Source organism: Pocillopora damicornis, chromosome 1 (genome assembly GCF_964200805.1).
Source record: "Pocillopora damicornis chromosome 1, jaPocDami1.2, whole genome shotgun sequence".
Taxonomy (NCBI): Eukaryota; Metazoa; Cnidaria; class Anthozoa; order Scleractinia; family Pocilloporidae; genus Pocillopora; species Pocillopora damicornis.
In genome coordinates, this window is record NC_142670.1 from 12446843 (window position 1) to 12518222 (window position 71380).

At 37.6% G+C, this 71380-nt stretch overlaps 7 protein-coding genes across 8 annotated transcripts in view; 4 read left to right on the plus strand and 3 right to left on the minus strand.

Moving 5' to 3' along the window:
- LOC149052040 (C-type lectin domain family 4 member C-like) overlaps positions 1 to 2000 on the plus strand; it is a 6923-nt gene extending 4923 nt beyond the window's left edge. The window contains exon 5 of the mRNA XM_089183686.1: positions 1802 to 2000. Coding sequence (XP_089039812.1) covers positions 1802 to 1821 — 20 coding nt within the window. The 3' untranslated portion in view covers positions 1822 to 2000. The remainder of the gene's footprint in view (positions 1 to 1801) is intronic.
- A 17991-nt stretch (positions 2001 to 19991) lies between these two features.
- LOC149052041 (interferon-induced, double-stranded RNA-activated protein kinase-like) lies at positions 19992 to 22024 on the plus strand. The gene has a single exon (XM_089214867.1). The coding sequence runs from the start codon at positions 20257 to 20259 to the stop codon at positions 21601 to 21603; it is 1347 nt and encodes a 448-aa protein (XP_089070993.1). The 5' UTR covers positions 19992 to 20256; the 3' UTR covers positions 21604 to 22024.
- Positions 22025 to 22283: 259 nt separating this feature from the next.
- On the plus strand, positions 22284 to 24111 carry LOC149052042 (uncharacterized). The gene is made up of 2 exons (XM_089180861.1): positions 22284 to 23568; positions 23642 to 24111. The coding sequence occupies exons 1-2, from the start codon at positions 23313 to 23315 to the stop codon at positions 24109 to 24111; spliced, it is 726 nt and encodes a 241-aa protein (XP_089036987.1). The 5' UTR covers positions 22284 to 23312.
- LOC149052043 (sentrin-specific protease 7-like) lies at positions 24096 to 29999 on the minus strand. 2 transcript variants are annotated; one of them, XM_089214284.1, is made up of 13 exons: positions 29511 to 29999; positions 29231 to 29284; positions 28367 to 28654; positions 28156 to 28236; positions 27410 to 27509; positions 27093 to 27212; positions 26671 to 26787; positions 26331 to 26420; positions 26129 to 26206; positions 25811 to 25912; positions 25640 to 25727; positions 25140 to 25214; positions 24096 to 25051 (listed from the first exon to the last, which is right to left on the minus strand). In XM_089214284.1, exons 1-13 carry the CDS (start codon positions 29635 to 29637, stop codon positions 24935 to 24937), a joined length of 1437 nt encoding a protein of 478 aa, XP_089070410.1. In that variant the 5' UTR covers positions 29638 to 29999; the 3' UTR covers positions 24096 to 24934. The 2 variants fall into 2 exon arrangements, with proteins under 2 accessions (XP_089070410.1, XP_089070347.1); XM_089214221.1 differs by having other exon boundaries at positions 29231 to 29314; positions 29511 to 29997.
- Positions 30000 to 30009: 10 nt separating this feature from the next.
- On the minus strand, positions 30010 to 34256 carry LOC149052044 (uncharacterized). Its single transcript, XM_089212854.1, has 9 exons — positions 34241 to 34256; positions 33153 to 34108; positions 32255 to 32507; positions 32016 to 32124; positions 31550 to 31653; positions 31221 to 31336; positions 30986 to 31059; positions 30295 to 30569; positions 30010 to 30196 (listed from the first exon to the last, which is right to left on the minus strand). Exons 2-9 carry the CDS (start codon positions 34044 to 34046, stop codon positions 30036 to 30038), a joined length of 1986 nt encoding a protein of 661 aa, XP_089068980.1. The 5' UTR covers positions 34047 to 34108; positions 34241 to 34256; the 3' UTR covers positions 30010 to 30035.
- A 2228-nt stretch (positions 34257 to 36484) lies between these two features.
- LOC149052045 (uncharacterized) lies at positions 36485 to 39706 on the plus strand. The gene is made up of 5 exons (XM_089180156.1): positions 36485 to 36956; positions 38351 to 38428; positions 39347 to 39399; positions 39496 to 39555; positions 39638 to 39706. The coding sequence occupies exons 1-5, from the start codon at positions 36857 to 36859 to the stop codon at positions 39704 to 39706; spliced, it is 360 nt and encodes a 119-aa protein (XP_089036282.1). The 5' UTR covers positions 36485 to 36856.
- Positions 39707 to 70778: 31072 nt separating this feature from the next.
- Positions 70779 to 71380, minus strand: part of LOC149052046 (uncharacterized) — a 2130-nt gene continuing 1528 nt past the window's right edge. The window contains exon 1 of the mRNA XM_089214535.1: positions 70779 to 71380. This exon is cut by the window's right edge and continues 1528 nt beyond it. The gene's annotated coding sequence lies outside the window, so the exon portion shown is untranslated.

The window sequence follows — 71380 nt, forward strand, 5'->3', positions numbered from 1 at the left end:
ATTAATTAAATTAAAAACTGGAATTACTGTTTTCCGACTAAAACAAACACACGTAGACACGATGAGTGAAACGATGCTGTTTTTTCAGCCAGGGAAGAAATAGCTTCGAAAAAACTTCCTCCTCGATCACAAATGTGAACTGATATTTGCAGCACTCTATATTTTTCAAACTACAATCCGTGATTATAGCTGCCGTTAATTGACGACTTTTCTCCTGTTTGATCGTAAACTATACTTTGAAGCATAAACAACAGCACCCGAAGGTTTACACGCCATAATTTGTTTGATGCAAATCGGCACACTCTGGTGAAACGTTGTGGCCACTATTTTCATCCAAAAAAAAAAAAAAGAGCGTCCTAAACGTCCTCTGCTGACGCAAATACGAGTTGATATTTTTCGCAATCTATGTCCTCCAAACGGCAAGTCGTGAGCGTAGCACCATCAATCCATTTGATCATAAACAATAAGTTAACGAAGCAGACAAACGACAACTATGCTCGAAGGTTTCTTTCATGCAAACCAATACCTGAAGTATCAGGCTTTTCCCAAAGCAAGTTGACAATACGGCTAATAGATCCTTTCCAGAACCAGTGTAGAAAGTACTTCTTTTTGTTCTGATTTTAATGCGCGAGACATTTTAAATTCCGAAAGACACTTTAGTGCTTCCTCGAAAGCGGAATCAAAAGCCTACAGCTTTATCAATTACAGAGTTTGCCTTCTTTCGCATATTCTGGCAAGAGCAAAATGTCCAAATGACGCATTTGGCTTGTGATTCACAGCTGGAGCTTAACTACACTAAACGTGATCTCGATCCCCCTACCCCTACCCCTCTGATTATTGACCGTAGCCATCCATATCTTAGGCGTGAAGATCTAAAAAAGTTCCCACGTGTTTTCCAAGGTTCACTTACAAGCATTGACAGTAACCGCTATGATTTCTCTTGTTTGACTCGACTCTTTTTTTGAATTTGCCTGCCCCACCCAAGCATTGCGGTGTTTTTGATTCTTTCTACGATTAGAAATTAGGCTTTTTTTCAATTGTAAAATCGGCGTCGTGCTTTCCCCAAATTTTCCTGAATGTGTTCCGGTGAGAAAAAAAAAGGAAAAAAACCGTTGTGACACGAAAACTAAATAACACCAAACACGATGTTGCTATGTTCCACTAATTTCTTGATTTGAAAGGCGAGACGAAACAAATGGACGAACTGACTCCTCAGGAGTCTCGGGTTTTTGCTTCTGTATTTCAAATTTAGAACTTCAGTAGAACTATTTCGACATATTTTCAGAATGTCTTATTTTATTCCAACTAGTTCTGCCTTTTAACGGCATTTTTGCTCGATAATTTAAATGTAAAGTATTTTACAAGAAGCCATTTAAATACAGCCCTCGAACTGTGAAGCGGCTTGACCGCGCGTTGTTTCCTTAGAAAGAAAACAAAGATATGTTTATCTTTAAGTTCTGTTCGCCTATGAATCTCGTTATGTATGTAATAAATAAGTTATTTGACTGTTAGTTCGCTCGTACAATTTTTTTTCACTCGTTGTGTGAAAATCATACGCGCTCACCAATCGTGAAATAACCTATAAGTATGTAACCTTTAGGGATAAGCCACCATTCAAGCCATATGAGGTGAGAATGGTGAGGCTTAAAAAATAATCTAGTCTCCTAAAAGAGTTCTTTAGCCAATGAATACCCTGAACACCATTTGGGGCGTCCCGCTGGACTTTTTCCGCATCTTTGATATGAATTGTATATATGAGACTCGCTAATCAATGACGTGGAATTATTTTATGTAATTGTAGGAGGCGGTAGCTGTGTTTGAAGATTTCACCATAAAAATCAAGAACTTCACAAAAGACAAGGCCAGCATAGAAGAAGTTAAAACACTGAAAAAATCCATCTTTGAGGTGGCAGAGGCCGTCGAAAAATTTGCTCTTAATTATAGCAAGGGACACCAGAGTGGAATGAAGACTTCAAAAAGGATCGTTTCCCCAAAAATGGGTGAGATTTTAGCACTCAATCCAGTTTAGTTTCAACGCCTATTCCTTTGTCGCTTACTGACTCCCCGACTGACCGAATGAGTGGTCTAATTCCCTATAGCTAGATAATGTAAGAACTCAGTTATAAGCCCAACTTTTTAGAAACGTTATTGTTGGATGTCATCGATTCATCTGTTCCTTTACTTTGTTCGACACTTTGATTTATCGCGGTGGGGAAGGAAATTCAAGGTGTTCTTGAACAATCAACAAGAGAGAATCGGAATCCTTCAAATTGAGAAACCCTTCTTCTCACTCTGTTTATTGAAACTTTTCTTAAATAATAGATTGGTGAGTAACACTTGACCAACTGAAATTGACAAATCTAATAAATACTTTCCGTTTATTTTATATAGTACACTGGGCTCAAAATTGGCCTATCGTCTGCGATACATGTAAATGCAAGATTTTTAACCGTACATTTAAAAACTACTCAACGAACTCTATAGTTCTCCAAAGAGACGGTTCGAGGAACGAATTGAGTTTTGAAAATTTTATTCCGTCCACTGCTACTCACTTTTTCATCAGTTTTACATTGAAAAACGTTTTATAAATGGTTGAAATCGTCGAATAGTCGTTGAAGGGAAAAAAAGATACAAACAATACACGTCCATCCAACAAGATTATGAAATATTTGTGTACATCGCAAAACGCATATTTGTGTAGATGTGCTATTGCAAATTTCACCGTAAGTGCTTTCGTTTGTTCTTTTTTTTCCGACAGTTTTGGTCATTCAAAAAGCCTATCGCCAGAATGCAAGTGGCTTCCACTTTGAGAAACAACAATGGCCAGCGAGAATCGATATCGCTTCTTCAAATGTTGTGGAAAATGGTTCGTATGAACCATTGTGGTAACTTTACAACTTTTAGTATTACCTTGGTTTCTCCAATCGAAATTCAATTCAATCAATGCAACTCTCCACGCAAACAAGAACATGCATGTTGGATAATTCACCAATTCAAACTACATTTCATGCCCCATCACGAACGTTTGACCAAATCATGTCTTCAGTATGTTGCTGTTATTGTCTTTTTTGCTTTTGTCTAATTCGTTATTTTCTTTTTTTTACTATTATTTCATCAGAGATCTTTTTCAACCTCTCTCTTAAATTCGACTGAGTGTTTCTACGTCCATTGGAGCTGGACAGACCATCTTCCTCGCCGGAAGGCCTCGCCAGTGGCCTCTCCTTCTGTCTATAGAATGAGTTTACTCTTTGCACCGTTAAGAAGTATACGAAAACTCTTTCTTTTCACAGGCTGCCTGTGTTACAGTAGCAGCTCTGATGCAGTATTTCTTGATGGCCGCTTTCTGTTGGATGCTGATCGAGAGAATTTATCTCTACCTCTTCGTCGTGAAAGTTTACAACATTAACACCAAGATGTACATGTATCATGTCATCTCATGGGGTTAGTTTTTTTTTTATTTTAAAACATGCACTTGTAACTATCACCATGCTTTCGGATCGCCAAATCTAGTGTTGTCATGCAGTAAGGTGTTTCGATTTCCTTCCTTTCTATATGGGTAGGTCTTCCACTGATCATGGTGGCCATTTCACTCGGCATCGCTGCTGGAAAAGAAGGGTTACAAAGCTATACGAGTAATTAACAATAAGAAAAAAATTTAATGGTTTCTTCTTGCTCTTCTCCTTTTAATTCCTTTCTATTAATTATTTTTTTGTTTGTTTTTGCATATAGTTTGAAATCGGTATCATTTCATTTGCTGAGGATTTGTGTGTTTTTCTTGTGTTTCATTTCTTCGAGTTTAGTTGCTGGCTTTCCTCGACTAACAACCTGATCTGGATATTCGTCACCTTTGTGGCTTTCATTGAAGTTGTGAGTTTATGATTAGTGTTGGTGATTGTGATTGGTATACCTGGACTACTTGCTGCTAAACATTTTTTTCTCTGCTCTTCAAAAAACGAATTAAATATTAATGATATGACCCCACGCAATATTTACCATTTTCCTTTTGCTATTTACTCACAACAAACTTTGGACGTAGTTGCTGTTTATGAGAATGCTGGTCAATTTTAATTTAATGATGGCCGCTTTCAATAGCGAGTAAAATCTTTTGAGACAATGTCTTCACAGGCAAAAGATAGCTTCATAAACTCTCCATATTTTACTACATCGTATGAGAAAAAAGATTCTTGCCCTTCCTTGTTGATGTTCTCTCACTGTTTCACATTGATATACCAAGAAATTTTTTTCGTGCAAAAATAACTCTTAAAAAACATTGAACAAGATGAAAGAAGCAGGAGGAGTAGGAGATATCAAATTTATGTCATTTAACATAAGGATCCACTTTGAATGGTTCATTCAGTTCAGACACTTTAGTTCGCGATTTCTTTAGCTCATTGTCTGGTAATCGAAGCTCATAATCTAGGTCCCCCGATTGAGAGTTCTATTCCCAGTAAATGACTCTTTATCCCAAGCTTGTTACCAAACTAGTAACGTCTCTGTAAAGGATCCTCTCCTGCTTTGTCTATTCGATAACCATCTCTAAATAATCAATTTATTTTTATTGTATTCTTCAGCTCAATATCTTGATACTCGTACGAGTCATAAATGAGATGACCAATTTGTTGCAGCCAACAAGGGAAGAAGACCATTCTCAGCAAATACGGTACGGTTCACATCATAAAAATATAACAAAATAGTGGAAGAGGTTGCTATGTCTTCCAGTGAGGCTCTATTCGCCCAACTTCTCCATTCCCTAATCAGTAAAGCCTTACGATATCTAAAACTGAAAAATCCTTGTCAAAGGAAAATAAAGGAATGTTCTCTTTTTAACTCCTAGAATTGGCATCAAAGCATGCGTCGTGGTGATGATTCCCCTGCTGGGTGTCACGTGGCTATTCGGTCTTCTCTCGCCTGTACATAAAGGTTTCGTTTACATCTTCACCATACTTAACTCTGCTCAGGTCAGTGTTCGATGGTAACATTCAAAATCATTCAATCTCTATCATTATTTTATTTTCTAACCAAGTAAGACATCGTTACAATTGTCACATGAAATTTTTTTTTGAATTTTGAAAACAAAAAGCTATTAACTAGGCAAGATAAGACAGACCTCTTTTGAATTATGAGATATGCAATTTTCCTTCTTTCTTGGAAATCTTAATAGATATTTGACTAGTTTGTTTGCATATTGTAAAAAGTAATGATCCTGATATCATGTTTCTGCTACAGGGTTTCCTGATTTTTGCTCTGCAGTGCATGCGAAACACTCAGGTAAGAAAAAACATCAAACCAATTATTAACTCCATATCATCAGTCTTTAGTGTTTCGATAAATATCCGAGTACTAGTGTTAAGAACCATATTTCATGTTGTTCGTATATCTGCAGATCAGAGAGCGATTCAAAAGAAAGACGAATGTTGTTTTTCCATCTTCTATAAAGAACAACTCCACAAGGAAGAGCTCACAGGTCAATCCAAGTGGGGTCGGCGATGTATGGGCAGTTGAATTGCAGTCTTGTGCTGCATTTGAATCCAATTCGCACTTAACTTAATTAACTGGATCCAGCCAACCGGAAATGACAGTCAATTACTTAGTACAATCACTTATTTAACAGCAATAAGTCGGTTACGATCGATCTGACTTGCGATCTGCAGCTGAAAAGAGGTCTTTCTTATCATTATTGTTTAAGCACTCAACTAGCTGTGATTGTAAACTATTTTCTTTAGGATTATAAGTTTATTTTCTAGGTGATGGTATATTTGCAGGCAAGATTCATCGAAATAAACCTATAAATCTATAAATTTAAATTTCTAAAGGCTCAGTACCTTGATGACTGTCCTTCGACTAAGACCACAGTCTGCAACAGACGAGGCCGGAATTTTTGCCAGGAAATCACGACTCTTCTTTCTTTAAAAACCACTCTCGCACGCAGCTTTAATTAAATGTATTTATCTTTTGATTCTTTCGCGCTAACTTTCTGTGCCTACTGCATGATTATTTCATATTCGACGTTTCACTTATTAAGTTTACAAACTTCTCACCCAACACTGTCATTGCTTTTTACTATGGATAATAATAACTGAAGCCCAGTCATGCAGAAATGAAAAACCAAGGAATTTTCTGGAGCATTTTATTAGGTAACGTAGTTATGATGTAACTAGTAAAGTAGTACTTGTTGTTGTCGGGAGTGACTGACTTTTCAGAAAGCTATACCGAGAGAGAGCTACTGTGGGAGATTGTTAGTTTGGAGGCACTTTGGAGAAAACTGTAAGATTGTGTCAGTGTTGAGCTAAGAATTAGTTTGTGGTGCGCTTCTATCAGTTTATTTAAGGATAATTATTCTACTTCCTTTAAGAGTCGCTCCTTGGTAAGAATATTACAAGTTGTTTAATAAATGAGTTGGGTTTGTTGATAAATGATGTTCTTTCTCTAGGTTAAATAATAATAATAGTCTCCGCACATGACGCTGACATTCAAAGTTGTTGCTTAATGAATAAGTAGATGAATACGTAAATTTTTTTAATAAATAAACAACTAATTTAGAAAGAACAGAAAAACCCTTATGATTGGATCTTTTGTGGATCAGTTACATTTACCCATTTGTTATTCGCTATTCCTAAGATAAGGAGTATCGGTTTGAATCGAAAATACATCGATTAATAGGGAATTCAACTGGGCCAATGTTAGCCGGAAATGGCATAAACCAAGAGATTATAAACTATTCGGTACACATCATTTCACAGCGATTAAAGAACTTTTACACAGAGTATACAATTTAAAGTGAGAGGCGGAGACGAAGCGCTGAATAGGAATTTCAACAAGCCAGAGAAGGAGTCGATTTTTTACAACAGTCTAGGTTGTCATACCCATTTATAAATATACATGGATGACGAAGCGTACGATTTAGGCAGAAGAAGTTAAAAAAATAATAATAATTATCCTGGAATATGCAAGTATACAAGTATATTTCTATCTACACCGCTCAAATGCAATAGGTCAAAGCGCTTCAAGCTTCGATCGACTAAATACATGGCAACTAGGACTAGGGAATATTCCAGGATAAATTAATAATCAATTATTCCTTGAGCGCAGAGAGATTAGTAGTAGAGTATAATGTCTCGCCCACAGAGCACATCACCCTGACCCTTCTAAAATGTTTGAATTAAAACATTTGAACACAAAAGTGATGGTCTGCATGACGCTTTTGCAGGGGAGAGTTGTTTTGGAGGCTGAACATTAAACTATGGCCGTTAGCCTCCGTTGGTTTTCTGATCAAGTAACGATTAACTTTATGTAAACTCACATAGAACTCATGATCTGAGATAACCGAGAAGAAATCCTTTGACTCGGAGTTTGCCGTGGTATAAAAATAATAATACACCTTAATTAACACAAGAGCGAGTTAGTCCATCACTGTTGAAGGCATACGAAGTAATTAGACCGACCAAATGAAACGCGCAGCATGCCATAGGCGAGATGAATAAAAAGGAATCATTTCCATTTATGCATACGAACAGATGGTATACTAGCTTTAGCTACCCGTTGATAAAACAGAAGTTTGTTTAAGACAACTTTCATATAGCAGAGCTCATAAAGAAACTACCATTCTTAACATCAATAACTTTTGAGCTGCTTCTTTACAAAACTTCAACTACAAAAAGTGTTTTATGATGCAGTAGATTTTTTCGATTGTATTAATAAAAACAATGCTCTACATCTGGTGGAAGCTGCTTTTTGTCCATTGGTCCGTCTATGACAGAAAGAACAAAAATGGAGACAAACGCCATCACCATGTGATCAGAGATCATGATTTGCATTAAACTCTAAATCGTACGAAGGGGTTTTACGAGGATGCCGCAAATCCGCAACTCTAAAGCGTGGTGAATCAACTATAAGCGTAATGATAACTCTTAACGGCAAACTTTTGATTATCTTGGTTACGATGAAGTGGATGATAAATGGCAATGAATCCGTCAAAACTTCCAAAAACCTTTTAACATGCTTTGTGCTGGGTAAGTACGACGCTAGTTATTCCTGTTTTTTTCTTAGGTAGCTATGACACCGTCGAAATTAACTTTCCATTTTTTAAATATTAATTTCGATTTTTACTCCTACGAAACTCTAATAACGAAACATACCGAACTCTATACAACTCCTAACCTACACAACTCCTAACCTATTGGTCCATCATTAAAGCAAAACTTGGGGATCTTTGTATCATCGACATTATCATTATTATAGGTTTCTTAATATTTTTCACTTTCCATACAATTCCAAATAATTAGAAAAAAATTAATAATCCGGAATGGCACATTCGTATAAGTGCAAAGACAGCTATTGACAGCAACCTATATTAGTACCGTGTGCTCGATGAATTGCGAGATGAGTACAACTGAGTCCAACAAAGTGTGAATTTTTTTTTAAAAAGTTGTGCGCTATGTTAGAACTACCTCTGAAACAGGTGTTTATTAATTTCCGGAGTGTTTTTTAATTTCCGGGGTGCGAATTTTACGATTATTTGGCTTAAAAGTCCTTTAAGTAAGACTATTAATCGCAAATGGCATTTCTTGTGATTAAGAGAGTGTCTGTAAGAGCGGTCCGGTCGATTTTGCTTGAGACACGGATTTCGCTCGTTTCTCGTGTGTTGTAAGACATTCATGTACCTATACTAAAACCACAATCAGTTTGATCGGATCTCTTTATTTTTCAGAGTTTTACGGAAATTAAATTTCACTCGAGCGAAGGCTTGTCGTGACACTTTTCAAGACTTTAATTTCATGCAACTTTGGAGGACAATTTACAAAAAACTACGGAACTCAGCAAAAAACAAATACCACAGCCATGTATATTAACTCTATCTTATCTATCGAGGCGACTTTCGTAAACATCACGTTTCAATCGAGGAAACAGGAAGACTTGAATGACACCTTATCGGTTCGCCTAAATCAAACACGCCAAAACCGATCAAATTCAAGGTAAATTTTTGAAAAATTGAGGCGTTGTTAACTGATCCAACTAACATAGCTAGGAAGTAGGTGCCATAGAAAAGATAACTACAGAAAAAAACTTTGCGGCCCGACCTTTACGAGAACTTTATAACTCCGTGAACTTGCCTAATTTTCGGCAATCTCCAAGTTTGGCCGCCATTTTGAGGGACTTGTCAACATGAAGCGTAACCGAAATAAATCAAGCAGGTAAATCTAAAACCGTCAGAAATACATACAAAAGCAATTCAAATGAACTTTACTTTCAATTCAAGCGACAAAATTTGAAATTGTTCCTTAAACTTACCATCCCCATGCGACCATTTCTTTGAACAATTCAAACACTACAACTAGTGTTCGAATTCCCCTCGTCGATTCCACCGCAAGAAATAACCTGTGCCACCCAAGCTTCGACTCGAATATGAAGTACGAATCAAGTAACATAACTGCTTCATCTTCGCGGCAATATCACGCTGGTATTTTGATATTCCGATCGACAAGAACGGTGATCAAGAATAGATCGGTTTGTTTACCTCATAAACGTGACCGCTGGCCAGCTGCTGAGTGAAAACAGCACGGTTCAGTGGCGAGGGGCGGGGTGAGGGGTGGGTGCGGGCAGATAATCAGAAGATTTTTGGGAACACTCGAACATATGCATTAAAGTATCATGATAAACATTAGGATTCTCAGTCTTAATGTGAAGGCATGCTTCGTGTTGCAGACAACTTTTGTTTTACTTAGTATTCTTTTTTATTTCAAATACATTTCGTTTCAAATAGGACTAGCATAAGTTCATAGATTTAAAAACAAATCTTTACCAAGTAAATTAATGTGTTTAGATAATCGAGATAACCATTTAACCTCTTGTATCGCACCGGAAATAACGTGTCTTGTCTTTGCCCAACTCTGAGAGCGTGGAGCGGCGAAGACGCGAGATACGAGTCTCGCGTGGAGCGGCTTCACCATGTTCACAGGATAAGTGTGACCTCACTATCTTTAAGAAAAATAAGAGACTGCTCGAAGTCTGTATTCCGTTCAACCATTTCATAAGAGTGACGCGAGTATTTCAATTGAGTGAGAAAGTCACAAACCCATTCTTTACCTCACGAGCGTAACCACTGACCACTCACGAATTACAGTAGGCTTCTCCTTTGACACGGAAATTGAAATCGTATCGAATGTACAAAGTTATAGTGAGTTCCTTTAGATCTCCCGAACTTGTATCGCGTTGGAAACAATTACAAGTATAGGAAGAAGTCGTTCATTAGCGAGACGTTCATTATGTCTCAGGACTGCTTTTTGAATAGCAAAGATGGAAAAAACTTTGGTTCATCGTGTGGCTTAATTGGTTTGGTACGACTGTCTGGATGCAATGACGAAGTAAAACATCATTTGATTAGCTGCCACCTGTTTAAAGAGGTTTTTAAGTGAAAATGAGCTAATCTTGGCAAGGATTTGCCTATTTCACCTCGCTCAAGAGGATAAACAAAAAAATGTGGATTTGCTATAGGCATCGCTACACTCTGGGGAAGTTTTGGAGAAGTGCAAAGGTAACATGTCAGTATCATGATCATGATGGTGTCAGGAAGCGTATCCAAGACAGAGATGTAATTACCTTGCATATGTCTCAGGACATTCAAAAGCTGTTTGGAGTTATTATTCCAGTTGAATCAGGTAGTCTTCAGTAACATTTTCTGTTATCTGTTTTTGTCACGTGACATATCTGCTCGAAAAGAGAAGAAATTCTTTATTACATCAAGGGTACTTAAGTAAACATCACGTTGAAAAAAAAATAGATCCATGTGTAAGTGCTTTTAATCACAGATGGAAATATGTACAATGTTGCTCGGTTGATAATCAATAACGTTTTTGTAGAAGATCAAATCACCTGACAACGCAACATACTTACTCATGCGTACGGTTCACAATTATTTGCGGTCAGTTTTCCTCAGTTTGTATGATTCTCATTAACCAATATGATTAAATTTGCAGACTAAAAAAAAACCCTTATTTGATTAAGAATAATAAAAGTAAACAGTGCATGTCGGTTTTTAATTCCTGGTGGATGCTACTGGGCTTTACTTTAACTGAGAAATTTGCAATCGCTTACCTCAGCTTTCTGTGTCCCATGCCGTAAGAAGCACAAGAAAAAAGTTGATGATAGTGAGTCTTGGCTGAGACAAGAAGGATCAGAGAAGAATCTACGGTCCCCAGAAACGCCACTTTTAAACACGAGACAACTAAGGTAAATTGAATGAATTGTTATTTGTTTTATTTAAAACTATCGTTTAGATTATATGATACGCGAAAAACTCACCCCACCGATTTTTTCCTACATTCTGTTAATCAAAAGTTTCAATAATTATAAAGGCTTTCTTGTTGATCGTCTTAATACTAACAGTTTCCAGGATCCAAGGGTAGCAAAAGAGAGAACAATTTTCTGTGTAGCTAGGTAAGGCGACATGCCGGCTTTATACTTCTTCCGGCGTGATAACGATAATGATGACAACAATGGGCAAAAAGCACCGTCCGCTAATGATGACGATTATCAAAGTTATCAACAAATCTCAGTTATAGTCCTGGAAAAAATCTCAGGGGGTCCTTTGAACCATCCACTTAATCTCGCCAGAAGTCAAAGTTGCCTGCACTCATTCTAAGGTTTGTGCGATTTTACGACGAATTTTCAATTCTGGTGTGTTGCACGCGCAACTTTTTATAGAAAAAACCTGCACGCGACATAACTTAAAAGAACGTGTCAGCGGAATGAATCAAATCTCTATCACTTTGTATACATTCTTGGGAACAAAAAAAATTACTTAGAGCAAACATTCTAAGCATAGTGTTCATTTCATGCAATGGGACATAGATAAAAGTTTCTGGTGGAAAAGACATTTTATTTTATACCACTGATGACAAACAAAAAGGTTACATGGGTACCCGGTTAAAAATATATTGGTAACTCTATTAATTAATACCAGTTCTAATTTAAAGGAGAAAGTTATGAGAATAAAATCAAAGTTGTCTGTACTACGAAGCATGCCTTCACTCTTTAGACTGATAGTCCAAGGGCTTTTTGAGCATGTATTCGAATATCTTATGACGATAAGCCCGCCAACCACCCCACCCCGCGCAATGCTGTTTTCACTTAGCGGCTGGTCAGCGGTCACGTTTATGAGGTAAACAAACCGATCGATTCCTGATCACCGTTCTTGTCGATCGGAAAATCAAAATACCAGCGTGATATTGCCGCGAAGATGAAGCAGTTATGTTACTTGATTCGTACTTCATATTCGAGTCGAAGCTTGGGTGGCACAGGTTATTTCTTGCGGTGGAATCGACGAGGGGAATTCGAACACTAGTTGTAGTGTTTGAATTGTTGAAAGAAATGGTCGCATGAGGATTGTAAGTTTAACGAACAATTTCAAATTTTGCCGCTTGAATTGAAAGTAAAGTTCATTTGAATTGCTTTCGTATGTATTTCTGACGGTTTTAGATTTACCTGCTTGATTTATTTCGGTTACGCTTCATGTTGACAAGTCCCTAAAAATGTTAACCTTGAATTTGATCGGTTTTGGCGTGTTTGATTTAGGCGAACCGATAAGGTGTCATTCAAGTCTTCCTGTTTCCTTGATTGAAACGTGATGTTTACGAAAGTCGCCTCGATAGATAAGATAGAGTTAATATACATGGCTGTGGTATTTGTTTTTTGCTGAGTTCCGTAGTTTTTTGTAAATTGTCCTCCAAAGTTGCATGAAATTAAAGTCTTGAAAAGTGTCACGACAAGCCTTCGCTCGAGTGAAATTTAATTTCCGTAAAACTCTGAAAAATAAAGAGATCCGATCAAACTGATTGTGGTTTTAGTAAAGGTACATGAATGTCTTACAACACACGAGAAACGAGCGAAATGCGTGTCTCAAGCAAAATCGACCGGACCACTCTTACAGAGACACTCTCTGAATAGTCTGAAAGCGTCTTCTACCACGATTAATAATCGTGGTAAGTACGAATATTAATCGCGTACAAACTCATTAATAGTCGTGTTTGACTGCCTTTTAAACTTAATAGTCGTACATCGCACGGTTAATAATCGCATCTGACAGCAAATGTCCTTATTTATCGCGAGGAAACGTACTCTTCTCCAAAGATAGTTCAAGCTCAACTTTTCTCTGAACGGCCGCCATTACCACCAAAAATTCAGAATTCAGTATTTCTTCGCACATGGCACTTTAGGCAATATGTGTCACATATTTGAAGTTTCTCGGGTTCAAGTTCTCCGTGAACTTCATTTCTGTTCAAAAAGTGTGTTTACCAACTACGTTTTCTTTGTTTTTCACTCTTCCACGAAGTACAGCGCGGGCTGACTGTGTTGTAAGAAACGCGATTAGCATTACTTCTCAATGATAATGTACACAAATACGTTAATTTTCGACAGGTTCGAATAAATTGAAGTTTAACCGAGAAAAAAATACAAACAAACAGCCAAGCAAGTCAAAGTACGTCAAATTCTTCCCAATAACAGCTTCTCGTGAAGCTGGACCTAAGTTCACGAGCAAGCGACAGATGAAAACGGCGGCGGTGAATGGTGCCAAAGGTGGAATATGATAAAATTCTTTCATGGTTGGATAACTTGCATCCCCTTGCACTAGTAGTCTTGGATATGCAGAATTGGAAATTGTCAGGCTTAACCCTTTTAAAGAAAAAAAGAAGCAATGTGTCACAGATATCCTTTCCCCGTTTTGCTTTGGAGATACTTAATCCAAACAAAAAAACGCGTTGCAGTTAGTTGAGCGAAACAGACAGAGAAATATTTGAGTCGCGGTTAAATTTCTTCACGCTGCCGGACTCTTTCTAAAACTAGTGTGTTTCCGAAGTGGGTTTTTCGAGGGCAATAGGAGTGCAAGAGTTTGCAATGTCACGCCGACTCGGTAAGATGTTTATTTGGTGATGGCGTTATTTATTTAACAGCAAAATGTAATCGTTTTTACCCGAAGCCGATAGCAGGCCACAACAAAAACGGCTTCTCTTCATTTCTTTCAAAAAATAGCTGCTACACTCTTTCATTCAAAAAATTTCAAACCTGATAAAAACATCTGACGACAGTGCGTGACTGTCGACTCATTTCATCGATGCTTTGTTTTGATACGAATTATTTAGATCTACGCACATAATGGGTTTTCATGATTTCCGAAACTTCCTTCGTTCGATTAGTATATTCCTGAGAGGTAAACGAAAGAAATGTACAAGAACAAATATGGGTTCTCATTGAAAGTGTTTCTGATCAGCGGTCAAAATTCAATATCCAGGATTCGAAGCCTACGTCACGCACCACTCCGATAAAAAAAATCTGTTGGGAATATAAATAAGAAGTTTTCTCTCTCTTTTAGCCTTAACATTTTTCACAGAGATTTTGAGAGTATTCTTTTATTAATTTGCCATGGCCTAAAAAAGAAAACTCTTCGACTTCCTCTTTCCTACCGCGAAAATCCGATTTTCGCGGGAAAAAGCTTTTCAGCTGGCAATTGTTTGCGAAGACAAGCTTTATTTTAATGGTCGATTTCTTATTATCATCTGTAACTTTGCATACCGCTTGAAGTGATGTGATTATTATTCTACAGTGTATTTTAGAAACCATCATCCATCGTGGCTTTTTCATTAAATAATTTTTTGCAGCTCTCTCAGTTTCAGAGGAGTTTGAGTCCGGCTGCAATTACTGGAAAACAGACTAGGTGGAATTATCCCTACTAGTTATATCATATAGTTTCGTACCTTTGTTTTACAGTGGTCTCTCATGGAGCGGTTATGAGCACTACAGGTAGATTTCACCAGCAATCTCGCGCAACGCTTCTTCTTCCGATTTTTGTCAAACAAACCCACTTTCAGATAATAGCCTCAGTAATAACCAGTAATCTGCCAACTGATGAATCGCCAATATCCCATTTCTATGTTTAAATTGTCCTTCGTGCACACTTTTACGCCCCTACAATCCTACGTTCTCTGCAATCGTTAGTGTGGATGGGAGACCTTGCAGATCGAACACATCGCCAGAACAAAGAGCGTCCATGGTGACCTATAGCAATGGTTGCTGTCAAAGCTTGACCAATCACAGAAAAGTAAGCAAAACTTTTCAAAGACCACCAAAAATAGTTCTAAAGACATGTAGGGGAAAGTTGGAATTAAATTGTTTAACAGTTCAACCCTTTAAAGACAAAGCTGATTATATTACAGTAACCCAATTAAAATATTCGGCATCGTCTATGGTCAGAATACTGATCGACACTTTCTTCCATACACCAATCCACTACATGTCACGTGGAGTGACTTACGGGTAATAAGCGTGAACGAAGAGTATCGTCCAGCGCCCCTCATACTTTAGACACGATTAAGGTAGGAAGCAAAATGCACTCTGTGATTGGTTAAGGTTTAACAGCAAGTTTTTCAATTGATCACCATAGAAGCTCTTTCTTTTGGCAATGTGTTCGATCTCTAAGGTGTCTTTACCACATTCATGATTATGGAGACAGTAGGGACGTAAAATTGTGGTCGAAGATAATTGAAATGGTGATGGGGATACGTGAGTTGACGGATTGCTGATTTTTATCGAGGCGATCGACGGAAAACGGAAGGGGCGTTGCAGATTTAATACGCGAGATAGCTGGTGAAATCTACACGTGGTTGTTCATAAGTACTGCTCCAGAGACTAGTGAAACACAAAGGTACGAAGTTATGCAATAATATTAAAGATAAATCTGACCCTTACAGACAATTGTCAGCTGAAAAGCTTTTTAACTTTTTCCCGCGAAAACATGATTTTCGCACGGTTAGGAAAGAGCCAACTTGAAGAGTCAATTTGGTTATTGCGATGAACTGAAAGAATACTCTCAAAATCTCTGTGACTGTTTCTAGTATGTGTAGTCTCAAACTCATCAATTAAAGAAGTTTAGAAAACATGATAACCCATGCGACATTATGTGCTCTGATCCAAATAATTCGTATCTAAACAATCGTAGCGATGAATTGAGTCGACGGTCACGCACTATTGTCAGATATTTTTATTAATTTTTAATTTTATTGAATGAAAGAGTACAGCTATTTTTTTAAAGAAATGAAGGAAAGCCGTTCTTGTTGTTGCCTGCAATCAGTTGCGGGTAAAAAACGACTATATTTTGCCGTTAAATAAATATCGCCATCACAAAACAAACATCTCACCGAATCGGCGTGACATTGCAAACTCTAAAATACGTTTTCACAAAAAAAATCGCGAATGGTTTTTCCATTCCGTTAGATTATTATCCCTATTGCCCCTGAAGAATCCATTTCGGAAACGCACTAGTTTTGGAAAGAGTCTGGCAGCGTGGAGAAATTTGGCCGCGACTCAAATATTTCTCTCTCCTTCGCCAACATAAATGCAATGCATTTTTTTCTAGGATTACGTATCTTCAAAACAAAACGGGGAAAGGATATTAATTAAACATTGCCTTTTTCTTCCTTTCAAAGGATTAAGCCTGGCAATTTCCAATTCTGCATTTCCAACACTACTAGTGCAAGGGGATGCAAGTTATCTAAGCATGAAAAAAATTTTACCATATTCCACCTTTGGCACTCTTCACCGCTGCCGTTTTCATCTGTCGCTTGCTCGTAAACTTACGTCCAGCTTCAAAAAAAGCTGTAATTGGGAAGAATTTGACGTACCTCGACTTACTTGGCTGTTTGTTTGTATTTTTTCTCGGTTAAACTTCAATTTAATCGAACCTGTCGAAAATTAACGTATTTGTGTACATTATCATCGAGAAGAAACGCTAATTACGTCTCTCACAACACCGTAAGCCCGCGCTGTACTTCGTGGAAGAGTGAAAAACAAAGAAAACTTTGTTGGTAAACGCATTTTTTGAACAGAAATGAAGTTCACTGAGAACTTGAACCCGAGAAAACTTCAAATATGTGACATTTATTGCCTAAAAAGCCATGTGCGAAGAAATACTGAATTCTGATCGTAATGGCGGCCGTTCAAAAAAAGGTTGAGCTTGAACTTTCTTTGGAGAAGAGTACGTTTCCTCGCGATAAATAAGGACATTTGCTGTCAGATGCGATTATTAACCGTGCGATAAACGACTATTAAGTCTAAAAGCCAGTCAAACACGACTATTAATGAGTTTGTACGCGATTAATATTCGTACTTACCACGATTATTATTCGTGATAGAAGACGCTTTCAGACTATTAATCGCTAGAAATGCCATTTGCGATTTATAGTCTTACTTTAAGGACTTTTGAGCTAAATAATCGTAAAATTTGCACTCCGGAAATAAAAAACACTCCGGAAATTAATAAACCCCTGTTGCGAAACATTTATATCGATTTCGGGACATCCTACGAAAGTCAGCCAAACTAATCCGTGAAAAAAATTGTCAGGTGGTGGTTATTTGGCACTCTTAATTAAAACAAAACAAACCAGACTCTAAAGATGTCCGCATTAAACTCTTAGTTTATAACTGAAGAAGGATCTCTTATAAATTGGATTCCTGAAGCAATTTAAACTATATGAGCAAAGTAATCATAAAGCAAATAGCACAAGCGAGACATTTACGCGGTGGTCATGTTGTTTGCGTCATGGTGGTCCACAAAACAGCTTTGGCAGCCATATTAAGGATGCAGGAATAGCTTAATTGCTGTCGTTTTATGTCATTATGACAAGATATCAAAAGGGATAGACGTCTCCTCTTTTTATGCTTCAGATGGTTGTTGTACATTCGACGTGCTTAGATAAACGATCGAACTTAATCAACAGGGTCCACTTAAATTGGAACTAGATTAGACTGATTTCAAGTTTGATATTCGACCGGGGGGTTGGAAAAAAATGGTTGAATTGGTGTAATTTTTTTCCTTCATCGTCGTACGTTAAAACATCATAACTCTTCTTTAATTTTTGAAAATTGATTTTCAGAATAAGCTGAGGGGTTAATATGAAGTGCAGTCACAGAAACATAATTGAAATAACCCTTAAAAATATAACAATTTTTTATGTATTAAAATTCAGCAATGAACTCCTTTTTTTCTTTTTTGATTTATGCTCAAATGAAAAAATTGGGCTTTTAATAAAGTCCTCTATTCAGCCATGTTCAATGGATTACCCTGAAATTCTACGAGCATTACGGGTTAAAGTGTGTAAAAGTGTTATTTGAGCGGTCAGATTTGAAACCCGATTTCTTCGCTTAAAGAAACAGCCGTCGTCCGTTTTGAATTGCTGCAAACTAAAACGAAACACTATTTTTATTCTGGATAGCGTATTTTACATCCTTTTCATTGTTTTATAATTTGGTTGCACTCCGAATAACCCGTTTAAAGAATTTTCCGAAGTACATTCGCGAAGGTCTACCGTATCCTTAAAAATATTTTCCACATCTAACAATTTTTGTTCAGCTGGTTGGTAAATTGCGGAGATGCGGCATTTATCAAAATTTCTCTGTCTGCTCCCTACTAAGGTAATAAATTCGTGGGTAGATATCAAAGGGCGTGTAGCAAATAAAATGCATTAGCAACATCTAACTCGAAATCTAATAAACTTTTTCATTGTTTCAAATGTTATTCTTGAGATAACAATCAATTTATTTGCTTAATCTCTTCCACAGTCATCCTTCGTTTGTTCATGGATTTGCCAGGAACAGGTTAGGCAGTGTAATTTCAATTTTAACATTTATGCACCTTAACATGAACGGTAAAAAAAGACAATATCTGACTGATTATGCCAATAATGAGCCATAGACTTGCTGTTAGAATTACATCGGATTGTGATTTAAAACGTAAGTTGGAGAGCAAAACAAAAATTCTATGAATAACGGTGCTATTATCCTGATCTCCCCAATTTCCACTTTCAAAACGTTACGTAGCCTAACTGTAATTTTTGCTTCAGTGAGGTAGAGGATTTTGATGCCCATCATTTGTTATTGAAATTAATTGTATAAAAAACACTTTTTCGTGTCCATCATCAGCATTATTCCATACTGTAAATATATGAAAATCATATATGTGCACTGCGGCTGATGAACAGTTATGAACACTACTTAAGTAGTAATGAAAATGTGGCCTGAAAAAATAAATTGAGTTCCCAGTCGGCTTGTTAGCTCAGTTGGTAGAGCGCTGCACCGGTATCTCAGAGGTCATGCATTCAATTCCCGTATATAACCGTTCATAGAGGATCGGGGATCGCTTCTATATTCGTATCAGCATTATTGTTATCATCAGTATACGTTTTTTTATTTATTTATTTATTCCTTTATTTTTTTCTCATAGAGTGCCAAGCAACCTGTTTCAAAAACTCCTCTTACTTTTTTTCGAAAAGCGGAAGAATTTGGGATCGAAACAAGGATGCTTGCTCCTACCAGAAAGGTTATTTAGTCTCCATAGAAACTGAGGAAGAATGGCAGTTTATCAATCGTGAGATTCAAAAGCGTGGTACTTCGAATGCTAGTGCGTGGCACATTGGTTTAGAGAAGAAAGGCGGGGTTTGGACTTGGCTGAGTGGAGAACAACTGAATATTTCGAAATGGCGAGATTCTGAGCCAAGGAAAAAAGGCAAAAGGGCGGAGATAACTAAGAATGGAGGGCTCTTTAATAGTATCTCTTCGCCTAGAAGAAATGCCTATATTTGCGAGACGCCCGGAGGTAAGATCACATTCTAACCATAATGTTAAGAATTTGTTCATGCTTAGCGTGCGTATAACTAGTTATGGGTGCACGCGGGAAGTTTGGAGAGCACGAAAAATGCGTAAGAGTAGCTCGAGGCGCAGCCGATAGCAACTGTAGCTTTTTGAGTGCTCTCCAGACTTCTCAAGTGCATCCATAATTCGATATACGCACAGCTAAAAGCATGAGCAAACTCTTTTATAGCAGAGCGACAACAAGGATCTGCGCGAAGAAGCCTTTTATTGTAATAGAGTGCAAAATTCTCACAACGCACAAAAAGTAAAGAAACGCCCCTATTGGCTGGTTAAAAACACGACACATTTTACATGAGGGGACGCAAATCGTCTGTACTGTAAGTATCCCGGAGAGTCCCATACATTTTCTTAGACTTTTAGTCTAAGAAAATGTATGGGACTTTTTGAACGCTCCAGGCAGCTTTCCTGTAAGGTGTCATAATCCTGTTGCTGCTGACATCGATGTGACAGATAATTGCTTTTGCACTGTTTTCTTTGCCGGCTTATACCTATCATCAAGTTTCAATAGGACGGCTATCATTTTTCACAAGAATAATGAAGTTTTGTAAATTGTGAGATCGGATGCAAGAGCACGTGTTTAACTATTTCCCTCTTCTTGCTTGGGAATGCATTAGTAAAATGCCGGCGGACCTTGAAGCCTCCAATAAGCTGGAAATACCAAATAAACGGGAAGTGAAATCGCGAAAAAATACTCCCGAGGAGAAACGAAAACAAAATAGAGAATGGAGAAAGCGAAAGCGAAAGCGACAGCAGAAGAATGCGAGTAATCTGGCTCTGCTCGCTAATACTGAAGTTCTGCTGAGAATCAATGATGGACCAAATGTGGCTGAGACGAGCTTGGTAGATAAGAAATCGTTTTCTCCAAATCTGGATACAGAACAGGTAGGCAACGAAAGCGGACTTATCGTGCTTGAGGCTAATTCTAAAGAAGAAATGGTAAGTAATGCGAAGAGACCACGATTAACAACCCTCTTGGATGTACATTGTTCAAGATCTGCAACAATGCTTCGGATGGCGCTTGGAGACGACGCAAGACGCAAGCCGACTCAACATTCAAGGTCATTTTTGGCACAGACAACGTTTCAACGCATTGTTAGTCAGAAAAATATCCATTTTAAGAGTATGTCAGATAAAGAATTCAAATGCAACTTTAAAGAATTGATTCCGGAACATTTGGAGTATCTAACCCAACATTCCGTTGGTAGTGGAAGTTTTGGCCAATGCTTCAAAGCAAGTTACCGCGGGATCGCCGTTATTGTGAAGCAAATGACACACAATGACAACGCCGGAGAACAGGACAGGGCAAAGAAAAACCTTCTTCATGAAGCAGGGGTTATAACTGCATTGGGGGATCATGCCAACCTCCCAATGTTGTTTGGAGTAGTTACAAAGAGCTTGCCCCTATGCCTTGTTCTACAGTTCCATGGCATCAACCAAGAAAGCACTACTCTTCATCAGGCAGCAAGCAAAAACCTGCTTAATTCAACAGATTGTATTTCACTGTTTATAGAGATAGCTTCCACCTTGAGCTATGTTCATTCAAAAGGCTACCTTCATAATGACGTAAAAGCTAACAATGTAGTATTGGAAAGAAAGTCCGACTCTGCGAAATACGACCCGATTCTTATTGATTTCGGTAAAAGCACCAAGCTGGGGTTGCCATCCTCAAAACGAAGTTCGTCCTGCTCTTCAAGAAAGATCTATTTAGCCCCAGAAGTCCAAAAAGAAAGACGTTACAGCATTTCTAGTGACATTTACTCTTTAGGAAGAATGCTGAAGGCTGTGTCGTGTTTAATAGGTTTTTATGAGAAGGTGCGGGTGCTTGTGAAAAAAGCCACTGACCAAAACCCGGGTGATAGGCCTACTGTTGAAGAATTTTTGCAACAAATCTCTACAATTATACCATAGGTATTTCGCTAGTTCTTTTTCCCATGCCATGTGTTCGGAACAACATATTCATGATAAGTGATGCGGAAACGCTCGAATTTTTTCGACAGAAAGCCACCACAGAAACTGTAACAAAATAAACTGAAATCCTTGGTTTCTTTCTTTCTAAATTTAAATTAATGTTCTATTTAGCATTTAAGAGGCAGTAGAATGGCAAGTGAATGTTTATTTTTATAAACAAAGCAGTTGAGTAAGTCGAGTTGTTTGCTGAACTGTTTTCACTGTGGTGTTTCCACGATACATTGAAATTCGCGTTTCGTTGGTTAACAAAATCATAATTTTAAATATACTTTACAGTAAGAATTATATTTTTGACCGACAACCAATAGCATTCTTTTTTTTATGAAACGATAATAAAGGTTCTTCTCTTATGGCTTCAAAACGGCCTGTCTCTTTTGAAGTGAGTTGTTCGTTTGTCTCGATCCCCTAACCGATGAACCTTCTCAGTTTTCGATCCTGCAAACTTTATCAGAGCATGATGATTCAGCGAAAGGAACATTTCCAACCTGGGTTTCATCAAAAGACGAAGAAGGACATTCTACTTGCAGTTGTGGTTTCCTTACGGTAACCTCCTCTTGACTTTCGTTTTGATCAGCTCTCGTTGTTTCCTCACGGTCACTGATTTCAGTTTTCCGCTTAACTGCAACAGTCTTCTGGAATTTTCTGTTGAACTTCTTCCTTTGTTTTCGTACCTTTGTTCTTCTGCGCTTTTCTTCAATTGAATGTTTTCTGAACCTCGGCATCATGCAAAATTACTTGCTTGCTCCAGCCCTGAGAGATCGTTCTTCGCTTAAGAAGGTTTAATCCGTAATCACTGACACGCGTAATTATCGCACGTTTGTATGCAAAGACTTCCTTTTGTCTTTTGAAGTAGAATTAGCATAGCCTAAACCACTGATGCGTTCAACTTTTGAAAAGCCTCTTCTCGAATCCCTTTTTGTATTTGTTCACAAAGTGTAACATATAAAGTCTGTAGTACTTTGCATTCTTTCGAAACTCAGTTGATTATCTTGAAAATTGAAGTTGCTGGCTCACATACATTCGGATGAAGTGATACTTCTCCCACATCTAACGCTGTATTATTTCCTTTGTTTTACTGAGGACGTTACTAATTTTCTTTGTTTCAATTATAACATTAAAGTGAGACTTATTCTTCAGTTTCAGTCATTGGCCAAGTGCGCAATTTCGACTAAAACTCAAGACAGTAAGTAACTGCCGTTTGCAATTTGAAGTTCTCGACATCACGCAAAATTACTTGGTCGCTCCAAAGAAAAATCCTTCAGTTCGCTTAAGGCTCTAATCCGTGACTGACACGCGTAATTATCACACATTTGTATCCAAAGAGTTTCTTTTGTCTTTTCAAAAAGAATTGCATAGCCTCAACTGATGCATTGAAGTTTTGAAAAAAAAAGCCTCTTCTCGAATCTCTCTCTTTTTAATCTCTCTCTTTTTTTACAAAGTGCAATATTTTAAGTCTGTAGCAGTTTGCATTCTTTTGTAACTCACAAACATTAATCAAGCGATACTTCCGGCCCATATCTAACAGTTTCAGGACGTTCTTAATTTTCTTTGTTTCAATTATAACATGAAAGTGAGACTTTGAGACATTTTCTTCAGTTTCCGTTATTGGCCAAGTGCACAATTTCGACTCAAACTCACGAGAGTTAGTCATGCCGTTTGCAGTTTTCTGTCGCTTTTGTGGGAAAAAATTCAAAACAGGTGTTTCTCTAAGAAAACACTACGAACTGAAGCATCATGAAGACAGCCTTTTTGAGACAACAAACATATTTGTGGATGAATTTGGCAATCGCTGCGATGAGCCAAAAGCAACTGTGCTTGGAAACGACGCAGAACTTCAAGAATATCTGAAATGGCTATCCGCTTTGGTGGAGAGAATAAACATGTCATTGGTACCTGATCATCCAGGTGAATACTATGGTTTAAATATTTCTCTGTTTTGGAAGCTGTTGTTAACACGGTTCGGTTCATTTCTTGATAGGAAAGTGGTGTCATATCGACTGTTTTCAAGTACCCGAGCGGTATTTTCGTCACATTTTGCATCGGTTGGAAAGTCCGAGGCTTGATAGTGTTCGCGATGTTTCACACCGCCGCCAGCCTATTTTTAAAAGAACGGCAAGACGATTGTCGTACAAAATATTTGAGGAGCAAACGTTCAAAAGGATTCTAGAAGAGCAGGACTCTTTGCTGTTTAAGTCCCATGCATTGTTCAGTAACCAGGACGAAGTTCCTGATATTTCAAATATGGAAGCTGAGGCGGCTCTTGAATTTGCCAAAGCAAGGGCAAAAAAACCAGTACCACGACCAACGAGTCGATCGTCAATGGAAATTAGCACGGGGGAGGGCCGTTCCACTCGAGAAGTTGAGTTAATTTGGTGGCCAAGCTTATACTCGAGATCGCTTTATGGGAAACTGACTCTGCGTTTCTATGTCAAAAAAACTTCAATTTAGAAGTTCAACAATTTCATTTTTTGTTCCTGTTAACGCTTAAACTTTTACACTTTAAAGAACTATAAATACATCATTTACAATTAGGTCCACAAGAAACTACTTATAATTAATTATGTTGAGTATTTCCGGATGAATAAGATAGGACTTAATAAAAGTGGTTTCACTTTTGTGATCTTTCGTGTAAATCGACCCCAACTATTCAGTAAAAAGAAACACAAAGAATGATTTCATTTTTTTTTCTTTTTCTTTATTTCTTTTTGGAATCTCAACTCAAATGGCATTAAAACAATGACGGAGGGACATACATACAATCAAGCATTTAGCTTATGTAGCTGGCCGGATGTAATACGCACGTGGAATTCATACGATCGGCGAACCCTAAACATTTTTCTCGCGGCTTCAATGGAAAAACTTTAGCGCACGTTTATTCCGATACCTGCGCAGACTATCATGCCCCAACAGCATCTGCTTTTAAAACAAAACCCACGATATGTCGATAATCAGGTTACGTAGAATGAGAATTATAATTTGAAAGTCAAGCATCGTTGTTAAGCGCAACTTTTGGGTGTAATATTGAGACAAAAACCATAGCAGCAGAAAACGTTTTGTCAGACTTGGGCCAGGGATATGTTACGAAGGGGTTATCACCCTTACCGTTACCAACTCATTGTTCACATGGGAACCTTACGACAAATAAAGCCTTTTGTTCAATGCGTTCACCACCGTTTTTTTATGAATGGAAAATAATAGATTTCAACTAATCATTCTTTACATGCGTCATGGCAACTGAACATAAGATGACGATAACAGTAGTTGTAAAGTCTCAAATTCTAGCTCCCATAGCCAAAAGGATGTCTGTGACTCTCTCTCTCAAATGAAATGCTGAAGCTTGGTTATACCACTGGAGAATTTTGTCTGAAAGAAGCTCGCCTACTGGAAACTAAAAGAGAGAAAACAAACAGAGAATCATTGTCTTGCTCAGCTGAGATGGAAATTATGTTTTAAAATGTTTATAACCTTATCCTAACCTTTCGCCTTGAGAATCCTTCGAAGAACAGCATAACAAATACTCCGCAATCATACCCGTTTTCTTGCTGAGGTACCTAAGGGTTCAAGAATGCCGTTATTTATCCATTTGTCTTTTTAAATATTACTATCATAACTACAGTGGTCTCTAAATGTTTCTCACCTCTGGAGTTACAGTCTGACAATGGTTATTGGGTTGCTTTAACTGATTTGAGTAGACATGAATTATTCTTTATAGAATTACCAATAAGTTTATATTTAATGCACCAGATATCTATAGTTGGATTTTATTCTGCTAATTCACAGTAAATGACAAAAAGACAAGCTGTATAACCAAACATTCACCACCATCGTAATACTATCCAATTTTTTCAGTACTTCAGTCAGCCTCAGTACAAGATAGTGTTTCCTATCTACATTTAGATACTTTAGCATTAATTTTGCCCTGAAAAATGCAACTTGAAATGACAACCCTTAAGAAGAAGACTAGAGATTTTAATACCTTGGGATAGAGGACAGGCATAGTCTTGGAAGTAAAGTGTGGACTTGGACATTCATTCATTTTAGCCGTCCACTCACATTCTATAAAACTAAAAACAAACAAATGATACAGTTGCTGTACTGCAGGAGGTGTCTGGTGTTTAAAAAAAAATGAAAATAGTATAGTGCATACCTTCTGATAATGTTTGCTTCTTGTTCTCGTGAGGAGGGAGAACAAGTGAAGTTCTTTCTATCTGAGCCATAAACAATGGAGTCAATCATCAGAATTGGAACTCTAAAAAGAAGATTCCACTGCAATATTAATTTTCTCTTCAGTTGGTGTCTTTTCCCAACAAGAATTAGTCAAAATCCTCAACTTCACCATTCAACAAAGTTATTGCTACAACACGAAGCCCTCAATGCATTTTAGATCAAACATCATTAGATGACTTGAGCATACTTTTTTCTATTTTTAGAAAGGCTTAAAGACAATGTTTCTGCTAAAGCTTACACAGCACAGCCATCATCCTTTCTTCTTCTGCTTGTGAGTGTTGGTAGATTATATATCACAGATAGGAACCAATGCCCACTAAAAATAAAACAAACAGTGACACTGTTTATATTATGACAATGGTGTTTGCAGAGAAAAATAGCATAGAGAGAGATAGATATAAAATAAGCAACAATAATAATTATCATGAACTTTTAAATACCTTCTACATACTGGAATGAAAATAAACTTCTTTTTGAAAATGTCCACTCTCCTTGTAAACTTAGATGCTTCGACATATCTTTCATCAGGACTGACAGATGCATAGAGAGGCAAATAATTATTAAAGACCATCAGCACGTACGAGAAACATGTATAATAATTATAAAAAATAATATTGTCTTTATTAATGTACTTCAAAGAAAACCAACCATATTGGGTACATGTATATCATTAGGATGGTTCAGCTTACCAACAATTACTACAAGAGCTATTTTTTGCAGGACAAGAGATGACACTGCTTTAAGTGTTTAAATCTAAGTGCAAAGAAAACAATTAATTACCTAGGCAAGACAAAGATTTCTCCAATCTGAACTCTTGTTGACAGCTTAGTGTAAAAAAAGGAGCTAAACACATGAATGCTGTCATGCAAATCCTGGTCCAATGATTGGGATATGTACCTATTAAAAGCAGAAAGATGATTAAATTTGGAAAGCAATTTTTCACTGCCATTAATCAATTGATTAGCACAACAATCTCAAATGGTGGATTTTAAAGAGGATGAAGTATGAGCTCTTTGCATCAGCAACCCCTTTAACATAGGGCAAAATTTTAGCCAAAAAATTGAAGGAAAAGAATAATAATAAATTATTTGTGATGTTTTACATTTACCTGAGGACACATTAAAAAGAAAAAAAAACAGCTACATTTGCAGGTTCTCACTAAATCAAGTACAGTGATATTCTTACATTGATATATTACTTACATAAGAAAAAATTCAACAATGGAATCATTGACTTCCATCCCATTCTTCAATGTGGCAAGGTCCATCTGTAAGACCTGGATTTTTGCTACTGCTGGTGGTGGTGGAAACACAGCTATTACCCTGGAATCATGAAAACAAATGAAAATTAAATAATATTTATAAATAGCATAATCTCAAACAAAAGCAAGAAAACTTTAAAACTGAAAATAAGGAAGTTAATACCCCATGATAAAAGTACATTAGACCATGAAAACAACAGCGTATTGACCATTGTTGGTGTAACTTGATTTCGAAACAGACCATTTTTAAAAAGATACCTGGCTTGATCAGTCGAAGTATTTCCTTTGCCAGCAACATTGGATGGTCTTTGATGGAGATGTTCATCTACAAGTAAGGCATGATTTTTGTGGCTTGCACCTACAGTATTACACATAAAAGTGTATATGTAAATTGCTTTCAAGACAGAGCAAGAGCGCATTGGAGTTTCAAAGTGCCAACTAAGCTAAGTGGAGAGAAGGTGATGTAGTTGAGTGTGAGGTTTTGCATGAGCTTGGAAAAATAGTTAAATAACGAAAAAAACCTGAGATAGTTTTCTCTTAGTAAGTGAGAAATAGGAGTAGCACCAAACTCATTCTATCTATGACAAAGTGACAGCCATGTTTATGATCACACTGGTGTACTGTAGAAGTAGTAAAATTTTGTTGGTTTTGGATCATTTTAGTAAACACACGTGCAGATGTGTTTATCAAACACATTCTACAGACTCATACATCAGTGACCTTTAAACCAGAAGAGCCAAAACAATGCTATCAATACACTCTCTTGATTTTTCTTTGAAATATACCACTAAGACATTTTTCAAAATTTGCTTGAATCTTGATCCCTTTAGAGCTACAGTGGCATTATGAGAGTCATGGGTCTAATGCCTTTGCGTTACTACACGTCCATTAGTGCAAAAAGAATTTCCCCATAGCTCATAAAAGTATATTACAGTTTTAAACCAGTGACTAAAGATCAGCAGTGCAAACATACTGTATCTGTGTTCAGAGTATTTTGGTTTTACCTTTTGCAATCTCTGGTTGATTTTGAATTGCCTTTGAAAATTTGCTGGGCATTTTCTGCTGCTGGAACACTTTCAGGTCACCTGTGATGGACATAAAAAGCTACATTTCAACCTTAAGCAAAATAGGCCAATGAACAGATAGGAATAGAATAGAGCTGGGTATTATTGGCTCAATCAATAAACCTACCCCACCATATGATGTCTGACTTACCTTGCATTTTGCTGGTAAAGCCAAAGGAATTGGAAATCATATTTTCATATTCACAATTCCATTCATGTCTGTTGTAAACAAACTGTGGCTTGAAACCATCATGCACATAGCATGTTCTTTTCTCATCAAATACATACTCGAAGAAATCCTCCCCAAACATCATGAACATGAGTTTGTCCAAAAGTTTGATCCAGAGGATATCACTTGATTCCCAAGAAATGGACTTTGCTTTCCAACCACAGCCAGAAAAGTAGAATTGAAAAGTGTTCTGATTTTCCAATGTCTTTCCTGTAATGAGAGAAAACTCTCTATTACAAAAGTTTGGTGAAGTGCAAACCAATGAATTGTTTAAATTAATAACTGTTCAATGAAAAAGTAAAAAAAAAAAAAAAAAGGAGGACAGAGGAGCCAGTTAAACTTTTGCGAAGTGCATGAGAGAATTCTGAATGTATTGTGAATCCCTAGCAGACCAAGAATGAAGCTAATTTATGAAAATAACTGCTATACTCCAAGCCACACATCACACATCACACATCAATAAAGATAGCAAGTAATTAATAAAGATAACACTACCTTTCAATCAAGTTGATGGTACTTTTTTGGATGATACTTTCTATTCTTGTTGCTTTTTTTTTTTTTTTAAATTTAACAGTTCCATCCAAACAGAGTATAGATTAATCTTATTTTGGCAACTTCTACAGTTTCTAAGTTATGAAGTTTTTGAGGTTATGATAGGGCATTGGGCAAGAACCAAAGCATTTTTTGGAGAATTCACGAGTTTATTCAAAGCCAATTAGCTTCTATTTCAAGAAAAGCAGGAGTAGTGTCAGTGAGGGCAAGAATGCACAATAAATTAATGCTTACCATGAATTGACTTTAAGGCTTCTCGGAGAGATAGACGAAAAAACAACATCCGTTCTGCATAAAAGTGCACCAGCATTTGTTCAACTGTAATTCAATGGAAATCAATATCTAACTTAGAAATAAATGGCCACTTTAATTGGTTTCCTACACAATCAGGGTCCATATTCTCATTAAATACATTACCTTCCTTGCACTGTCTTTTTTTCACAGTCAAACAGAAACACACACCCTTTCAACAACTGCCAATTCATTATCAGTATTGGTTACTATTTACACTTACTTGATGAGGCTTCCCCATGCTGATCATGGCTTGTGGCTTTAAGCCAAAGCTGACGCTGGTCCTTATGGGATGCTTCAAATCCCTGCTGACTAAACTCAGTCATTGACAAAAAGCGTCTCATAAGCATGGGGGCATGGTCAATAAGCAAGTGCCCATAATCCCCAGTTCCAAGGCTGCTTCCAAAAATATCTTTCAAAAGGAAACCCCATTCCTTACACTACAATTAAGAAGGGAAAAAGAACAAAGCAAACTCAAAAACCTGTGCACTAGATACTCACAAGTTATCATGGACAAGGATTCTATTTGGCATTTACCACTGATTCACATTGTGGGGATGGTGATTGACAAACCTATTTTATCAGGACTGATTAAATAAGTATGTACAGTTCATAATGAAGCTTGCAACAATATACACAAAAAGAAAGCCATGTGTTTTGCATTTTATATAACATTCAAGTGTATTTTATATTCAATCACAAACACAGTTGTAAATAGTGAAGGTACTTGCCAATGCCACATCTGCTATCAAAGACTTACATCAATACGGGACTGACAAAATGTAACACGGTTAAGAATGAAATTCTTGGCAGTGTTTACATCCATGTAGGAGAGCTTTAACTTGTCCAGTGGAAGGGAGAGTCCCACAATCTCCTCAAGGTTTTGAAGAATTTCAAATTCTGTTGGACCTGAAATGTGTTTATCACAATGAGAAAAATAATAGATACCCACAAAGCAAATCAATTTTAAAATACACACAAAGCCAGTAATTCAACCACTCACGCACCTGACATAGAGCTCACGTGAATATTCTGTTTTGAAATGGCAGACTCCTGACCACTCTTCTTCTTAACAGAAATTCTATCACCATGAAAAGACTCTGGGCCAAAGCACTTCAGGGCTTGATTGGCTTCTGGAAGTGAACCAATCTTGTAGGCAATCAGACCAATGGACGCAAGCAACTGCTCTGTATTGCGCATCTCCATATGGAGAGCACACAACTGAATGCTTGTAAGCTCTTCATCAAGGAGAAAAAGGAGATCATCCCGAATTCCAGTTGATCTGCAAATACATGAATAACAATGATGCATTTACAATGTATTTATAAATAAAAAATCATAGCCTCATGAAGACCATGGCAATAAATAAATGGGAATAACTCAATGAAACTTAAAACTCAAGAAACAATGTTAAATAAAAATGACAATGATGACTTTATTTAAGTCTCAAGGGTATTTAGCCAAGCACAAGTGCTCTTGACTAATAATTAAACAAAAAGAGACAACCCAAAATCAATGAAGTCAAATGTTGGTTTTCCATTAAAGGGGAAAACTAGAGTGCCTGGATAAAAAACCAGATTGGTGGAAGGTGGCTGCTCTCACCAATGCATCAACTCTGATACCCAAAAGGCCACAAGCACTTCCTAAGTAAGCCTGTTCATTAAGTAATGATCATGAAAGGCTAAACTAAAAATATACCTGCCTATGTTACACTTGCTTCGTAGGCATTCCAGGCAGGTTTCATCTGGGGCTACATCATGACATTTGCAACCCTAATGGGGATTGGAATTATCTCAAATTAAATTAATATTATCTTACAAAATTTTGTGGTTGCATTGTTAGTGAAGACTGCAGCTTGTGTATTGCAACTGATGAACTTCAACGACTAAAAAAATGCTTATACATCCACATGTACACCAACACAAATACTAACCCTGATTGCATTGCATATAAAGCAAAATTCCACATTTACCCCTCGACCATCAAGTTGAAAATCAAGATCCCCTTTCTTTACCAAAAGAAGGATCAGTGTTTTGTAGTCCAATGAAACTAAGATATGACAAAAAACAACAATAATAAAGAATTATGATGACATACATGTAGAAAAATAACTTATTGTTTAAAATATTGGTCAGCTTCACTGATAATGGAAAAAAAACCCTCAAGTTTCAAAAAAAGAAAGTCAGCATCCCCCCTCCCTTAAAAGATCAGGGTTGTTCTTGCAAACAACCTTTATGCGATAAACTGGCAGAAACATCTTACCATCAAATTCTACATTGAACTTGATGCCATCAACAAAAATTCCTTGGTTCTTGATAATTCTCTTTTGCTCATTCACATCCTTTAGAAGTACCTTCAGGCTTTCCCTATCAAAATAACATTAGGCATAAAGACAATCAATGAAACTTATTATTTACTGAGCTTGTGTTGGAGTAAGGTTCTTATATTGCAAAAGGGTTTGTAGTTTTTTTTTTTCTTTCTGTCTAATTATGTGTGGGTATTTTTTGGTTGTGTGTGTGGGTGTTACATTTGTCAGATCTTGGAGCCACTGGAAAGCCAACATTACAACAATGAAAACTGTCATATATAGTCTACAAAACTACAGGCTTTCAGTACGGAGAGCTTAAATGGAAAAGTGTCTATACTGTGGGTGGTAAACAGTTCATAACCATGCCAAGCAAAGGAGAAAAAGTATTTTGGTAACATAGAATAGAAATTGATGATGAACCTGTTTTCTTTACAATTGGCAATGGCCAGTGGGTAAACAGACTTTGCACTCTGTATGCTGTATACAGGATTAAGACGGGCAACCAGACCTACCAACACCTGATTTCTACCTGATCATAAAAAAATAATAATAGAAACAGTTATTATTTCATTCACATTCATGGGACCAAAATTATACACAGCTACACATTTACTCTGAGATAAGGTATTGTTCTATAATTTATAACTGCATACTTAAACCTGACAGTCTGTATTTACCACAAAAGGGTCTTCCATCTATCTTGATCAGAAGTTTGAGAGTTGGTGAGCACATCTTATGCAGCCTTTGCTCACGAACAATCAGCTCCAAAACAGGATACAAATCCACCTGATAACCTTGTAAAGGAGTTGGCACCTTTTTCACATCCATGTATTCTTTACAAACTCCAAAGATCACTTTTTTGGCAGCCTTTATTTGATTAAGATTTAACAATATTGGTGTGTCAGAGGATTTCTAAAATGGATACCAAAGAAAGAAAGCAAAACAAAAATTAAAAACAACAAAATTAACATGGAAAACACATTGATAACTGAGGGTTAAAAAATCAGCCATTATCATTGTAATAATAAATAATAATAAGACTTTCACTTCTTGAATCACTTTCAAGCATTTAATTTGTTACTATAGCACTGCTTCCAAGTTGGGATAAATCTGAGTGCGGGCATGTCCTTTACAAAAGAAGGAGCCCTTCTGAGAGATCAACACTATGCAATGCTGCCTCTCCACCCTTGAAATTAATGATTGACGCCATCCTAAAGTTGTGCTAAGCTGGCAACAATTTATCAGTCTCAAAAACTCTTCAGGGAAGTTTACGGTGTCAATGGTCTTTCTACATCTTAGAGGCAGAGAAGCCAAAATTCTAAAACTTTTAAAGCCTTTTTACCACCGATCCTACTGTATCTTAAAAACGGAAATTTTCATGAGCGACTAAACTTCAAGCAAATAATGACAATTTGTCAAAAAAACGGCTTTTTGAAAAGAGCGAATGTGACTGTTAGGAACTTCCCTTTAGGCTGGTTATTGATTTGTGATAGCGGTCGCCATAAAGTAGGCAAAACATTTAGCCTTGTAACATTGATTGCTAAGAATAAACCTTACCCCTGTCCTTCCAAGTTTGGTGATATTGATTACGGCTTGCCAAGTATTACCAGATATCCTTGCCTTGGTCTTGAAATATAGTAACACCCAATCTGGAACTCGGAGGCTTTCCACGTATAAAGAAAACGTTTCATCGCCAACAAGCTCTTCCACTGTCCTTTTAACTCCTTTCTTCAGGGCCACATCCTCCACAATCTCATTTACGATAGCTTTCGCCTCAGGATCATCAAAGGCACACATGCTGGAAAGCACCGTTGACAAATCCTCCCGGCTCCTTTCACAGATGCCTTGTACATCTTGGAGAACGCGGCTCCCCCTTTTTTTAATAAGGAAAGTCTTTTCTGGGGTCTCCAAATCATTTCTTTCACAAATCTCCTTAAGATTTGGGGAACTAAGACTGCCACTGCTTGGAGGAGTCAAATGAACCGGGACAGGCGTTTCTTTCGTCTTAGGAGTGTTGAATTGAGGAGGCATTGAAAGGCGCCGAGCTGCACGTGGTCGCTCGCAATTCACGTCGTCGTCGTCTCCTTTAAGGGAACTAAAATCCAAGCCATTCAGAAATTCTTTCACCTTATAAATCGCGGCGGATCCTCGTTCTTCAGAACTTGTTTTCTTCCTCAGAATAGCCGATACAAGCCCAAAAGACGAGCAAACAACTTCGAATGCACTTGAACTTTTCTTGTTGACGAAAGGGCGCCCATCAAGAAGCCAAAGTTTGCCGCTTTCAACTCTGCAGAAATCTTCAGGAAAAGTTTTCACGATCGGCGATCGCTTTAAATATTGTAAGGGAGTTATTCCACAAATTTCAGTTGTGAGCACGTACCAGTAACTCTGATCGCTTAATCCCTCACTGACCACGCGAGAGAAGGTCGAAAAACCTTTCCTCGGCGCCATTTTGAGGGGAATATCTGGAAAATCTTCATGCACATCGGAAACTACATGCACTGAAAAGCAATCTGGGAAAAAATACCAAACATTGTCCAGATCCAACCGGAAGAGGCGCTAACGATACTAACCATGCAAACGCTGACATAAATATCTCATATTTAATGGGATTAAATCACCTACGGAGCTTGATATGTACTTACAGTGCAGACGATTTGCGTCCCCTCATGACTTTGGTTTGAGCGAGAACTTTTGATCCAGTTAACCGATAACCGTGAATGAAAAGCTCAAAGTTTACGGAGAAATGGACAAAATCAAAGCCAAATGAACTCATGAATGAATTCCCAGTGGATCAGGACCTAAAAGATTAATGCCGATTGAAAAATTGGGCAGTTCCTCGCTGGTTTCTTTCGTATTCCTAAGAGAGGGAAACTGCACTGCAGCTTAACAGGACAGAAATTCTGAAGCCAGGGGAAAAAAAAAAAAGCTCACGTCATCTTATTTACGCACGGGCGTGCGCAAATAAAGATTTTGTTCATAGCAACTCAGTAGGACTTGTATAGGGCATGCACGCGGGCTATGTTATGATATATTATGTGCTGAAAAATTACAGTCTTGCAGTTGTGTCATGAAAATTGCTCTTGCTTCTTAAAAGTAAAATTATTGTTCACAGAATATGCTCAGCTCACCTAACTTGTACGTGTGAGCAGTGAATGAATTTTAAAGCGCGTATTAGTAGTTGAACATACTAATTTCCGGGAGACATGTTTCAAAAGGAAATTGAATTACTCTAGTATTGTCCTTTTTTGCATCAACTACAGCTGGAAAACAGCGACCGAAATCGTACGTTTCCCAACTTTTGTCCAGCGCGCTGCGGTTAGGATAATCTAGCCGACAGAATTTTCCTTTGCCACAAGTTACAAGACGTGTTCACTGAGATCAGTGAGTGTATGTATGCTATTTGAACATAACGAATCCAAGTATTTTATTTTTCTGTGTGTGTGCGTGTTTGTGTTTCTTGTAGTTAGTGATAAATGTTATTTACTGACAGGGAGGTCCGTATTGGGTAAGATTGTGCCCGAGGTCTTGACCACCGGTACTTTAGGCAGAGTGCAGTTTTTCCCAATATGGACCGACCTCAGCTGGTGAATAACAGTTTTTTCGTATACTTTACGAGATGTTTTCCAAAAGAACCCTAATGAGTCAGGGCTGTAATTACGGCAAGGTCCTCCATGAACTGAAAAATTTTTGAGCGAGTAGGTGGAACAGACTGAGGTATTGCAATTTAAAGAATGGCTTCACCGAAATATTTTTATTTGTGTGATGAAAAAAGGTGATTTAAAGCAGAGTTTCAAACATTTTTTGTACAAATATCTGTCAAAATCTGACACCTGTCTATTAGAAAGTGCGCAAGAAAAAAACACAAGCACACTTTAAAAATATCAACAACAACAGCCACAACAACCACAACGGTGCCGGTTTGGTAGACAAATTTAAGTGAAAAGTAATTGCAAATAAATTCAAGTCTGGGTTTTGAAGTTGTGGGATTTTGCTCGTTTGTTTGGTGCAATCACGTGTGTAGGGATGTAGCTTGCGCCTCCCGCAAGCGATACCGTGCCTGTGGGCAGAAAGAGGAAATTCCGGACCGCGTTATAGATCAATAGGATTTCAGGATTTGTAACTGCGCCCTCTGAGAAAAACAAATAATAAATACAGTTCTTTCGAGAAAGGTTGTCGGAAAAAGCGTGTCGGAAGTGCAAGCGATAACCCCGAAAGGTACTGCGGGTAGCTTTTAGGTCATGGTTAGACTTGACCTCAGAGTTCAGGGAAAGCTAAGAAAATGTCACTTTAGGTTTCACATGTTTGATGAACTTATTTTATTTACAAGACTGATTTTAAATTCTAAACTGCACGAAAAACGAAAAACAGATCGAGCTAACCCTGATTAATTTATCCTTATTTTTTTATATGCATATTGATAACCGTTACCCAAATATTAATTTCCAGATTGCCTCGTGCACTTTAAATTGCTGCTTTTTGCACCTTTCCCGTAATAACTGTATACCGTGAACTGCGTATCTCCAGTTGCACATTTATAAGAACTTATATTCACATTTAATTTTACGTTTTTAAGTCTGTTCTGGTTGAAGGGGGGAGGGGGAATTTAAGTGTCAGCTCAACGAGGAACTGATTAATATTTAAAAACTCAACTACCAAAATTACATGAATTCACAGATAATCTTAGTCAATGTGAAATTAACTAAGTCAGAAAAGCAGGTCAGAGATGGTGGACGCCGTAGTGAAGAACGAATGTATTGTATCAATTGACACTGATCAAACATAATATCAAAAAATAGGAATCAAATAGAGAATAAGTTACGTTTCCATCTCATTTATGTTTCTCCTTTATTGAGATTGTGATTATAATCATTTTATGTTATCATTATTACTATAATTATGAGTTTATTTGTCATCATTATGATAATTAGTATTTTTGTTGTCATCTTTACCATTTTGTAGAATGCCCAAATATAACTTTTAATAACTCTTGGTACATAATTTCTGTGGATGGATGGTCCTGGCAGTGGAGCAGATACAACTGCCAAAGGCAAGGAGGGGACCTAGTTTCCTTTGAAACCGAAGAGGAATGGAATTTCATTAATGACGAGATTCAAAGGCGAAATTCTACGAACTATAAAAATAAATGGAGTATTGGTTTAAGAAAAATAGCCGGGAATTGGACCTGGGTGAATGGAGGACCTCTGACTATTCGTAAATGGGGAATAGGGGAGCCAAGTAGTGAACACGTCGCGGCTTTCATGTACAAGCTGAACAATAATGGCGAGCGGGGCGTGTTTGGTAGTGTTAATGATACACATTGGGGAAACCAACACGCTTATATTTGTGAGATTTCCAAGGGTGAGTTGATTTTTTGTCGTTGTTGTTGTTGTTTTTAATGTTATTTCGAGTACCCTAAAAAGGTACCAGAAGCGCTTAAGCGTAATAAAAACATTCTTTGCTAAAGTTTGTGATACTTACAACAGAATTTACATAAACCCTCTGACAATCAGGATCAAGTTTACAATAAAATTTGCATAAATGAAACAAACCCAGTGAAGTTTTTATTAAATACTTGTCTAACTTTGAACCATGTAAGCAGAGGGAAGTGACAGATGGTTCTGTTACTATCACTATTACGAGTAAAAACAGTTGTGAAACTTTCAGTCATCAGTTATTTTCATGCTGTTCATTTATCCTGTCGATTGAATAAAATGACGGTGAATACAAATAGCAAAGAATTATCAGTCCAGTTGCTTTGTTAGATAATAACGCGTAATGATGTGAAGTGCGTTATCTTTTGGGAAGAGCTAGTGACTCATGTCGGTTAAGATATATGCCAATTATCACTTTATAAAATCAATACCAAAGACTTGCAGACTTAGTTGTTCTTCCAATAGGGAAATAATTTTTTTGTTTATTGTATTCTATTTAAACATCCGATCGTTTGAACTTTAAAGTTGTAGGAGCTAATTTCAATACAATGCAAAATGTGCAGTGAACATAATAAAATGACCATGCTCCATCTAATTCAAATATGGCGGACATTTCGATCGACTTAGCAACGACTGCTCTATAGCGAGGGCCACCTCAGTTCTCATATGTCACCAGAGGGCGTAGATATATTTTCTTGAGTTGGAATTTAATTGATGTAAGGGTAGTTCAATTATTGGGAATGGTTGTGCGTTGTCTTCATAGTGCGTGACGGAAGTAAGTTGTGTAACGTGTGCGTTGTGAGAAAAGGAGCGGCTAAAACGCCTTTGAAATTAAGAGTGATACAACAAGTTAAATGTAAACCTTTCACATCCCGATATAGAAGTCTGCACTTATTCAATAAATCCAAAATTTCTGGTTAATGTCATTTTTTGCGCACGGCCTCCAGATTCCATAACATCCTTTACAAAAAAACAATTCCCAAACGCTGTGATTGGTGTAAGATATCAAATTGCTACGATGTAATTGGTGCGAGATACATATCCTAATGCGGCAATCTGGTTGGTGTGATATACATACCAAAAAAGCGGCAATCTCATTGCTACAAAATACATACCCTTCTGAGGTGATCGTGCGAGCAACATACCATTCTGCACGCAAACATTATTTTATTATGATAAAAAATTCATTTAAAATGATTATTTCCGGTGCAGGCACAAAGCAGTGCTTAACTTGAATAATAGTGCTCCTCAAAACAGAACAATTTGATTACCTTTTGGAAAAATTAATTCTTCTGTATTGTATTTGTCATATTTTTTCAGCAAATCCGGCTCCTGGAAAAAACCCTTCGCAGGACTCTGACCAAGTCCACGCTGGACCACCTTGCACGCAACAGTTTGGTAAGAGGAGTTGGTCACTTTAATGCATTTGTGATAGTAAAAAACCGTTGTTACACGAAAAATAGAAGGCTAGAGTCAATTTTTTACTCACTTTTCACTGCGGTTGTCATAGCTCCCACGCGATTCAAGTTTCGCTTAGCGTTATGCGTTTCTTTTTGCTTGTGCGAAAACATGAAGCGCCCTTTTAAAACTGTAAACTTTAATTCACGCGAAGAAATTTTTATTAGTTATTACATCGGAAGATCAGATAGATGCTGGCTTTCATGAGGATATCTCGGAAGACATACATTTCAAGGCCTGGACAAGGAGCCTCCCGATCATTTTCTCTCGTACGTAATGCCTTAATTAACAAATCCGTCAAATTATTCAAATAAAAGCGCTGAATTAAACCTTTTTCCAGCATGACGGTTAAGGTTAAACCAAAAATCCCAAAAGGAGCCATAAATTCATCAGAGACAATTCAAGATAAAATAAGAAATGAATACGTCATATTCAGTGGTTTAACAATAAATACGCGCGGATATTTTGCGATTTGCGTGTCATTCTCCAAACTCCGTATGGGCAAGTTGAAATGACAAAAACTGGGCAAAATGTGAACTAGTATTAAATGTTAAACCAATAATTCAGGGATATATTATTGTACTACTATTCAATTTACCAGTATTTTCGAAAACATCTTACAGGCCTATCTGATCATCGATTAAACAAGCCGGTGTGCGAAAGACCGCGAAATTAATGCAAAGGAAACAATAAGAGTGTTCTGCAGAACCAATAAAAAATCGAGTGCATTTAAGAGTTTTCATCGTTCATGGCGGCCATTTTGTTACTCCACCTTCCGTCCGCATTTTTGCCCTTACATTGTAATACTGAGGCAATTTTTTTGTATGATTCGGTCTTGATTAGTATTTTTCTTTAAAGATTCATCCCTTGCAACCTCCCTATCGCCGTTGCCATCGCCCGTTCAGCAGCTGGTATGTTTTCCAAATAGTCATTTACCGTTTTTATGCATGTCGCTTTTCGGGATCTTCCCCATTTACAAATGTGAGAGACATTATTTTTTGTTGCAGGCAAAGAAGTATGTTTCAAAATTTTGCGGATTAAATATTACCAGAAAGTCTTCCATACAAGTATGTAATTATCATAACATGAAGGCTTTTTAATTTTGATATATGTTTTTAAACGATAAAAAGTAAATATCTGACCTTTAAGGATAAACCACCATTAATTAAACCATATAAGGTGAAAATGGCAAGGCTTAAAAATAATCCAGGCTCCTAAAAGAGTTCTTTAGCCAATGAATACCCTGGACACCATTTGGAGCCTCCTGCTGGACTTTTTCCGCATTCTTAATATGAATTGTATATATAAGACTGGCTACTTAATGACCTGGAAATATTTTATGCAAATGTAGGAAGCTGTAACTGTGTTTGAAGATTTTGCCATAAAAATCAAGAACATCACAAAAGACGGTAGGGAAGACGTTAAAACACTACAAAAATCCATCTTTAAAGTGGCACAGGCCGTGGTGAAATTTGCTCTTAATTATGGAAAGCGACACCTGAGTGGAATGAGATCTTCAGAAAGGATCGTTCTCTCAAAAATGGGTGAGAATCGGAATCCTTCAAATTGTGAAACCGTTCTTCTCACTCTGTTTATTGAAACTTTTCTTAAATAATAGATTGGTGAGTAACACTTTGCTAACTGAAATTGTCAAATTCTACCAATACTTTCCACTTACTTCATACTATACACTGAACTCAAAATTGGCCTGTCGTTTGCGATGCATATAAATGCAAGATTTTTAACCCTACTCGTAAAAGTTCCCCAATGAACTCTATAGTTCTCCAACGAAACGGTTCGAGGAACGAGTTGAGCTTTCACAATTTAGTCCCTCCAGTACTACTCGGTTATTTATCAGTTTTACATTGAAAAAACCTTGTAAAATGGTTGAAATCGTCGAATAGTTGTTGAAGGGCAAATAAGATACAAACAATACCCGTTCATTCAATAAGGTTATGGAATATTTGTGTATACCGCAAAACGCATGTTCGCGTAGATATGCTATGGTAAATTTCATTATAAGTACTTTCCTTTCTCATTTTTTCCGACAGTTTTGGTCATTCAAAAAGCCTATCACCAGAATGCAAGTGGCTTCCACTTTGAAAAAGAACAATGGCAAGCGAGAATCGATATTGCTTCTTCAAATTTTGAGGAAAATGGTTTGTATTAACTATTGTGGTAACTTTACAACTTTCATTATTACCTTGATTTCTCCAATCGAAATTTCTGTATTGAAAAAAAAAATTTATGGCTTTTCTTGTTATTACTTGATGACTTTTTTTGTTGATTCTTCGGGGGGCTTTAAGGATCCTTGGTAGTTGCCTTTTTGTACAAGGATCTGCATAACCTACTTCTGACAGATCAAGCCATCAGGAGTGAAACGGACAACCAAAGGTGACGTTATTTTCATATTATTCCATGTCGTTTACCCCCAAAAACACATAACACGGAAACACATAAGATCTAAGTTCAACTAACCTGAACCTAGAAACTTTCCAAAAGCCCTAACTAAGGTTCGAGTACTCCCTGCTTGTCTCTGACGATTCCACCTTCATAGGAAATTCGCTTTAATCTACCAAAAGTATGTAATGTTGCTTCCTTGGTTCTGATCATTTTCAAATACAATTTCTTCATAGGTATATCAACTCCAGGGTTATGGCCGTAACTGTGGACCCCAAGCCAAAGAAATTGCGAGAAAATGTCATCCTAAAGTTCAAAAACCTAAAGGTAACATGAAAATTAGCTGCTATGCGTTGTTTTGATCTATTCTGACAGGATAGAATCCATTTTCAGGTCTTGACAGTAGAGAAGCGCTGTATGTTTTGGAGTGGCCTCAGCGAAAGGTAAAAATACCACCATATATTATTGTATAGTATCTATTCATTCCTAAATCAAACTAAGTTGGGAGGAGAATGAATGAACTTTCTCAGATGTTTTTGTGCAGATAAACACTTTCCTGGAAGCCAACATGTTGTCATTTTTAGAGAGAGGAAGTCTGATTGAAATGTTCTCGCAACTAGGACTACAATGGAAGAAAAATTATAAAACATCACGTCTTCCACAAACATTGAATAATTATGTGCCCTTTTGTTAACTTTACTTTTTTCCCATGTCTGACAGCTTTTCAGAGGAAGGATGCCATGTAGTTACATCAAAAAGCAACTCAGAAGAAACAGTTTGCAGCTGCAATCATTTGACGCATTTTGCCGTTTTAATAGACTACGACAGTAGCACAAAGGTAATAAAGTTATTTTTTTCCTTATTCAATTATTTTATGGACTCAATGAACTAACTCAATTTTGTCCTTTACTTTTTTTTTTTACACAGCTCACTGAGGAGGACGAAACAATTCTGGAAATTATCACCTACGTGGGACTGAGCCTTTCCATCGTCGGGATACTTTTCACATTCATACTTTATTCTTGCTTCACGTAAGTAATGTACCGGAATAATAATGAGGTAGATTCTTAACTCCCCTCAACAAGGTTGATGATAAAAGAGATCCCAATGCAAATCACCATGCAAACAAGATCATGCATGTCGGATAATTCACAAATTCAAGCTACAATTCATGCCCCATCAAGAACGCTCGGACAACTCGTGGTTTCACAGTCTATGAATTGTTTAGGTTTAGACATTTTTCCGTAATATTTTCCTTTTTGTCCTTTCTGAATACAAGTATATTTAATAATAATATTACTGAATATTTACTGGCTTTTTCTTTTCTTTTGCTGTCAAGACTTAGATAATATTTTTGCCATATTGTTCTGTCTTTAATTCAATTTTGCTGTGTTTTGCTGTTCTTGCTGTCTTCAATGTGTTGTTATTGTTGTTGTTGCTTCTGTCTCATTGATTCTTTTTTTTTTTTACTATTATTTCATCAGAGATGTTCGTCAACCTCTCTCTCAAATTCGACTGAGTGTTTCTATGTCCCTTGGAGTTGGACAGATCATCTTCCTAGCCGGGATAAACGCCACAGAAAACAAAGTCAGTGGCTTCTCTTTCTATTCATAGAATGAATTTACTCTTTGCACCGTAGATATCTTGTCGAAAGGAGCACGTTAAGAGTTATACGAAAACTCTTTCTTTTCACAGGCTGCTTGTGTTGCAATATCAGCTCTGATGCAATATTTATTCATGGCCGCTTTCTGTTGGATGCTGGTCGAGGGAATTTATCTCTACTTCTTCGTTGTGAAAGTTTACAACATTAACACCAAGATGTACATGTATCACGTCATCTCATGGGGTAAGTTCATAATTTTACAACATCCTCTGGTAACTGTAACCATGCTTTCAGATCGCCAAATCTGGTGTTGTTATCCAGCGAAGTGTTTCGATTCCCTTCCTTTCTTTATGGATAGGTCTTCCAATGATCATGGTGGCCATTTCACTTGGCATCGCTGCTGGAAAAGAAGGGTTACAAAGCTATACGAGTGATAAATAGTAAGGAAAATACTCAGCGGTTTCTTTTTGCTTTTCTCCTTTTAATTCGTTTCATTGCATTTTTCTTTTATATGTTTGTATACAGTTTAGAATCGGCATTATTTCATTAGCTGAGAATTTGTGTTTCTTTATTGTCTTTTACTTCTTTGAGTTTAGTTGCTGGCTTTCCTCGACTAACAACCTGATCTGGATATTTGTCGCCTTTGTGGCTTTCATTGAAATTGTGAGTTTATGATTAGTGTTGTTGATTGTGACTGATATACCTGCTTTAATTACCGCCAAAGATTTTTTCTCTTCTCTTAAAAATAGGAATTAAGTATTTGCCATGCGTCCCCGCACAATATTTACCACTTTCTTTTCCCTATTTACCCACAATAAACTTTGTACGTAGTGCTGTTTTCGGGCATGCTGGTCAATTTTAACCTAGTGATGGCCTTCAATAACGAGGAAAACCTGTTGAGACAATGCCTTCACGGGCATAAGATAGCCTCATATATTCTCCAACTTTTACTACATAGTATGGAAAGGAAAAACCTATCCCACTTCCTTGTTAATGTTTGTCACTGTTTCACATTGATATATCAAGATATGAATCTAGCGCAAAAATAACTCATAAAGCAATATTGCAAAAGGGGAAATGAGTAGAAAGAGACAGAGATATTGAATTTATATAATTTAACGCGAGGCTTCACCCAGCGTAATTCATTCAGTGTGGACACTTTTGTTCGCGATTTCTTTAGCTCCTTGGTAGAGGATCAAAGCTCATAATCTAGGTCCCCCGGTTGGAAGTTCTATTCCCTGTAGAAGACGCTATACCCGACTCTTGTTACCGAACTGGTAACGTCTTTTGCGAGAAGGATCCTCTCTTACTTTGGTGATTCAACTACCATATCTAAGAACCTAATTTATCTCTATCGTACTTTTTAGCTTAACATCTTGATACTCGTACGAGTCATAAAGGAGATGACCAATTTGGTGCAGCCAACAGCGGAAGACAACCATTTTCAGCAAATACGGTAAGATTCCCAACATAAAACTAAAACAAACTAGTAGAAGAGATTGCTTTTGAGGCATATTCGCCTAACTTTCCCATTCCTTAATGAGTAAGGCATCACAATATCTAACGATTAAAATTAACTGTCAAAGGAAACTAAAGGAATTTTTTTTTCAACTTATAGAATTGGCATCAAAGCATGCGTGGTGATAATTCCCCTGCTGGGTGTCACGTGGCTATTTGGTCTACTTTCGCCTGTACATAAAGCTTTCGCCTACATCTTCACCATACTTAACTCTACTCAGGTCAGTGTTCGATGGTAACTCTCTAAAGTCATTCAATCTCTGTTATTATTTTACTTTCTAACCAAGTGACACACCATTACAATGGTTAGTTATATTTATTAGAATTCTGAGAAAAAAAAAAGTTGTCAACTATGCAGGAGAAGACAGATGCTTCTCCATTTATGAGATATGCAATTTTCTCTCCTTCTTGGAAATCCTGATAAATATTTGAACAATTTATTTGTATATTGTGAAAGGTAATGGTCTTGAAATCATGTTTATGCTGCAGGGTTTCCTGATTTTCGCTTTACACGGTTTGCGAAACACTCAGGTAAGAAAAAACATTAGACCGATTCTACACCAACTGCATCTCATCAAGTGTTGGTGTTTCAATAAATATCCGAGTGCTAAGAACCATATTCCTTGTTGCTCGTCTATCTGCAGATCAGAGAGCGATTTGAAAGAAAGATGAACATCGTTTTTCCATCTTCCATAAAGAACAACTCCATAAGGAAGAGGTCACACGTCAATACAAATGAGGTTGGGAATGTATGGGCAGTTGAATTGCAGTCTTCAGCTGAATTTAAATGGAAGTCGCACTTAACTTAAATAACTGGATCCCGCCAGCCGTAAATAACAGTCAATTACTTAGAATAGTCACTTAGTTAGCAGCTCTTAGTCGGTTGCGATCGGTCTGAGTCATGATCTGCAGGCAAAGAAAACTTATTCTCTTCATTATTGTTTAAGCACTCAACTAGTTGTGATTGTAACCTATCTTCTTCATGAATATAGGTTTATTTTCTAGGCGATCGTATATTTGAAGGCAATATTCATCGAAATAAACCAGTCTATAGATTTAAATTTCTAATGGCTTAGTATCTTTATGACTGTCCTTCGAATAAGACCACAGAAATCGAGAATGCCTATTGATGCCCACATTCATACTAAGGAACTTCTGGAGAATTTCACTAGGTTACGTAGTTATGATTTAACACCACCAATATAGTTGTGTTATAAGCTTGCGGAATTTTGTGGAATAATTTGTACATAAGTACTCAGCGCAGCAATAGTACTTGTTGTTGTCGGGAGGGAGTGACTTTTCCGAAAGCTGTACCGAGAGAGAGCTACTGTGGAAGATCGTTAATTTCGAGGAACTTTGGAGACAACCATGAGATTGTGTCAGTGGTGAGCTAAAAAATAATTTGTGGTGGGCTTCAATCAGTTTATTTAAGGATAATTATTACTTATTTCAATTTATATTACCAGTATAGTTGTGTTGTAAGCATCCGGAATTTTCGAGAATACTTTTTGCATTAGAACACAGTCGTGCAACAGTAGTATTTGTTGACGGGAGGGACGGACTTTTCAGAAAGCTATACCGAGAGAGAGCAACCGTGGAAGATTGTTAATCTTGAGTTACTTTGAAGACAACTTCGAGATTGTATCAGTGGTGAGCAAAGAAGTAGTTTGTGGTGGGCTTCAATCAGTTTTTTTAAGGATAATTATTCTACTTCTTTAAGAATCGCTCCTTGGCAAGAAGATTACAACTTGTTTAATAAATTAATCAGGTCTGTTGATAATATAAATGATGCTGTTTTTGTCTACTAAATTGTACCGTAACAAATAATACTAATAGTCTAGCTATCGCTGACATTCAAAGTTGTTGCTTAATGAATAAATAGATCAATACGTAAATGTTTGAATAAGTAAACAACTTATTTAGAAAGAACAGAAAATAACCCCTTATGACTGGATCTTTTTTTGGACCAGTTACACTTACCCATTTTTTTTCGCATCCCTAAAATAAGGAGTATCGTTTTAAATCGAAAATACATCGATTAATTTGGAATTAAATTGGGGCAACGTTAGCGGAAATGGCATAAACCAAGAGATTATAAACTATTCGGCACATCATTAAAACAACGATTAAAGAACTTTTACTCAGAGCATGCAATTTAAAGGGAAAAGCTTAGCGATAAAAATGCAGAATATTTCGATGGGCCTTGTTTTCAAATATCACTACAGTGAAAGTTAGCATTGCAGAGGAATTTCAACAAGCGAGAGATCTAGAAGGAGTCGATTATGAAGATGTGCCTAACAGTTTATAATAGTCTAGTTTACGTCATACCCATTTATAAATAAACATGGATGACGAAGCGTGCGATTAAGACGGAAGAAGTTAAAATAAGAATTATTCTGAAATATACAAGCACTTTTCTCTCTACACTGCTCAAATGCGATAGGTCAAAACGCTTCAAGCTTCGATTGACCAAATATATCCCAGCTAAGACGAGCGAATATTCCAGAATAAATAATCAATTATTCCATGAGCGTGGAGAGATACTGGGAGAGTAGAATGTCTCGCCCACAGAGCACATTACTACGACCCAAGAACGTCTCGCACTAAGAGCTTTTGACTCGCCGCTCGTTCTAAATTGTTGGAATTCAAACATTTGGACACAAAAGTGATAGTCTGCATGACGCTTTTCTAGGGGAGAGTTGTTTTTTAGGCTGAACACTAAACTTTGGCCGTTAGCCACCGTTGTTTTAAAGGCATACGAAGTAATTAGTATGTCATAGGCGAGATGAATAAATATATGTTATTTGCCGGCTGGGAGGTCCGTATGGTAAAAACTGTGACCGAGGTCTTGAAAATACTGCCCGAGGCCGTAGGCCGAGGGCAGCATTTTCAAGACCTCGGTCACAGTTTTTCACCATACGGACCGACCCTTAGCCGGTAAATAACATATTTATTGTTTTTAAACTTGACGAAATTCTTTCCGAAAGAACCCGAATGATTTATGGCCGTAAATACGGCAAGATCTTCCATAAACTGAACAATTTTTGAGTGAGTAAATGGTAGTTAAAATAGAGGTGATGCAAATTTAAGAGAGATGCCTCAGTGAAACATTTTCATTTCCGTAACGATAAAGGTGATTTAAAAGGCTTCCAAACAAACTTTGAAACATTATTTTTACAAGTATCTGTCACAATCTGACACCTGTCAATTAGAGAGCGCGCAAGAAAAAAAAAGCGTAGGAACATTTGAAAACCAACAGAACTAGTTTGGCAAGGACTGTCACGACAATGTTTTCTTCCAAATCAGTTCATGATCTGACGGAAAGTATTATTCACTCTCATCGACCATTCATTCATGTACGAAGATTTACCTCTGTTCATTAAGTAAACGGCGAGGAAAGTAATTGTGAGTAAATTCAATTTTTTTATTTTGAAGTTGTGAGAGTTTGCTCGTTTGTTTGCTGTAATGGCGTGTTTAACTCTGATCTTTCCTTCACAAAAACTAAATTCGATCGGCACACTCCAACGAGACACAAGGGAATGTAATGCGGCCTTTTCTTAAAAAATTCCTTCAATTTCTGTTGTGCAATTTAAGGTACAAATGTCCAAATTGAACGGAATTGGAAAGACTCAACAGGAGCTTATATTTGTTGTAGAACTTAAATTAAAACTTCGCTCGCTCTTTCACTATGAACAAATTGCAGGAGAAAATTCAGACATTAAATGAATGAAAGTTCCATCGTTCAGTTTAACTGTAACCAAATACCTCACGTTTCAACTTTCTGGGTACTTTTTGTGAACGATTAAAATTAATTGCAGACGGTTTTTAGGCCGCTTGTCAACCAACGTAATGACACTATTGTTTATACAAATTCATTCTTGTGTTTGCTTAAAAATACTGCCCAGCCGGAAAACGAGGTATATTTATGAAAAAATAACAACGACAGTTGGGATGTACTCGGCGATTCACGAAAGCGTTACCGTGGCCCGTGGGCAGAGATAGGAAAATACTGACCGGGTAAAGAACCAATCAGATTGCAAGATTCGTTACCGTGCCCTCTAAAAAAACAATAAATAACAATAATTTCCATTTATGCATAACGAACAGATGGCATACTAGCTTTAGCTGCTCGTTGATAAAACAGGATTTTGTTTAGGACAACTTTCATTTAATAGAGCTCATAAATAAATTACCGTTCTTACCATCAAATATTTTTTAGTTGCTTCTTCTACAACACTTAAACTACAAAAAGTATTTTAATACCGTGAAGTTTTCCAATTTTATTAGAAAAACAATGCTCTACATCAGGTGCAAGCTGCTTTTTTTCCATTGGTCCGTCTATGACAGAAAAAAAATGGAGACTAACGCCATGAACATGTGTTCAGAGATCATTATTTGCATTAAAATCTAACTCGCACGAAAGGCTTTTTACGAGGATGCCGCAAATCCGCAACTCTGAAGCGGTGTGAATCAAATATAAGTGAATCTGGCAAAATGTTCAAAAACCCGGTAATATGTTGTACGCTGGGTGGGTACGACCCTAGTTATTCCTGTTTGTTCTGCAGTAGCTATGAAACCGTCGAAATTGACTCTCCATTTGTAAAATATTTATTCCGATGTTTAAACTTACGGAACTCTAATAACGAAACATGCCGGACTCTTAACATGTCCTCTCTAGTTGCTGTCTAATTATTAAAGCTAATTATCATCATTATCGTTATTATTAGTTTCTCAATATTTTCTCTTTCCATACAATGCAAAATAAATGAAAAATAATCACCCGTAATGACACATTTGTATAAGTTGCACGCTAAGTTAGTGCCACTTTAATTATATCTTGACTTTCCATTTGTGACAGATTTACATCCATTTTGGAACGTCCTGTGTTCACCAATTTACTAAACCAAACAGAGAAGAAATGTCAGGTGGCGGATATTTGGCCCTGTTAATTAAACCAAAACAAAACATATTTAAAGAAGTCCGCATTAAACTTTCAGTTCTTAATCAGAAGTAAATCTCTTATAAACTGGATTACTGAAGCCTTTTAGATTCCATATAGTGCAACGTAGGTTTCCTTAGAGCGTTCGGATGAGGCGTTATTCAGATATCGCAGTACCCAAATTTTTAGAGCTTTCAAATTGTTTTTCTGTTATTAACACTCAGAGTAGCTGACTGCTAACTGCATGCCAAAGTGGACGTCATGGTTAATTAAAACATATTTTTCTTCTAAATTATCGTTCTTTATGCCCGAAAGCAAACTTCACACTCAACACATTCCTCTTCTTTTAAAAAAAAATATACGGGCTCTGGAGGTTCCGCAGGTTCCGTTTCCTGCTGATCCATAGTTTTGTAACTCCCAAGAATATGGAAAAATCCTCACAAAATTTTGGAGCCCAACCACTCAAGATTCAAATTGTGCAGAAGTTTTATTTGAGCGGTCAGATTTGATACCCGATTCATTCACTTAAAATGCGAGCTCAAACGAAAAATTGTTTTCTCTGGATAGCACATAATAAGTTTACATATTTTCATTCATTTATAGTTCGGTTGCGCTCCGAATAGCCCGTTAAAAAAATTTTCCGAAGGACATTCCTAAAGGTTTATCGTATCCTTAAAAATGTTTCCACATTTGAAAAGTTTTGTTCAGCTAGTTGGTGAATTGTGGAGATGCTGCATTTTCTTAATAATTTCTCCGTCAGCTCCCTAGGAAGGTAATAAAATTCATGAATAGATGTTAAAGGGCATGTAGCAAATAAAATGTATTAGTACTCGTCTTACTCGAAATCTAATAAACTTTTTCATTGTTTCAAATGTTACTCTTTAGATAACAATCAATTTATTTGTCCATTTTCTTTTTTACAGTCATCCTTCGTTTGTTGATGAAATTGCCAGGGACAGGTGAGGCAGCTTCATTTCGATTTAATATTCATGTTCCTTTAAATGGACGGGAAAAAAGATAATACCTGCCAAATTATCATTTTAATTAGTTATAGACTTCCTGTTAAATTACATTGGATTGCGATTCAAAACGTGAGTTGGAAAGCAAAACAAAATGTCAAATAATAACGGTGCTATTATTGATCTCCCCAAGATCCACTTTTAAAACCTAGCCTGATTCTAATATTTGCTTCAGTGATATAGAGGGTTTAATGGCCATCGTCTGTTATTAAAATCAACAATATAAAAAATACTTTCTCGTCTTTATCATTATCGCTTTCACTGTTGTTATCATCAGTATACATTTTTTCGTTTATTTATTTATTCATTTATTTTCTTCTTATAGAGTGCCAACCAACCTGTTTCAAAAACTCCTCTTACATATTTTCAAGAAGCAAAATTTACAGGCCTTTTAATAATGAAGTCTGCTCCATCTTGGGAGGCTATTTAGTCTCCATCGAGACTGAGGAAGAATGGCAGTTTATCAATCATGAGATTCAGAAGCGTGGTAGTTGGAATACTTCGGCTACTAATGCGTGGCTCATTGGTTTGGCGAAGAAAGACGGGGTTTGGATATGGAAGAGTAGAGAACAGCTGAATATTTCGAAATGGCGAGATTCTGAGCCAAATGAGAACGACGAAAGGGCGGAAATATCCATGAACAGAGGTCTCTTTAACGGTATCCCTCGGAACGATAAAGGAGATGCCTACATTTGCGAGATGCCCGGAGGTAAGATCACATTCCAACCATAAAGTATATAATGTGCTGAAACATTAGCAGTCTTGCACGTGTGTCATGAAAAGTGCTCTTGCTTCTTAAAAGTAAAAAAAACATTGTTCACAGAACATACTCAGCCCACCTAAATTGTACGTGTGAGCGATGAATGAACTTTTAGGCGCGCATAAATAGTTGAACACACCGCCCACGAAATTATCCGTGTGTGCTTGTTGTTTTGAACATAACACATCGAAGTACTTTTATTTTGTGTGTCCGGGTGTGTGTTTCTTGTACAAGTCAGTGATAAATATATTATTCACCGGCTGGAAGGTCTGTATTGGGTAACACTGTGCTCAAGGTCTTGAGCACCGGTAGTTCAGATAAATTGCACAGTTTTTTCCCAATACGGACCGACCTAGGCTGGTGAATAACATTTTCTTTTCCTTGAAATTAACGAAATGTTTTCCTTAAGAGTCCTAATGAGTTAGGGCCGTAAGTGCGGCAAGACCTTCCTTGAACTGAACAAATTTTGAGCGAGTAAATGGTGGTTGAAAGAGATTGAGTTAATGTAAATTAAAAAGAGGCCTCACCGAAATATTTTTATTTGGGTAATGAAAAAGGTAAAATAAACTGAACTGGACAGTAATTTTAAATAAATTTGAAGTTGTGGGAGTTTGAAGTTGTCTGGTCTTTCATCAAAAGGAGAATTTTAAAGCAGCTTTTTCTCGTTGAATTCCTTTGTTTACTGTTGCGAAATTTACGGTACCAATGTCCAGTTTGAACGGACTTGCAAAGACTTACCGAAAGCGTATTTGAAGTATAGAAGACCTCGCTCACTGTTCTCCAAGGAACAAATTATTTGAGAGAATTCAGATACATAATGAATGAAATTACCACTAATGAATTCAATTGCAAAGAAATACCTCACGTTTTAACTGTCTGAGTTACTTCTAGTAAGGTTTAGGTTAACTACAAGCGGCTTTTAGGCCGCGCGTTAACCCTTCTAATGACATAATTGCTACCGATATTCATCTCAAGACTAATTCTTTTTTACAAGCAAACAAAGTGATCTAAGAGAGAGAAAGAGAGAATTAATAAGTTTTTATCAATCGGCTTGATTTGTTCCAAAACAATTTGCTTAAATGTACTGTCCAGCCGGCAAAACGAAACAAATTTATAAAAAATGGCAAGAAAGCAAGAGATGTAATCGGCAGCTCGCTCAAGGGATACCGTGCCCGTGGGCAAAGATAGGAAAACCCGGACCGCATTAAGTACTAATAAGATTCCAGGATTCGTTACCATGCCCTCTGAGAAAAACAAATGATAAATGCAGTTCTTTTGAGAAAGGCTATCGGAGAAAAGCGTGTCGGAAGTGTAAGCGATAACCTGAGAGGTATTGCTGGTAGCCTTTAGGTCATGGTCTGACTTGACCTCAGGAATTTAGGGAAATCTAGGATATGTTACTTTAAGGAGAAGGCATCACGGGTTTGAACAACCTAATTTAATTGCAAGACTGACTTTAAATTCTAAACTACATGAGCTAACTCTAATTAATTTATCTTTCGTTTTTATGTCCCTATTGATTATCGTTACCCAGATAATCTTTTGAGATTGTCGCGTGCACTTTAAAGTTTTGCTCTTTGCCCGTAACAACTGTATACGGTTAACTGCGTATCTCCAGTTGCACATTTATGGGAACCTACATTCACATTTAATTTTACGTTTTTTAAGTCTGATTAGATGGAGGAGGAAGAATATGGGGCGGAGTGGGGGAGGTGTCAGCTCAACGAGGAACTAAGTAATATTCAAAAACTCGACTACCAAAATTACATGAATTCACAAATAACCTTATAATCATAATCTTAGCTGATGTGAAGTTAACTAATCCACAAAAGCAGGCCAGGGTGGCAGACGCCGTAGTGAAAAAGATGTATAGTACTGATTGACACTGATCAAACAAATACATATGATGTAAAAAAAGAAAAAAAGGAATTAATTGGGGAATGAGTCTCATTTTCTGTCTCATTAATTTTTTCCTTTGTTGTGATTGTGATTATAATCTTTTCATGTTATCAATGCTATTAAAATTATCACTTCGTTTATCATCATAAGGATAATTGGTATCTTTGTTTTCATCTTCATCATCATGTAGAATGCCCAAAGATAACTTTTAAAAACTCTTGGTACATAATTTCGGTGGATGGAGAGTCCTGGTACTGGAGCAGAGACACTTGCTCAAGTCTAGGCGGGGACCTAGTTTCCATTGAAACCCAAGAAGAATGGAATTTGATTAATAACGAAATTCAAAGGCGAAACACTACGAACTATGAAAATAAATGGAGAATTGGTTTAAAAAAAAGGGCCAGGAATTGGACCTGGGTGAGTGGAAGACCGCTGACTATTTCCAAGTGGGGACAAGGGGAGCCAAGTGGTGAACAATACCCGGCTTTCATGTACAAGAGGTTCCGTAATAGCGAACGGGGCGTGTTTGGAACTTATAATAATGAAAGTTGGAAAAAACAGCACGCTTATATTTGTGAGATCCCTAAGGGTGAGTTGAGATGTTGTTTTTTTTTTCCTTTTTTGTATTGTTATTTTGAGTAAACTCAAAGGCACTAGAAGCGCTTAAGGGCAATAAACACTTATTTGCCAACGTTTGTGGTACTCACGAGAGAAGTTATAAAAACCCTCAGACAGTCAGAATCAAGGTTACACTTACCTTTGCGTAAATTAAAATATGTTTGAAACAATCTCAATGAACGTTTTCACGATATACATGTCTACCTTCAACCTTGCGAACTGGGGAAAGTTACAGATGGTTCTTTTACTATCACTTTTACGAATAACAACGGTAATGAAACTGATGGTGAATACCAGTTGCAAAGAATTCTCAGTCCAATTGCTTTTTTAGATGATAACACATGATCATGTGAAGTGGGTTATCTTTTTGTGAAGAGCTTGTGACTCATATCGGTTGAGAACCATGCCAATTATCGTCTTCTGAAACAAATTGTTCTTGAGTGGAAAATTCACTTTTAGCAGCCATTGGTCTCATGTGAATTTTCTTCGGTAGTGTTGGATAATGCGGTTCGAATATCTGATAAAATGCTGGGTGTTTAGAATGAAATGACACGTGAAGTGTAAACATGGAGTGAATCTAATGAGGCCAAATGGAATATTATTGGTGGAATACAATCCAAGCAATTACCAAATGTTCATCCAGTGCAATGATTGGTTATATTTTGATTGGACTTCGAACGTTGTTTTCATATTAGGCGACGGAAGTAAGCTTTTTCAGTGGCCGTTGTATGAAAAGGAGCGGATAAAATGCTTTTAAACTTAAAAATGATACAACAAGTTAAATGCGAAGGCTCTTGCGAAGGCCACGAACCATTTCATTTACCAAATGAGTTCAAAATTTCAGGTTAATGTAATTGTTTGCGCACGGCCCTCTGATTCCATAACATCATTTACAAGAAAACAATACCAAAACGCTGTGATTGGGGCAAGATATCCAAATGTTATGATGTGATTGGTGCGGGATATATACCCTAATGTGGCAGTCGGATTGGTGTGAAATGCATGCAAAGAAAACGGCAATCTGATCGCTGCGGAATACATACCCTAATGCGGCAGTCTGATTGCTGCGAGCAAAATACCACTCTACGCCCAAACAAAGTACAACAAATAACACGTTCTTAGAAAAGTAAAGCTACAAAATGAATGAATTGACAAAAGCCATTACTTGTTAATCTTTTCCTCTCACAGTGGTGTTAACAGTGGGGATAGTCAGGGTATTTGTGATGTATTCCAATAGTGTCCTCTGGCATAGCACACATCAATCAGTTTTAATGTCGAAGATGGAATGTTTTGCGAAACGTTCCCCTTTAAACACTGTTGTATCGAGGAAAGTGATTTAGTTCTCTGATATTTCAGCCGTGAATTTAATAGTAGGGTGGAAACAGTTGTGCGATAAGCTGGAGTAGTGTCTCCTAAAAGGCTAATGTTCTCTCAGTAAGGCCGTCACAACCTGAGATCATAGGTCTATCGACCGGTATAGGTTTGTGTATTTTCGTGAGCGTATATAATATTGGTATTCTGAGCGGATTGGGAGTTTGAGAAGCCATTTCTTAGTCATGTCATCAATGTTTTTGCCCCGATTTGGTTAATGATCTCATTAAACCTTTTCCGCGTACTTTTTACTAATGGTGCTCTGAGAGGTTTGTAGTGAATTCTACTACTCTGCTGTCGCGTTGCAATTTTGACCTCCTCTATCTTTTTGTCTTATCTGTGATGACTGTTGTTAAGATATGTCTGCTTTTTAGAGGTTTAAAGCAGAGTTGTTTTTCAACTCTTGTAGAGCTGTGACCTCATTGCGTGACAAATTATGTTTTGGCTTAGTTACAGTAACCTCTTCAATTTGTGCTTTGACACTTTCTAAGTAGCTCTCAAGGACAATAGAGGGCTGAACCGATGGCATCTAGTTTGATTTAACATAAAATGGGTGCGTTTCTTTGTTTTGTCCGTGAAAGATGTAGAGGCGTACGCGTCTCGCAAATTGTTCATAATCTCGCAAGAGTTGTTGCCTAATTTTACGTTCGTTTGTCACGGGTGTTGGGATGAGTTTAAGGCATTTTGATAGCACGCTGACTGACTTTCAGAGAGTTGAAAGTTTGAGAATTTTTTTCGGAATTTTTCTTTTATCTCCCCATCTTTAGCTAAAAGGCTAAATTTTAAAGTGCGTCGACGCTCTTTGCGTCTTATGCTTTTTTCTGCTTCCGGTATTGTTACAGCTAGCTTTTTAAGAGTCAGAGAACATACTGACATATTTTCCATCGCTTTTATTTGCAAGTGTATAAATAAGCTCTTCAAGGTCGAAAATTCATTCCTTCATTCGGCTATTCACTGTTTTTTTACACTGTTCGCCGACTGCTTTCCTTTTAGCAGTTGCCTATCTACATGTATGTTCTTACGAGCTGAGAGTTCGTAGTTAGCCCTCTTTCTTTGGCTCTAAGCCTTCTTTGGTGAAAGTTAGTCATGGAATTAACTAAGCCTTGTTGACCTTGTCTTTTTATTTCTTTTACTTCGAACAATATGTGCGCCATTCCTTTATAATACTAATTAGTCGCTATTAACCTTTATTTAAATTGCCTCATATTCATATTAAAAACGTGTATGGTATTGTCTTAAAGAAGAGAGGAGGCTTTTCAAACTAATTAGATAAATGTTTTTTATTTCTTTTTTTTTTCATCCTTTTGTCATCAGAAGAATCATTAACAGTATCACCACCAACATGGACAGCATCACCAACCTACACAGCATCACCAACATGGACAGCATCACCGACATGGACAGCATCACCAACATACACAGCATCACCAACATACACAGCATCACCAACCTACACAGGATCACCAACATGGACAGTATCGACAACAATGACAGTTTTACCAACACCGACTTCATTATCATCATCAACAACTGAAGGTTGCTTATTTTCCGAAAGTTAGGCTTTTTCCGATTTCACTTGGCATCTTTTCAGCTTTCACGCCACCCCTTTCTGTAGCGAGGGCTTTGTCTTAAAAGTGTGGGAAAGACAGTATCCAGTAGTCTAATTCGTGTTTCTAAAAAAACGCTATTGTGGCTAGTTTCATAACCGAGCATAAACGGGTATACGAGAGAAACTCTTTAGTATTTTGAGTAAGGGGTATTTCTTGAGGTAATTTTACAATGATTCCATGATAGAAATCTTAGGAACTCTGTTCTGTTTACTATTATATGCCAATCTAAAGAAAAAAGTTTCGTTGGAAATTTGGAAAAGCAATCTGAATGTGTCTTCCAATGGCTACTTCATCTTTGTCGAGGCACACTGATGACAAAGCAGAACCATTCTGGTTAACAGTAAGCTAAGGTTAAAAAGTAACAAACTTTTGCTTTTTGTTACAACCCCTTTTAGGTAAGACGCAGGACCTGGTTGCAGTCATTTCTGGCGGAGCTGAGGTGATTCGAGGACTCAAAGAAAACATCACATTGGATGGCTCACTCTCATATGACCCTGAGGCTGCACATGGTGACCAATCGGGAATGAACTTTACATGGCATTATGGTGAGATTACTAGGAATTACTCCTCTGTGCAGGGAAGGAAGAGAGACTTCTTTATTGCGGCAAACGAGTCAGCTTTTCAATATAATAGAAGAGCATCTGGCGTGCGAGTTTACTTGAATATAGAGGTTATTTCTCTCAGTGATATCTACATAGCTAGACTGGTTGTGACCAAAGACAATCGCAATGCTAGCGCTTATCAAGTCATCCATTTCTCGAATGGAGATCCCCCTAAAATATATCAAAAGTAAGAAAGCTGACGTGTTGTCGATGCTATCATTGTGGCTGTTGCTTCTTCTTTTTGTTGCTACTGATATCCCTATTTATATTCCTATTTTCTTATTGTTGCTTCTGCTTCAGTTGAAGTTGTTCCTGTTGATTTTGCCATTGCTGTGGTTGTTGTTGTTTGTTTGTGATGTCTTGTCTTGTATGCCCGAAGTGCTGCTGTATTTTGCCTTTCTTCCTCTGTTGCAGTTATTATAACCACCATTGTTCTCAACAAGCAAGGCCGTAGTTACGCTTCATTCATCTACATTCTCGTTTAGTAATCGACATTCGTTCCTTATTTCAGGTGTTTCATAAATTGTCTGCCTAAAATCAGCCCCTCAGTACGACTTAGTGTCCGATCAGAATGCAAGGGATTACAGTGCTTCAAAATTTCTTCATATGAGTGGATACTCTACCAGCGATATGAGGGAAACACGTCCACTGTTTGGCAAAGAAAATATAATTTAGAACTCATTACAAGTACACCTCTAAATGCAAGGAACATTGTTATAAATGGAGGTTCCCTTGCTGCTGGAAATATGTACCGCTTGGCATTATTTATTACAACTAACGACGGTTTATGGGCGATGTCAGCCTACGACATTTCCACCGCGTTACCGCCCACAAGGGGGACATGCTCGATCACTCCGTCAAGTGGCATCTCCTTGGAATCACACTTTAACCTGAGCTGTATCAACTGGACAAGTGACAGCACCCCTCTGTCCTACCGGTTTCAATATAGACTAGAGAACGGTATGTACACTGTGTTCTATCATGGCGTCAACAACTCCATAGTTACCTTTGGGATACCGCCTGAGAACAATGCAGAAAACTATACAATGAGATTCAACGTTGTCGTGACTGATAGCTTCGGAATTTCTGCCTCTCCTGTTAATCTAACAGTACAGGTAAGTTAAATTGGTAGGTTTTGTAATATTGATGTAGTTGGGAATTTTTGTTGACATAATTTCGTCATTTTTTGAAAGCTAGCCATCGGAGGGTAAAAAAGCAAACTTTTTCTAAACATGCAACCTATCCAATATTGACCAATGCTCTTTCTGTAGGTTAAACCTTCCCAGGGTCTAAGACCAGATGAAATCACAAGCCTGGAGGCCATGATCCAGAAAGTCATCAGAAAAGGAGACTTGGGAAAAGCGGCACAACTAGCAAACTCTGTCCTTCAAATTGTTACACAAGAAACCAAGATGAATTTGGAGAAGAAAATCAAGGTAAATGCAATTACAAATGTTTTATATTTCATGGACGCACTATTCGTGTAGTAGCATAATGATATCTCTGCGTATCCAAGTATTTGCACATACGTGTGTTAATGTATTGTGGTACTAATGACTTTTATAATCCAACTGCACTGAGTAGACTACAAATAATACACAGAGAATAATACATGCTCCCGTAGATATGGAATTTTTCTAGGAGCTTTTAACTCGATAGCTCACGAGTGAGCGCAGCGAAAGAGTGAGATGTCGAGTTGAACACGAGAAGAGAAATTCCATATCTTCAAGCAACCATGAATTACTTTGTTTATCATACAAACACAATAGCTCTTTACTGAGAAGAAAAGCCGACTTCATTTATGAATTAAAATAAATGAATCGACATTCCCCGAATAATAATCGTAGACTATGTTGGCCCTAGCTCCTAAGATGGAAAAATGCGTTGAATCATGATTAAAAAAAACAACAATGGTCGTAATTTTCAATTTACAAAATTCTCAGTTATTGACTTTGTCCTTACCGACAGAAGAGGTCTTTCAGGTAAACGGCCAAAATCGGCTAGTGGCAAATCTTCCATTTGTCGATTTTCATCCTCAGCGGGGAGAAATGCTAACACCAAAGCCACTGAATATGTAGCTTTCGGTTTTTCTTTTAGTATATTGGTTTTCTTCCCCTTCTAAGAAAGTTTCAACCTCACTGTCTGTCAGCAATACGGATTTGTAGTGTTTTAGCCGCCATAATTCGAGAAAGCTCCGACAAACAACTTTAATTGAGAATCGTGAAGGCTTCGCCTTTAATTCATCAACCAGACCGAGTGGCGCCAAAGGCGAGTGACGTGTCAGCAGCTGATTCGCTTTATCAACACACGTTAAAAATACGATATTTTTTCACGTGTGTTATTACGGCTTTTCTCATGGCCGGGAATCCCTGTATAACACCGCAGTTTATGTGATAAATAGTATTTATGTGAACTAATTTATTCGTGTATTCGTGCACTCATGTACTCGTATAGTAGTGTGGTCGTGCATTCCAGTATTCGTGTAGACGTTTATGTTTGTGTACCTGTCCTGTCGTATATTCGCATGCTAGAAGGTTCTTGCATTAACATATATGCGATTGAACTTCATTGCATTTCAAGGTTGTAGACTTTGTAATCAAAACTATTACGTCAGTGAAGGTAAACAACACTGCAGACCTGCTTCAAAGCTCCTCCGTGATTGGTTCTGCCCTTCAAGTCTTAGAAAAAGTCTCTCCCGAGTCATTGGTAGGTAAAATAAGACCGATCGTTTATCATAAAGAACGACACACATGTAGAGGGATATAAAACTGCCACAATTGACATAAAAATTATTGATTGCTTTTTTCATGAGCTAGAGTTTTACAGCGCTGTCGGTTGTCTTGATTTAGTTTTATCATGCACAGGCTAAAAATGTTTGAGAATAAATGCCAAAGGGCGTTTTAGAATTCCTTTACCTAAACAAAAATGGTTTAAAGGCGACGATACCTCTCTAAACCCGGGCTCCTAGAAATAGAAATAGAAATGTACTGTGCTGAGCAGCAAATAATTCCATGTTTTTTCATAACGTACTTTCAGGAACTGTCGTTATCGGCTTTCGATTCGCAAACGACCTTCTTAAGGTCTATCGTCCAGTTGAAGGACGTTGCTGATATGTCTTTAGTCACTCAATCAGCAGAAAACTTAGTTTGGTGTCTTCGAAGTGTGCTAAAGATATCCGCAGAGATGGCTTCAATAGATTCCATCTTAAGCTTCCAAGAGCAGGTATTTTGTTAGCTGTTGTAGTCTCACAGCGAAATCTAGTTACATATGAAACTTCAAGCTGCACTTGAGTCGGCTTCCCTAATTTTTAACTGACACATTGCGTGTCAAGCTAGTGCCGCTGTCAAATTACGTGATAAAGTTGCCATTATCGCTACTTACAATAGGTCGTCGCAAACCTTACAAGTGCCTCAAAAAATTAATTTTTTTTTTGTAATTGTCCCTGCTAAGCTCTTTTTGTTAGTCTAGCTTTGCTTCTTTTTGTTATTTTTACTTGTTTGCTCGTGATGTTTTGTCTCATTTTGCAGGGTGAGAGGTCTGCTAATACTGCCCTAAAAGTGCTGGGAAAAGTTGCAGACGCATTGTTAGCCATAAGAGTCTCAGGTAAAAACATGATATCGATCTCGACGAGTCAATTGAACATGACATTAGAGCGACATAGCCCGAATAAACTTGCAAGGCTGCAGATAAAGGGTGGAAGTGGCAGCTTCATTTTACCACCATGGCCTGTCACAGGAAGGAACAGAACAAGTTTTGTCGACACCCAGGTAAGGGATTACATCAAAATAAGAAACGAGCGCATGTCAAAATCGATTTAGTCGTGGGTGACTTCGGAAAGTCTGATAACCCAAGACCAAACGCATTGGAAGGTACAGTCTTTGTTAGGCATCCTGAACTCTTTTTCTCGTTTGGCTTCAATAATTATGGTCAGTTAGCGATAATTATCATGTCTCTTAATCCTCAATTCCTTAAAGTCAACAAAAAGTTTTGATTTATTCTTATTGCAGATGCTATCAATGTCATTCAACCCCTACACCTGGGACAGCACCAAAGAGCGAGTCGACTATGAGGTTCTATTTCTGGACTTAAAGGACAATAAAAGCGAGCTCTTGGAAGTGTCAAGTCTACCAGAAGACATTGTTATCGTTATTCCATCAAAACCTCGGACAATGCCCAAGGAGCTATGGTACTTCACGACGGATGACGATTTACGTTTCCACGAGATAACTGTCAAGTACGAAAACACTCTGATACAGGTAGAAGTCAAACCCCAAGAGCCAACTGTACTTCTGTTTGTTTACTTGCGATTTGGTCAACGGCCAACGAGTCGAAACTACGATCTCAATGCCACAATCTCTCAAAATGGACAGTGCGTTTGGACTACAAGTGCGCACGACAAAAAGGAGAGACAACCAGAATGCTCGTCGAACCCACCTACCCCAATAGCAACATTGGCCAGGCATCCTGGAAAATACTTTCTGGGCGTAAAAAACTATAATGCCACCACGACCACCCCACACAGGAGGAAGAAAAGATCGTGTTTTAAAGCTGGACGGCAAAAGCGCTCTTGCGTCGAAGTCAAAGATCCCCCACCTACCCTACCCATGAGTAAAACTGCATCTGTGACACCAGCTTATGATTCCAAAACCGATCAGAACTATACTCTGAGGGTGACCTTTGGTAGCTGTGTATACTGGTCAGCGAAAGTTGAGATGTGGGTAACAAAAGGCTGTCGGGTGAGTCGGTGTAAAGTGTTAACATTATCGAATAATTTTTATAATGTGGAATTAGTTCAGACACTTTTCAGAGAATTCGTGGGTTTCACGTAATTGTGGAAAAATGAGTGCTCCATTGTGATCATCTTCGCTTATTTGGCAACTGAAAATCTAGAAGACAAAACTTTGTCGAGCCCGTGTGTAGTCTTCCATCGTAAAAAATAAAATTATTCTCATAGCTAATCACGACCTTTGAATACCTTTGAATGGACAAGATGCATCATTAGCACTGAGAACCGAAACAGTGATTTTCTCTCTGGACAATTCCAGATTTTAGGAGAATTGGACAGATTTATTAACTGCAGCTGCGATCAACTGACATCCTTCGGGGGAAGTCTTTTGGTTAAACCGAATCCTATCGACTTCGACAAGGTTCAAGAGCAGATTCAAAAGTTGCCAGAATCTGGAAATATCACAGTTATTTTGGCGGTGGCGTTGGTTTTCTTAAGTTACGTGATTGTGCTTGTTATCGTCAGGAAGACAGACATAGAAGACTCTAAAATTGTAAGTTCTGAACATATTTTGTATTATGTAGAACTTAATACGCTTTGAAAACTTGCAGAATTCATATTTTTCTAAGTATCCTAAAAAAAACTGATCAGCAAACTTGGAAGAAATCACAATAATCATTTCCAAGTTTTTTAATATCAACAATATATATATATATATTTTTTTTTCTTTAAGTAAGGGAAAAGTAAAAAAAAAGTAAATCACCGATTCATTAATGGTATTATCATTTTTCTTAAGAACGTTTTACCAGTCCATTTGCCATCCTCTCCAGAGAGTACATATGGATACGAGATAGTAATAACAACAGGAGTCTGGATATACTCAGGCACAACAGCTCAAGTTGCTATGGAGATTTACGGTTCTGACGGAAGGAGTTGCATTCTTCAGCTCAGCCAAGAAGAGACTGGTTCAATTGACGTGTTCTTCTCTCGTGGTAACTCGGCCATGTTTGTACTGTATGTTAACAAATCTCTTGGTGTGATTCGAGAAGTGGAGATTGGTCATAACAACTTTTGATATAGGTGATAGTCCTTCGTGGTTTTTAGAGGAAATTTTCATTCGGGACTTACAATCCAATCAGTCTTGGAAATTTATGGTCAGTCAGTGGTTTGCTCTTGAGCGCAGAGACGGGCGTATCGAGCGAATGTTTCAAGCAACGGTATCTCAAATGGACTTTGCCAGTGAGGTTGCAAAACGCTGGCGGAGAGGACTTACGGAGCTACATATCTGGGTGTCAGTTGCTGCCAAACCAAAGAGAAGTCACTTTTCAAGAGTACAGCGGGTTTCTTGCTGCCTTTCAGTGCTTTTGACATCCATGTTTGCAAACGCGATGTTTTATGAGCTCCAAGGCAAATATGAACAACCTATTCAAGTTGGACCGCTGAAATTCTCGTGGAGACAAGTAGTTACTGGTATTGAAAGTGCGCTCATTGTGGCACCAATAAACATACTAATAGTGCTTTTATTTAAAAAAAGCATCCAAAAAGTCCTCGAGTAACAACAGTCCTTGCTATAAAGCTAATTTAATCAAAGGTATCGCCTGGTTCTTGTTTTTCGGTTCTTGTGCTATTTCTGCTACGTTTACAATCTTCTATAGCCTGATTTGGGAAAAGAGTGTCAGTGAGCAGTGGCTGTCCTCAATGCTTATCTCCTTTGCTCAAGATGTCACAATCATGGAACCAGTTAAAGTGTTTTTTACAGCTGTAGTTTTGGCGGCCATTATCAAGATGAAGGCGAAGAGATCAACGGTACCTGCATGTGAAGACTCTAATCAAGTTGAAAGCAGCTGCTCAAAACAAAGGCTGTGGACGTTGAAATTAGCGGAAGTAGAAAAGATGAGGAAACGCCAGGCCAAGAAACAGAACCTGTCACGTTACTTCACAGAGCTGGGTATCTACTTGGTTTTCGTTTTCTTGTTAATGGTAGTGTGCTATGGAAACAGAAATGACCATCGCTACTTAATGACCAGATCAATCCGAGATGGACTGCCCAATTTTAACAATGTGAGTAACATTTATTGTGTTTGGAGAAATCGTTAAAAGACTGATATTACCCAACGATTGATGTAGTCACAATTGTAAGTAACGTATTAATTTTCATTGAACTCAGATGGCAGATGACAGGAAGTACTGGAGCTGGCTGCGGAAAGTTTTCATTCCTGGAGTGTTTTCCGGTAGATGGTACAACGGTCAGGAAGAGAAAAAAACAATGTACATTGGTAATAAACGCTCTCTTCTCGTCGGGATGGCTCGATTAAGGCAACTGAGAGTGAAATCGAGTAAGTCCTTTCTTTTATTTACTTTTAAGTCTAACTCACCCTCAAGGAGACGCCTAGAAAATATAATTTTTTTTTCTGTCAAAGTGTTAGGCATACGTTGTCAAGATTTTGATATTCTACTTTATTTTGTATACACCTTTTAAAGAGAAAAAACGGGCACAAGTTAATATCCGGTTTTTAACTAAATTTTCCTACACGATAAAGAATATGGGAGATGTGCTATACCTGTAGATTGAATTAGTTCCAAAACAAACTTTCTAATAAATGTCCCTTTTTTTATTAAACTTACAGCACCATGCAACGTGTTAAAATACATGAAGACAACTTTCCAGGAATGTTACGAAGGATATTCGGAAACAAACGAAGACAAGACCGCTTTCTATGAACCGGGCTGGAGGTTTGTCGACAACTCTAGAAGAGACGCAGATTTATTTCGACTTTGCCCGAAGCCATGGCGATATCAAAATGCGGAAGAAAGTGATAGCGGGTCAGAGTGGGGACAGTTCTCATTTTATCGTGGAGGAGGATTTGTAGCAGACCTCGGGTACAAGAACCATACGGGGTTCAAAGCCGTAACCATTTTGCAAAACAACGGTTGGCTTGACAGGCAAACCCGGGCGGTTCTGGCACAGTTTTCCGTGTTTAACACGTCGGTGAATATTTTAGGTGTTGCCACTTACTTTTACGAAGTTGAGGCATCAGGACTCAAAGAAGCTTTGGTACAAACTGACATTCTTTCTCTTGATCCTACAAACACAGCTTCATATCAGTTCTATTTGATTTGCATTTTACTATATGCTGTATCCGTTCTGCTGTTTTTGGGAAGAGAATGCTTCAAGCTTTACAATCACCGTTCCCGGTATTTCCAGTCCGTGTGGAATTGGGTGGAGATGTCCCAGGTTGTTTTCTCCGTGTTGGCCGTGGTTTTGTACATAAAACGACAAATCATAGTCTCTTCAACATGGGCAAGGTTAAAAGAAAACAGTTATGCAAATATAAGTTTCAAAAAGGCTATCATTTGGCATGAAGCAGAAAATGTTATGCTTGGAATCCTGATGTTTATCGTCACTGCAAAACTCTTGCGAGTCATTCGCTTCAATAAACATGTTGCTGTATTCTCCAAAGCATTGACGATATCTGCACAATCTCTTTCATCCTTTAGCATTGTCCTATTGATTCTTTTCGTGGCATTTCTTCACGCCGGTGTATTGATGTTTGGTACTGGATCTGAGCGCTACTCCTCTGTGCTAAAAGCAGCTTATTTCCAACTCGAACTGACTCTTGGAAGAGTGAAAGCCAGACCAATCAGTGAATTAGCAGAGGTAAACAGCACATACGCTAAGATATTTGTCTTTGCTATTCTTTTCACCCTAACAATTATCTGCATGAACTTTTTTATCGGCGTAATAAACGATGCACTTCTGGATGCAAAGGTTACCGCGAACGAAAGTGAGTTGCACGAGCTCGTTGATGAGGTTCGTCGCAAAAGCTCAAAAGAACGGAACACATTTTTCGATACTGTCAACAGTAGACTGAGACAACTGAAAGTCTCCCAAGCATCAAACACGGAAGAGAAAAAAGCAGTAGATAGAAGCATTACCCTTGATTCCACGAAGAGTTAAAAAATCAACTTTGATCAAATCAGTGAGGCCATCAAAGCTTTGAGGGGAAAAACAGGCCAAGAACCAGGAGAGAAACAGCCGAAATACTCAAGAGGAAAATCATTTTTAGATGGAATTAGCAAATTCTTAAAAACACAGGGAAGAAGGAGCCATGACGAACACTGCAAAGGTAAAAAAAGGAAGAAAGTTCGATTTCAAGAGGATGTCGCTAACTCTCATCTTCGGAAATTAGAGAAAAGAGGGTATGAATTGTTTCAGCGGCTTGATAGGGTTATGGCGGGATTCTCAAAAGAGGACGAAGAATATCATTATCTAATGGAAACAATGCGAGCCTGTGACTTCTAAACAGAGAGGAAATAGTTAACTGGTGAAAGGAATAGATCATATACTCGAGAATTAGACTGAAAGATCGGGACTGTAGTGTACATTACCCCGTGATCACTGGCAAATGGCTGAAATGCTTCGCACGTATACGTATTAAATGTGTTCTTTTCTTTATAATTGAATTTCACGCTTAAAATAAAGAAAAACTTGATAAAGGATGATAACATAGAGGTGGCGACAAAAATGTAGAGGCGATCAAGTAGAAAGAATTTTTGGCCACTTTCCTTCAGAGTGTATTATGTTTGTATGCAGGTCCATCTAAATTAGATAATTAAAACGTAGCTTCACGACCTGAAGATTAGTTTCTCGAAGCGGTGCTTAGGGAAAGGCCTCGTTAGAATGTCAGCAAGCATCTCATCAGTGGCAAGATATTTACAAAAAATTGCTCCATTTAATGCTTGTGGAGTACCAGCAAACGAAAACTGCCCCTCGTCGGTGCTACCCCAAGGTAAAGAAGAACCAGACGAAACTTTTTGTCGCCTTTCTTCTACCTTTGAGTGAATTCGACACCATCTTTTTTCACAAATTACTTTTGACATGTATATTCAACCGTCTATGCTATCGCTCAACGTAAAGCGTACTTTTCGATCTCTACAAACAACGGTCTAAAAGCTACGGTCAAGAGAGAATTGACCCATGGGTAAAAAACTAAAAACTGAGCTTTCCAAAACACTGACAGCACATGTTAGCTCTTTTTTAAAAGTCTTCCTCCCCCCCCCCCCCCCACCAAAAAAAAAAAAGAAAATAAAAGAAAAGAGAAGGAAAAAAACATAAAAACATATCTAAACGGGGATACTGTGCACGGAAACAGTTAATCTCTTTTGATGCACACAAGTGGAACAATTTTGGGTGAAAATTTCCCGCGCAAAATGGTAAAGGAGAGGATACAAAGCAACCTGCCTGACGCAAAATCTAAGGAAAGAATTGAGTCAATGACAGGAAACAACAAAAGTTTGACAAAGGAAAAATAAAGATTTTTTGAACACGAAGTTTATTCAACTACGGATACTTTGTTACCCCAGTAATTTACCATTGACTTTGACAGCTTGAAAACGAAATATCCGCACACGCGCAAACGGTTGAACGCTTTGTCAAGTGATAATAAAGAGCGGGCAGCAGAAACTCATCCCAGCGGCCAGTTTGAAGACAGAGAAAAAGGTCATCGTAGAGAGGTAAAGGACCACTGGCGTAAAATGACATCTTTTTTTTGAGGGTATATCGATTCTCATAGTAAAAAAAAAAAAATATATTTATTGTGGCCTATAAAGAGGTAATGTGACCAAAGTAGAGAAAAACCAAGTTCGAGTATTCAGAAGGGAAACTTCGAGGAAAAACGAAATCAGCAAGGTGAGATGAGTCAACCAGTTTGTGAACAAACGCTACACTTTGTTTTTTTCTGTAATGATATAAGCTGTCTGAAGACTTTCTGTCAGGCGAGCTTACTACGTACACATTGTACCGCAACTTTCCTGGTCACTCTTTGATCCTCTCAGTTTTTGCTGGATCTGTGAGGAGTTAACTTTTCCGCTGTTTGGCGGGACTCAAGGGAAAATTTCGGTTAAGAAGAGGTGGTAAACTTGAAATAAAGGCCGTTTTAGACGAGGAGAAACTGATGGAAGTTCAAGAGTAAATCGCAAGCCAAACTTTTTTATAATCGATACTGAGAATCTGCTTTTTGGCTTCGCCGACGAGAAGCACCTTTCTATAAAAGGTGTCATTTTGCGTCGGTAAAAAATAATTTCCTCTGAATCGTGACCTTCTTAATAGGGAAAACAGGTCCCACAAAAGAGGCAGAAACCGCACCCATGACCGTAAGGTTTTTCTACCCCTTTTCACGTCATAACGTTGGCCCAAATAAAGATGTGTTCGCTAAGCTTTTCAATGAAAGTGCGCACGCGGAAGAGAAAATTGTCGCTCGAAAGACGTTCACAAAACTAAAAAACCATCAAATCTGAGAAAATTTCCTCTAAAACATTTAATGACCGGTAAGTCACGGGTGTCGCTCTTTAATAAAAAATTTAATCAGCTATAATATTATCACAACCATTAAGATCTACAACGTGTGATGGCTTAACTCGCTGAGTTTAAATCTAGTTTCAAAACACATTATAATCAGCTTTAAAACTCTACTTAAAAATACTGAGTGTGGTAATGTTAATTATAGTTTTCGTTATATTCAACCATTGAGATTTTTCCCCTGTCATCGCATAGTCGAGAGTTATTTAGAAAAATATTGAACAATCGACTGAGTAAAAACTGTCTAAAATACAAAACGTGCACTATATCTTATCACAGAAATCAAATATTTGTCCAGACGTTCAAAACTGATTAGATCAAATTTGAAACTTATTCTCCGGTTTCAGTTTCTGTCCCACTCAAATATTTCCTTTGATGACGAAAAGCAAAGTTTCTACAAAAAAAATTTTCTTGGTATTTGGAGAAATTCTTCAACCCAGAAAACAGAACTTTGGCGAATATTAACAATGACGTCAAAAACTTAACGATCTAAGTCACAATCTCACTCCGAACATTATCTGCGCCTGCTCCACCATGAAACAGGAGAGGAGTAGAACCGAGGCAGCGGTTTGGGTGCAAATTCATTGAGCTAAGAAAGTTTCGAAAACTATAAAAAAATGGCAAAAGTTTGTACGAGATTACAGAGTTTGAATAATTGAGTATGAGTGCTTATTTTTGGCAGGATTTGGAATGTATACCAGCATAAAATTTGTCTTCTCCGTTTGGTGAGGAAGGAAAAGCTATAACTATCAAATTCTACCCACCCGACAAAGCTTGTCACTTTGAGTTCCTTGAGAAACTGTGTCAACATGACGTTTGCGTAAAAAGAATCCGTAAAGTCATTCCCGGAGCTTCTCCAGATTTTCTAGGGAGCGAAAAGCCCTGGGTACGAGATTGAAAACTGCTAATGCAGAGGAATAGGGTTGACAAACACGGCTTTAAGAATTAAACGCATTTCTAGTTTTCGCTGATTGAATAATCAAGCTGCACTTTACTATCGAGTAAAATCAAGGTCTAATTAAAGAAGAATCAAATCCATCAGGGACAGCGTTCGTTGATTTGTTTCCTTTGGGGAAGGGGCGGAGTTTCAGGATTTTACACCCCCCCCCCCCCCCCCAGCCCCTTATAAGGCTCTATAATATTTTTAAGAAAACCCACTCATTTGCAGGAAATTTGCCGCCAATTTTATTAAGTCCACTTATATAATTTATTAGCGACGGCTGATCCTTCTTCCGCTCCCCCTGAAAACCATCTATTCCCCACCTCACCCATCAGCGACGAATAATGAATTGTTTCTCACATACGATTAGTGGTGGTCATCCAAGTTTGCCCATTCCCTATGGAAATAATTAAATAACAACAATAATAATATTAAATAATAAAAACATCTATTCCCCACCCCACCCCTCAGCGGCAAATAATATAATGTTTCTCATACACGGTTAGTGGTGGTCATCCAAGCTTGCCCATTCCCTATGGAAATAATTGGCCCGACTTGTTATAATTAACTCATTTCCATATATGTTTTTTGACTATTTAGAACGGAAAGAAACGATTTACGGTGCGGGTTTCAATATTTTGGTGAGCATCGAATCTTGTCTCAAAGTATCAAAAACATACCAAATCAACAAAAAAAGTTAGAACTGCATGAATCAACGGAAAAAAAAAAGTAATTAGGAGAATATTACTTTATTGCATTTTCATCCTTAATGTTATTCAATATAGTTCACGTTAGATGTCTGTGACATTTCATGCTTTAAATACTAATTGAAAAGGATATTTTTATTTTCTTGATGGCGTCCGAAAAGCAACTAATTTCCTTTCCTTAAAGCTCAAAATATATTAAGTGTTGACGACTTGTTCGCTTTTTGTTTCGACAAAAAACTGCTAGCAGAATTCTTTAACAGGGGAAGGGAAGTGTCCTACTTCAGGGTGTCTGGAGTAGATTTTTTTCATTTCAAAAATTGTTACTTTAATCACTCTGGCAAAGAAAGGGGGTGATATTCTTTCTAGTGCTTCATCCCCGCCCCTCCCCTCCCCCCTGTTTTTTGATGCACTCACGCGCTATAGTTACGCATCTGGGTTGTTTTGCTAAGGGCAGTTGATTTCTCTCCCAGGCTCACCATAATGTAATGATCATATAATATTTCTGACATGTCTTCTTTTAATTTTTAAGTCAACCACTAATTAGCCAGCTAATGTTACTCAGTCCTTAAATGACGTCAAGAGACGATTGAGGTATGTCTGAGATTTATGCAAATGGCTTGAACATGGTCAGAGATATCAACACTTGGTTACGATACGAGATTAAAATGAAACTTTTAGGTACTGCTTTATAAACTCGGGTGCCACTTTACAATATACCATCACTTTCAAAGAGGATTGCTTAAACTAGAAGTCGGTAAAGTTTCGGAGAAAAAAGCAGTAATACCTTGGACCATTTATCCGTGGCTTCCATATTGTTCAGTGTCGTCGATAACACTCGTTGATTTTGAACTTCCAGCTGCTTGACAAGAAGAAATGTTCGCGGTAGAAACTGCATAAAGTTAGAAAGAACGGTCGATCAAGAAGCACGTATTGTCCTGAAAAGAGCTAATGTCCATGAAAGTGATTGGCACTAATTTCATGTCTCGCGGAGAGGAAGTCAGATGAAAAATTAGTGATCACTTAAATAGATCACTTATCCAAACAATCATACTTACTATCAGCATCAATACCTTTACCTCTCGACTAATTCATTGTTTGATTCTCTCTTTATAAAGGTGGTTTTAAAATATGGATTCCTCTGTGAGTAATGTTTAAAACCTTCTCAATATTATTTGATAGTTAACGCTTCTAAATTCATCGTGTTGACTAATTGTAGAGGGTCTGGATGGGGGTATCTCGAAAACACTAAACACTAAAATTTTACCTTCTATAACATCAAACATTAAAATTTTGGGCTGTTTAACATCTAACACTAAAAAATTCTCTGAAACACTAAAATTGATACAAATGTAACGAGAAACGGCTAAAAAATGCGCCAGATACTGATAACGATAAACGCGGGCATCCAATATGGAATCAGCTACAATTGATTTACATACTGTGTCATTTTGATTGCAATTTTGTGTTGTTCATTGTTTATGTCTCTATCATGGAAAATCATTGGAGACTATTTCTCTGCAGAAGGGTACATTATGCTTAACAATTAAAATTTTCCTCTGTCGTTATCACACTTTCGCAAACTTTCATTTGAACAATTTGTTTATTTAATCATCATCATGCTCCTTTTACCTACCGGGAAAAGGCTGTTGCATCCTCACTAGCCATCCTCTTGTTTCTTAGCACATGTATTAGCAGCAAGCAAGCCTTGAATCTAAACTCCCCCTTTCCTTCTTTACGGTTTGTTTCCAAGTCTCTTTAGGTCTACCTCTTCATCGTTTGCTTTCCAGGGTCCAAGGTGGCGCTATTTACGGGTTGTTATGCA

Bases quoted from the DNA above. Each gene is read 5' to 3' on its own strand.
- LOC149052041 (XM_089214867.1), top strand. From the start codon at position 20,257: ATGCAAGAGCACGTGTTTAACTATTTCCCTCTTCTTGCTTGGGAATGC.
- LOC149052042 (XM_089180861.1), top strand. From the start codon at position 23,313: ATGCCGTTTGCAGTTTTCTGTCGCTTTTGTGGGAAAAAATTCAAAACA. The intron at 23,569-23,641 runs GTGAATACTATG...ATTTCTTGATAG, and splicing joins ATTGGTACCTGATCATCCAG to GAAAGTGGTGTCATATCGAC.
- LOC149052043 (XM_089214221.1), bottom strand. From the start codon at position 29,637: ATGCTTATGAGACGCTTTTTGTCAATGACTGAGTTTAGTCAGCAGGGA. The intron at 25,728-25,810 runs GTATGCACTATA...GTTTGTTTTTAG, and splicing joins GAAGCAAACATTATCAGAAG to TTTTATAGAATGTGAGTGGA. The intron at 25,215-25,639 runs GTATTAAAATCT...TTGAACCCTTAG, and splicing joins TGCCTGTCCTCTATCCCAAG to GTACCTCAGCAAGAAAACGG.
- LOC149052044 (XM_089212854.1), bottom strand. From the start codon at position 34,046: ATGGCGCCGAGGAAAGGTTTTTCGACCTTCTCTCGCGTGGTCAGTGAG. The intron at 30,570-30,985 runs GTATATTTTTAG...ATGTATTTGCAG, and splicing joins AGCAAGTGTAACATAGGCAG to ATCAACTGGAATTCGGGATG. The intron at 30,197-30,294 runs GTGCGTGAGTGG...AACACATTTCAG, and splicing joins TCACGTGAGCTCTATGTCAG to GTCCAACAGAATTTGAAATT.
- LOC149052045 (XM_089180156.1), top strand. From the start codon at position 36,857: ATGTACAAGCTGAACAATAATGGCGAGCGGGGCGTGTTTGGTAGTGTT. The intron at 39,400-39,495 runs GTATGTTTTCCA...TTTTTGTTGCAG, and splicing joins CATCGCCCGTTCAGCAGCTG to GCAAAGAAGTATGTTTCAAA. The intron at 39,556-39,637 runs GTATGTAATTAT...CTGACCTTTAAG, and splicing joins CCAGAAAGTCTTCCATACAA to GATAAACCACCATTAATTAA.